The sequence below is a fragment of the Tetrao urogallus genome (genome assembly GCF_951394365.1).
Source record: "Tetrao urogallus genome assembly, chromosome: 27".
Lineage (NCBI taxonomy): Eukaryota > Metazoa > Chordata > Aves > Galliformes > Phasianidae > Tetrao > Tetrao urogallus.
Window position 1 is genome coordinate 4,225,136 of NC_136840.1, and position 60,948 is coordinate 4,286,083.

Genomic DNA, 60,948 nt, shown 5'->3' on the forward strand with positions numbered 1-60,948 from the left:
GGAAATGTGGTCACAACAAAGAGAAAACTTTTGCAAATCTAGTTTCTTTGTACTAATCTAGTACTTGAGGTTGGAGACCATCCACTGGCCTACTTACAGGCAGGCATTTGAAATGCTGCATTGCAATCCTGCCCCTGTTGTCATGCAGTAAAATACAGAGAAGAGTCACTTGACTTACAGCATCAAATACAGAGAAAACGAGATACCTGTCTGGAAAGGAACCACTTAACGCACTGGTGAAGAAGTCTTGCTTCTACTTGTATTGTTAGTGCTGAGAGGCAATAAAAATCATATTGTAGAAGCTGGTAAACTTTTTAATAGCGATTTTAATGGAAATAACTTACAGAAAATGGTGTAATGATGCTAATGAGTATTGGCTTGTTTAAGATCTTTTACTTTCACACTACATACACTTAGGTGTAAATCCACCTGACTTCCTTTGCTGGATGTAGTTTTCAGCTCCAAGGCTGACGCTCTCACACGAGTGAACCCCTCGGTGTTGCTGACTTTTGGTCGAGTGGTTCGACCACTTGCATTAAACACGATGCAACATATGAAAATGCAACTGAATGTCGGGATGCAGTGCAATGAAATTGCTGACCCCATCTGATGGGTCAGTGAGAGAGAAGGAGGGATTTGCCCCGGGTAAGAGCACATGGAAATGCACAGAGATGAACGCCAAGCCCCAGGTCTCTCAGCCTTTCCTTGTAAGAGACGTGCCCCGTGTCCCTGATCAACTTCGGGGCCTTCCACTGGGCTCCCTCTAGAAGTTCCCTATCACGTCAGCAAGACTTTGTGTACCACACATTTCTCACCAACAAGGACAGAAAGGTTAAATCCTTGGTTGACAGGTTAACAGCATGATTTGCAGCAACAGCTTAAATAAATGGTTGCAGGCACAAACGAGTAGCAGGCAGCTAATCCTTTAAAGGCTTAAGTGCAGCTACTACTGCAGTCCAAGTAAATATTTCAAAATAAAATTAATTAGTGGTGACTGGTGGATTTCCTTCTTTGTTTTGCAAGCCCAGGCTTAAATGGTGACTCCTCCACAGAATTTATGCTTTCAGTGCCAAAACTGCCATTTTGCAGGTGGCTTCTCAAAGACAATGAGTTGCAGTGTTGTTCCTTGCAGTAACTGTAGCAGAACTGGAAAAGTTACAGATGAATCTTGCAGGTCCCTGTTCCCATCAGAGGCATCAAGGGCTCAGTGTCCAACACAAGTACAGCGTAGAGGAAAGGTTTGCTTCCTGATTCTTGTCATAAGTAAGCTCTGCCCAGCCACAGAAATAATGGCCTTAATAATGGCCTTACTTCCAATTAAAAGATTTTTCTTTACACCTTCATAGACAGAGGTCAAAGCAGGAAGCCGAAAACCTCAACATAACCTGTACCCAACCAGCACAAAACAAAGCCTGAGACTGGAGAAGAAAAACACTCAAGCAAAAGCAGCAAAAGGTCAATGAAATCATTTGAAAACAATCATTTACAATCCACAATCAACCCTTTTTTTCCCCAAGATTTTTTTCCTTTTACCTTGACCTTTGATTCCATCTCAGAACAAAGCCCATTTTCTCTGAGGGAGGAATCTCTCGTGGTCCACTGAACTGTCTGGACTATTTTTAGTTAAACACAGCATTCCTAAAAATCTCAAGCTGCTTGTGTATTAAGGAGGGAGCAAGGAAGCCCTGTGACCACACACCATTTCACACGGCAAGCAAGAACACAGCATGCCAGATGGGGCTGAATGCAGAGCTCTAGGAGAAAGAGCAGTGTGCCTGCAGTTTTCAGTAGATAAAGGGGAAAATGGACAGCGTGCACTTACCCACTAAAATGATGAGCTGCAGCTCCAGAGCACTGCAATGGGAAATCTGCCCAGTGGAAAGGCAGAAGTCAAGGAGATTTGGAGATCTGGAGATCTTGCTGGGAGGAGCAGGACAGATGCCCAAAGGGAAGGGTGAGGAGAAAGCTTATGGTAGCAGCTCAGGGAGAGGCAGAAGATGTGAGAAGTGGTTGTATGAATGAGCTGATGTCAGGGACATTTAAGGACTGAGCATGAGGGGGAGGAGTGGGGGAAACTCGTTTAGACCTCTGCATAAGTGGAGTATAGCACAGATCTGATTAGATGGGACAGAACTGCGGTGCCGAGTCATTTCTTCCTGCCCTGCAGGGTTTTCATGTCTTCTTTTATGCTAAGCAAAATCCATATCGCCATAAAAGTAGCATTATAGCACTGAGCCTCTCCGTTGCTGAATTTGGCTAATTGCAGATGGCAGAAGAGAAGCAGACCCCAACCACAGGGTCTAATCTGAGTGATGGGTACCAGAAAAGCACTCAAGATGCCACTGTCAATTGTGATGTTTGAACAAATAAAACACTCATTTTAAGGCTATATTTGGAGCGCATTGGCTGTATCTAACATGCTCCAAGTGAGTCACCACATTTTCTCTCCCTCATCTCCACAGATGTTTCACACGATTTCTGCTAATATATTTTCAGGACTAGGATTGGTGACAACCACTCCTCTCTGCAGATAGTCCTCAGCCCTCAACCAGCACAGCATCCAGGCAGGCCTCGAGGATCAGCTTATCAATGAGGACATAAAATCACTGCTGAGAGAAGAGAATCAAGGTGAACCCAACAAGGAGAAACAAGAAACCCAAGCTCCCACTTTTCTCCATCACTGTAGAACCAGCGGTGAGCCCTGCTTTTCTTCCCATCCCATGAACCTCCCCTACAGGACAAACACATGGAGAAGCTCAGAGAGGTCAATCAGCAACAATGCCACGAAACACACAATACAGTGCAAGGAAAACTGCTGCTCAGGGCACTGCACCCTGTTTCCCAGGATGTTCCCTGTAGAGCTGAGCAGAGAACCGTTTGCGTAAAGCTTTGGATAACTGTAGCTTTTCCTATTGCCCCTTTCCACTGCTGAGCACCTCTCTGTCTCCTGTCTTTGCCATTTGATACAAACAGCCCCTTGCAGGCAAGGCTTTGCTGCAGGATTTCAAGCTCGGGGCTTGTAGATAATGTCTGCAGCTACTCAGATGGTCTTCACTGCTACCCAGACTGACCAAAGAAGTTGTGGATGCCCCATCTTTGAGGTGCTCAAAGCCAGGTTGGATGGGGCCACGGGCAACCTGACCTGGCTTTGACTGCTTGAGGGACATTTCCTCTGATGTGATTACGCTCAGGAATTTGCATTAAGCTGTGCTCACTCCAGACACTTAAATAAAAATCATGAGATTGATCAAAAAGGAGTCTTTGCTTTTATAAAGAATACATTTGGTGCAATTTCTTTGTGACTTTGCAGCTCAGGCCTCCGGGAGACTCTAGAGTCAAACAGTCATAAATACACCACACCACAGCAACAGAACAGCACTGAGGATATAATGCAGGCGCTCATAAAATAGAGAAAAGCCTTAACTCTGGGTGCTTGTTCTTACTGCAGTTCTTGTGTGTAACAATACCCCACTGAGCCATATAAATGCCAACTATTTTTATCTAAGACAGCTGCCTCGCCCAGAATGGATGATGCTCAATATAGGAGACAGCAATTTGGTATTATCCTCATCCATCACTGCTCAGCCTGTGCCTTGCTCATTGGTCAAGCTCTGCTCTAGAACCAGAAACTTCTCCACAGTAATGAGGCTGTTGTCATATCCCAGCACTCAGGCACCAGAACAACAGCGTATGAGAACAGCCTCATCTAGAGGGAGAACTCTGCTGCCCTCATGCAATGCTTGAACAAAAATATGAGCTGACAGCACCGGCTATCCTCAAAGCTACACCAGAGGAGCATCACTGCTATATGAAAGAACCGTGCTCATCATGGAAACAAATGCTTGCAGTAATGCTTGCAGATTTTCCAAAATGTAAAGTCAGTTTGTTTTCTGAGAAAAAAAAATGAACAGCAGGTATTACTGCACTGCAGCCAGACCACAGAAGTTTGAGCATAAGGAAGTTTATACTCTGGAGGAAAGCCATGCTTACAATACAATATATGAACACACAGAATGAGGTAGTCAGGACCTACATTTTTTTGAGTAGTAAATACACCTTTTTCCTCATAAATAGACATAAAATACACCAATGCAGAGGAAATATTCCATGTGTCCCTCCCTCATACAGACCGCCCCGAAAGGGACTGATTTATTTGCACTGTGCTTTTGTCAAATGACAAATAAATTGCCATCTCTCCAGAGAAGTCAGCATGCTCCCTACATTCCCTAACCCTCTGTAGCAGCCCCAGGCTTCCCAACTTCCTGCTGCGCCTCAGCTCCCCTCTGCTCCTTCTTTTCCATATAAACTTCCCTTCCCCTTCCTCTCCCGTCTCCCCAAACCAAACAAACTCACGTTCTTATCCCCTTATAAAGGCTGATTCATGGCTTTGCGTCAGCAGCAGCGTTTCTGGCCAGACCCAGCTTTAACTGAGGGATTTCAGCTGCTGTTAAGTGGTGGTGACATCTGGGAAGCTGGGCTGCCATCGGGAGCATGAGTCTGGTGGTGGCCAAGGCCGACGTGACGCAGCAGAGCAGGGGAAATGCATAGCTGTTGCCTTGGGAGGAGGGAAGGGAAAAGGGAGATCCTGGATTCTATCAGTTGTTCCTCAGAGCACGCCAGCAGGGCACACACAGGCCAATGAATCGAGTCAACCCGGGGAATAGACGGAGTTTAAAAAAACCACGACCTCGGCTCAGGCTCTGGGTTTGATCTAGAGCACTGGAGGAAGAACGGCAAAGTGAGGGAGGAAAAAGTGAATCTTGGCCTTCCAAATCACAAGTGGCCCAGGGTTGAAAGAGACCTGAAGGGTTATCTAGATCCAACCCTCTGCCTGAGTTGCCACCCGCCATTTCAGGCTGCCCAGAGCCCCATCCAACCTGGCCTTGGACACCCACCACTTCTTTGGGCAACACAATGAAGCACAGACTGATGCCACACCTGGGGCACTGCATTGCTGCTCTACGGAGGGTAATTACTGATCCAGGTGAGCTGGGGTCCTGCAGAGCAGTCGGAGCTGTTGTGAAGCTGCTGGCTCAGCAAAGCTTATTGCTGATTGTAGCAACTGCATCAGAAACTGGAAGCAGTAAGCAGCAGCATATTCAGCTCATTGCCCAGAACCATTTCTAGACTACACTGAAATCTGTGAAGGTGAAAAAGATGAACTTATGATTTGTACACAGAAGACAGAGAAGTTTATTTGTGTTAAACACATATACTTGCATCTTGCATTTCTGTGTCTTGTCACATAAGTTGATCTTCAGGATATTCGGTTCAGGCCTACTTCAGAGACAGTGAGCTTTGACTTTGCATCCAGTACAGACCCACCAATCTATTTCCCCTGAATAACCTATGGCTGAAGCTAGCAATACAATACAAACAAGATTTATCCAGTACAAACTATACAGACTTGCTTTTTGCTGGTCTAGGGAGTAATTAGCAACATATCATCTAGACAAAGACAAAATAATCCCAAATATACACACAGTTAGAATTCAAGCGTCTGCAATACCCACACACCAATCAAAACCAAGGTTTAGATATTGAGATTCTTCAAGTGCTGGTCCAGATCCCAGTTTTTCTCCCCATCTCTATTTGCTTTAAAATAATGAGTAAAATCCAGACATAGTAAGTCCTTTTAGAGGATAACAAGTTGACTTTGCCATAAGCAAGAGAGGCATGGAGAACAGCCTGCTTCTGAAAAAAGTTTGTTGAACAAATAGGATTGGTCAGTGTAATGATGAATTGCACAGCAAATGCAGTACGTGCAAGTTATCTCATGCAAGTCAGTTTGCATTTGACTTCCATTACTCCAGACAAGCACAACACAAGTAAATTGGGAGAATTTTGGATGGGCAGAGAGCAAAAAAAGAAAGAGATGCAAAGCGTTCGCAACACTAAACCCAAGGGTGACCACAATCTCTCAAAAAACAAACAAACAACCAACAAAACTCTTTGAAACAGTATAGAAAAACAAATATCTTTACTGATGGAACTCTCAGACTTATCTATTTTTGGAGATTGGCTAGAATTGCTTTGCTGAGGAACTTCTTACAAGCAACTGGCATCATATACCCAAGAGGAAAAATACAGTAAATCACACGTTCTTCCCACCTAACTTTGCAATCCTTTTGGTCACTTTCACATTCAGCCCCCATCCCCACCAGCTGAAAGCTTTCAAAGCCTCCCCACAGCATTTTCAAAACCAGGACGATGCATCTTGAGACTGATACGCTCCGTTTACAATCTTAAAGGCTCCCTCCAATATTTAAGATCACTAGCAGCTCTTAACACTAACCTACTGGTAATGCTGTCCAGAACATGATTCAGTCATCAAAATCTGGGATATCATCGTAGGAATAGCCCCTGTAGCCTTTGGAAGCATAGTATGCAATGCGCAGGTGGTAGAAGCCTGGGAGGAATACGAGGATCCCAATGATGAGCACGGGGATGGCACGGTCTGTTCCCTGCAGCAGAGAGAAGAGCGATGTAAGTGCCACGAGGAGGGATCTGCATCGAGGTCTTTTTCTTATTCATCCCTATAAGGGTTTCCTGGCCCAAAAAATTCATCTCGAATCAGAAATCTCTCAAGCTTTATCATGCTAAGCTCTGATGCCCTTCCTGGTCTGCTCCTCGCTACAGGAAACCTCAGCTGAACTTTTCCTTCGGGTAGGAGGGTGGCTCCTGCTGACACGATCACATTACAAAACTGCCAACCACAGGCCGGGCGCTGAGCGCTTGGCTAAGATCAGCCCTGCTATCAGCGCCTGGGCTGCTTCCGATACGGCCAAAATGCTGCTGCTTCCACACTGATAAGCAGCAGCTGCCAACTGTAAAGCAATTCCATCCTGCACGAGGCAAAAAGTGAAGTATGCCAAGCGCAGCGTCAGTGGCAAGTATCAGATCTGCTTCCAGTGGGTCATACATGTAGAGGAGATAAACAGTGCTGTGTCCTGCATGGCGACCAGGTGTCCCCTACAGAAAGCAGCAGATCATTGTTAGAAGCACGCTGATCAGAGCGTTATTCCCACCAAGACAGCAGTTGGCATTAAAAGGAAACCACACTACCAAGCAGGACATAGAAACTCAGCCCATCCTGACAGATATCCCACCCAGCCTGGAGCTAGAGAGCTCAAGGGTTGGATGCAAGGAACGGTTTCTTCTCAAAAGAGTGGGCAAGCACAGGCACGGGGAGGTGGTGGGGTCCCTGGAGGTGTCCAAGAACTGTGGAGATGTGGCAGAGGGACATGGTCAGCAGCATGGTGGAATGGTTTTGATCTTAGGGGCCTTTTCCAACCTGAATGATTCTAAGGCTGATTCCATGATTCTAAACGGAGCTGTCAGCAAACACTGCTGTGGTAGTAGAGGGAATTACTTTCTTGCTTATAGACCTTTTGTGCCAAGTTTCTGCACTGAAATTATGGTTCATGGCAGGCTTTGGGAGGGGCAAACACAGAACTAGAAAAGAGATGCAGTCAATCCACTTACGCCTTTGCTAATGTATCCTGCCAAGAGGAGGGCTCCGATGATAATGAGAAAAGTTCCAATCATGAACAGCACAACAGCCAATGCAATTGCCTTGTAGGGGATTTTTGGTGGGCTCTTCTTGAACTGGATGGAAAAAACCCAAATGTTAAGCAGCTCATCTCAGTGCTGTTCCCCTACAACCATGGCAGAGATGCGAATATCACAACCGGCAGAGGACAAGAAGAACCTTTGCTGCAGCCTCCCTACAATGAATCCTGTCCATGCATCCCCTGCTTTCTGGGGCTGCATTTACACCCATTGCTCTGATTTTCATCCCCCTCCAAATATATGAAGCTGACTCTGTTTATTAAACAAACAATCTTATTTCCAGTTGAGCTCTGTGGGTTTTCCTGAGCAGAAGGGCTAAAATTCTGTGATTAAACATGGTGAGGTTGGACTTGATACCTTGGATACCTTTTCCAACCTTCATGATTCTATGAGTGGGCATGGTGATGATAGGCCAACAGTAGGAATTTAATTGCAGAACAAAGCAGTTTTTTTCCCCACACTTTACCTGCAGGTCAATATATCCATCATCAGTGCTGGCGAGCTTGGAATATTTGACTTTGCTACTGGGAATCCCAGCAGAGAGATTCGTTCTTGATGGCATCATTACAGTGAGGTGTGGGCATCAGCTAGAACCTGGAAAACATAAATAGACAAAAAAAAAAAAATCAGAGCAAACTGGGTGATAGGGTCAGATGAGGACTATGTTTATTATGGCAAGCACAAGGAGTGTCAAGCTGATACTAACCAGGAGAAATTTATTTTCGTAAGTTACATCTTTTCAAACAAAGCTTTGTATCCAAGCCTAAAATACAAAGACATGGATATGCTTCCTCCCTGGCAGCACTCAAGGCCAGGCTGGATGGGGCTGTGAGCAGCCTGGTCTGGAGGGAGGTGCCCCTGCCTACAGCAGGGGGTTGGAACTTGATGATCTTAAAGGTCCCTTCCAACCCAAACCATTCTATGGATTCTATTATAAATGCAGAAGGCAAATTTGTCAATATTTGAAAACAAAATTAATGTAGGACGTGTTTCAAACCTCATACTGGTTCCAGAATAATATCCCTTGTGTAAATTGGCTCTACTGCACAAGGAGGTCACGCTTCCTGCTGCAGGATGTCTGAGGTCTACCTATTTCTAAACAGGGTCATTAGCAAACAAACCCAAACCAGAACTAAACAAAGCAGCTTTTCAACCAGACAGATATTTTGCAATAAATCCATTTGGGGGAAAAAAAAAAAAAAAATAAAAAAAATAAAACCAATGTGAAATGGAGCTATCATCATTGGGATAGCTTGAGGCCTGAGTCAGAGGGAGCATGAGGGGGGGAGCACTGGGTGAAGCAACCAAAATGCAGGAAGGGGCTACAAACCATAGGTCACTCCTCTATCCAGCTGCAAGGCAGGAAGTGTTCAGGGCTGCACTTCATGGAGTTGCAGCAGAGCTGAGCCCTGCAGTTTCACTCCGTGTGCAGCCAGGCCGTGGTTTTGCTACCAGCAGCGACAGCAGTGCTGATTGGAGCAGGGAGGTGGGCAGAGCCAGCGCTCCTCTTCTGGGCACTGAAGGTGGATCCGACCTCACGCAGCCCTGACTCAGTGCAGAGCCCCTCAGTGAGAAGTCCTGCAGCTTCCATGCAGGATCTGTGCGTGGGGCAGCGCTCACCCTGAACCCACTGCCTTCCCAAAGGTACAATTTACTCACTGCACCAATTCAATAACTTCTAATTTCTGGAAAAGCGTGAATGATAACAATAAAAAAGCACACGACCTCATGAGCATATGTCCCAGATGATAAAGGTGCCTTTCTGCAATTGTGTTTGATATCCCATGAAATAGCATCTCCTCAAAGCATGCTCTCCACTGGAACAAAGTAAATCCTTCATCTCCCTCAGTGCTAACAGAAATTCTTTTTGCAATCCTCTCTGCTCACTACACTTTGGTAAATCCCCCTTTAATGCAACTTTTATTTAAAATAATAATTAAAAAGAAATAACAAAAACGCAACACTGTGATCTTAAACCCTCCCACCTCCTTAATGTGAACTTATTTTGCTTCTTATGGAGGGGAAAAAATACGCATATCCATCCCCATGGAGAGTGGGAATGCCGCCCACCTCCGGGGCAGTACCAGCCCTCCTCAGCTCCTTACCCATCCCTTTTTTTAGCTCTCACCCATCCCTTTTTTCCCTCAGTGTGCCCAAATGCCCTTGGAGACTCCCACGAGCCCTCGGGGTAGAAGTGCAGAAAGGAAGCAGGCAGAAGAGAACAGCACATCCAAACCTAACAAAGATCCCCACTCGGCCCTGTTGTGCCCTGGGATTGTTTATGCTCCCTGTCTCATTGCTCATGGGCTGATTCCCAGTGGCCTCCCAGGGATTACTGCTGATTTACACTAACTGTCCCTGCACGCTATTAAGGGCAAATGCACAACACTCCCTCAGGGGGCTACATTCAAGCCCAAGCAAATGTAGCGCTGCAGGCCAAAGTCCTATTTCTCCCCCAGAGATCCACAACACACTTCTACCCTCAGTGCCCACATCAGGGAGGGGAGCAGGATGTCATTTCCTGCCCCGCGCAGAGCTCAACGCAGACGCAATACACCCAACCAACCCCCAAGGCCCCCCCATGGATTCCCTGCTGCTAAACCCACATCAGGCCCATCAAAACCCCCAAAATCTGAGCTCTGCGAGGTTACAACAAGCAGAGTTACCTACGGCTCACGCTGCTGCTCAGAGCCATCGCTGCCAGCGCCGCTTCCCGGCCGCACCAACCCAGGAAGTTTATTTTGATGACGGCTGTTTCCTTCCAGGTTACGGCGGCAGCTTTGCTGGCTCAGCTCTGCGCGGTTTTTCCGAGCCTGGCGCGGAAGGGCGGCAGCTGGAGGGCTCAGGGAGCTGTGGGCAGGCAGTGCGGGCACATCTGCTCCATGCAATCCGCTGTGCGTTGCCCTGCGCGTAAAAGGAAGCACTGGGTATCGCTGAACTGCAGACACAGCACAGCCCTCGGTCACTCAGACACATCTAACAGGCAAGCCAGAGCCAAACGGTATTAAAAGCACCTGTATTAATTGGGAGGAATCACAGCTGGGATTCACTCCATCCAACTGCTCCCAGAAAAGCAGCCGAGGGTGGTTGCAATTCCTGCAAATCAACACATGCACTGATTTGCCACCCGAAAATTGATTTCTCCTGAAATTGCCGAGGATCCTCCATCTCCTACTTTTCCTCAGTCAGACATTTTTGCAAACAAAGGCCTCAAAAGTCTCCCTCTTCCAACAGAGAGAAACAAACAGCATTTTACTGCACCTCCCCATTTATTTTTAAGAGGGAGCAGCTGTTGGTCTTTCAGCACTGTTGTGGCAACGGCAACGTGAATATTCATACATCAAGCTGATGCAAGGGTTTAGCAGAAGGCACAGCCACAACTCAGAAGTGCACAGACGATGCTGAAAGGTGTTTCCTACTATGAGAAACAACTCAATCTCATTGTTACAGCAATAAGTAATGAAACCACGCGGCTTATTTTTATTTATGGGTAGAACAGCAGACATAGGAGGTCAGTGACCCCCACTGCAGCAGGAGGCAGCACAAGAAGCTATTTGCTTCTAATGCAGCACATCACTGACATTTAATCCTCCCAACTCCCATCATGGGTGTTTAATTCCCCTCTGAAGCACTTAATTGCACTTGGTAGTACAACAGCAACCCAGTGTGAGCAGCATTACATTTGGGGTTAAAAAACCCATCCCTCCTACGGACAATTCCCATGCACAACTGAGCTGCTGCTGCTGCAGTTTTAGGCCAGCTGTTGCTGTCAGGCATTTCCTGAAGGTCAGCAACATCAACACTAAGAGAATAAAGTGGCGCACTCAGAGATATGAGGAAGCTCAATATGAGATCTAAGACACTGTCCACAGAAAAAGATGTGCTGCCGAAAGCTTAGAATGAAAGGCACGAGGAATTCCCACCAGCAGCCTTTGAGCAGGAGCTGCTCTGTGAACAGCCCTGTCATTCTGACACAGCAGAACTGGTTGCCTGATCAGCACTGCCACCTCGCAAAGGTCTTCTGCTCCACCGGCGTTACCCAGCTGCCCTGCTTGGGGCACTTTGCACACAGGACATTGTGGATGATCACTGGCAACAAGCACCTTCTATAAGAACAATGAGCACAGTATTAAGACTGCAAGTACTCAATACTGATCAAGCCAACGAATTGCTCCTGTGTTTATCTTCATTTGTGGTGGAGTCACTGAGGATGAAGGGCAAGGATTTAGGTGGATAGTAGCAACGTAGTTACTGAATAAAACACTTTACTCAGAACTTCTCAAACCCAGCTTCCACCATCAAGCCACAAAGCACACTGCAAACTTGGCATCTCCATGAACGGTAACTTAAGTAAAACATTCTCAACGTAGGTGACTGCAGCACATTTGCCACACGTGGGGCAGACACAAGAACAGAACTCATGCAGAGCTGCTGAGGAATGGCTTAACATCAAGAGAGCAGTAACAGCAGAGCCGAAAGCAAGACTTTCCAGCTCAGGTTTAAGGCACTATGGCACCACAGCATTTGTCTACATACTGACTTCATTGAAAGCACGGGTGGCAGCCCCAGGATCAGTCCATGCTGGAACAGCTGAGTCTCCAATACGCAAATCTTGTTTATTTTAAGGAAAACATTTTACAAATCTGTTCCACTGGCACAGGTTGCCCAAGGAGGCTGTGGATGCCCCATCCCTGCAGGCATTCAAGGCCAGGCTGGATGTGGCTCCGGGCAGCCTGGGCTGCTGGTTGGCAACCTGCACACAGCAGGGGGTTGGAAATGGATGAGCGCTGTGCTCCTTTGCAACCTAGGGCATTCTATGACTCTAAACCTCACTAGCTTAAAGCAGCATCACCAATGAATTAGTTAACTGAGGTTTCCTATCTCCTTCAATTCAATCCTTTAACAGAGGGACTGTACACCAGCACCTTTTGACAAAGCAGTGATTGATCTGCTCACACTGAAGTAGCATAAAACCATGAAGTTATTTTTTATTTCCACATTTCAGTTAGAATACCAGCTTCAAAAATAAATGAAGGGGAAAATAAACTTGTGGCATACTTAAACAGCAACCCTAACCAACTACAGTTCCACAGGTGAAAATCTAGGAACCATCTTTACTGAAATTAAATATTGCACTCCTTTAACACACGTTAAGAGGAGTATTTCACCTAAAGACAGCATCTAAAAAATTATTGCAAGTACAGGCATAGGCTAGAAAAAAAAATTCCTATTTCAAATGATATCAGTATAGCAAAACAAGTTGAAAAATATTTACAGAGATATCTACAGAACATCCTTAACAGTGCTGACTCGATGCTGCAATGCACTGACATTTCTAGTAACGTGGAAGACAGCAGACTTCCTTCTCCAAGCTGGTTGTGCCCCCCAAGAGCTGAGCAGATCTCCCCCTCAGTCCCAGTGCAGTTAAGAGCCTTCTTGCTGGTCTTCAATCTTTGGAGCCAGGTAGTATTTTAAATGTCCCATATCAGCGATCTTGTACTCCACAACTGGCAAAGACAAAAGGGCATTCAGAAGTTCTACATAAAAGCAGTTAAATACATTCCTAATAGAGTCTGGATAGTGGCAGGACCGGGGGAATGGTTTTAAACTGAGACGGGAGATTTAGGTTGGATATTAGGAAGAAGTTTTTCGCACAGGATGGTGAGGCACTGGCACAGGCTGCCCAAGGAGGCTGTGGATGCCCCATCCCTGCAGGCATTTGAGGCCAGGCTGGATGTGGCTCTGGGCAGCCTGGGCTGCTGGTTGGCGACCTGCACACAGCAGGGGGTTGGGACCAGATGAGCACTGTGGGCCTTTGCAACCCAGTCCATTCTATGATTCTAAGGGAGATTCTTTTACAAGGTTTTCAAGACGAGCTGCTTCTACTTACCGAGAGGAACATCTGCAGACATGCTGAGTGTTACTGTAGGTGACAGGGGTGTGGCTTTGGTAAAAAAGTTCAAATACCTCAGAGCAAAAGTCAACTGGACTGGCTCATTCATTTCTATTGTAACCTGGAACAACATCAGCCAGATCAAAGTTTGGTAAACGCAAGTTGCAGTGAGTTCCCCCAAACTTCTCAAATCAGCATCACAGACCTGGACATCTCATGCACAGTTCTAGTCTCCGCTCTGCTCCATGCAGGGCTGCTTCAAACCCCACAGCTAAGAAAGTGCCAGCAATGATTCATTGACTCTGTTCTATACATCAGAGAAATACCGGATCCAGTGATCTACTTTAGCCCCAGCCACATCAGTAGAAACCTCAGCACAGAAGACACCACAGTAACCATTAACATTCAACTTACAGCTTCTTCCTCTTTGTCCACGTTACTGGTCTGTGACAGCTTGATGTTTCCATTTCCTAACTCTCCATTAGCTGAAAATTTCACACCGTCTTTTGCACAGGAGATGACAACAGCATCACCAATGTGGCTGAGGTCTCTACAGATGCGTGCAAATTCAGCAGAAGGCATTTTCACAACACAGCTGTATTCTTGTTCCTGGAAAAGTAGTGATAAACTTATACCAAGGAGCTTTAAAACTTTTGAATTCTAGGTTTGTACATGAGGAAAGCATGCTGTCCCAAGAGTGCGTGCAGTCATTCAAACAACTACTTACTGGAATTCCAAGCTGTTCCACATCGAGATCCATAAGCTTCATCTCATAATCAGAAACCTTTTCCTGATCTAAGGAAACAAAGTAGTTTTGACCAAGTGTTTCAGAGAAGTTATCACCTCGAGTTTAAATTTTGCCCAGTTTTTCTTCCAAAAGAACAAGGCCTTAATTATGACAACAGGATTCACCTTACTTGGTGACCTAAAGAGCCTTCTGGATGCTACTAAAGGAACGCAGGCTGCCAAGATGAACCTGTAAGCACTTTAACATAGCTCAGGGATGATTTTCTTATAAGGAGTATTAGGTAGATTTCTACACCTCCAAAGCATTTTAAGTATTTATATACCATGCAATTCCTCCCACTCTTCACAACAACCACGCACTGCTTGGTCTATGAAGACTGCCTTTGTTTTCTGGTAGCACACAATGTCACAAATACCACTCACTTGGTGCTTCAAACACGAGAGCCAACGTATCCGCATTGTCTTCTGCCCTAAGAGTTATGATGTCTTCATTTCCAGCACACTTCAGTATTTTAGACATGCTAGGGGACAAAAGGCAAATCACTACAGATTACAGAGCACGAACACCCTCCCATAACCTACCAGCGTTAAAACACACCTAACGTGTCTGAAATCACAGAACTTGCATGTTTTCCGTTATTCCTACACGTTACCACTAAACCCTTCTAGGTGCCCGCTGCCGCCAAGCTCTGCGCCTGCTGCACACACTTTAGCATTGAGTAGAAGCTGCAGCCAGGTAAAAGGAGCCGGGCCGGGGCGTGCAGTGAGCGCCGGGGGGGCAGGGCGGCAGCGCCATTTTTCCCCGCCAAACTTTCCCGCCACAGCGCGGCGCGCGCCCAGAGCCGGCAGTGACGTCACGGCTGCTGGCGGGCGCCGCGAAAAACGGCGCGAGCTGCGAGGAGAAAGGGGGAGGGGCGGGGGGGCCTGGAAGCGGAGCCGAGCACAAAAAAACCGCTTCCACACCGCGTGAGGCCTAAACCGCACATCTTCCCCTTATATCCCCCCGCCCCAGTAGGGCTCGCTCCCTTCAATGCTTGAGGCCGGGTCCGGCCCCTGCGCGGTCCCACCACCATTACCTGTTGAGGTTGACGCCCATAGCGATGTTACGGTCGCAGCGGTAGGTGTCGAAGCCCTCAGAACGCAGCGTGAGCTGCACCAAAGAAACGTGCGAGGAGTCCATGCTCTGCAGGCTGATGCCGCCTGATCCTAGGTCCCAGCACGCCTCGGTGATGAGGTCCTTCAGGGCCTCCAGCACCCGCTTGAGCACCGAGCCCTGCACAAGCCGCGCCTCAAACATCCTGGCGGCAGCAGCGAAAACGACCACGACACAGAGCACGACACGGCCGCCAACTGCAGTAGCCCGCCAAAGTCACCCTTATATAACCTACGCCCCGCCCACCGCCGCACCGCAGTCAATCGCAGCTCTCCCCTCTCGCTCTGCGATGCCCTACCCACGCTCATGTGACAGATGCTCACCTCTCCGGCCAATCGCGACGCCGTTTCTACACCTTAATCCCGCCTCCTAACGCCAATGGAACCAATCAACACACGTGTTATACAGCACCGCCCCCAGCACCGCCCCGCCTCGCCGTGAAGCTATGGCGGTGGGGCCTGCGAGGCCTGACAGGAACTCCGGGCCTGAGCGAACACCGAGGGGAATTCCCTCTCTGAAACAAAATCGACACGCTTCAGGCAGCGCCCATGCAAGGCGCTCTCCGGCCTGCTCCTCCCACCCTGCGCTCAGAGCCGTTTTCCCTGCTCCGCCACCATCTGCGCACCCGCGCCCACCCATCACAGCGGCGGCCGCCTCGCATCCGGGTACACATGGGCGTGGCTTAGTCCCGCCCCCCGTGGCCATTCCGCGGCTGTGATTGGCGGGCGGCTCCCGGTCCTTTCCCTGTCCCTGGCTGCGGAGGGCGCGCAGCGGCGGCGGTGCGCGGAGCAGAGCTGCGGGTCGGGATGAGCGAGCTGCGGCAGCGGCTGTGCGGGGAGCGGGAGCCTGAGGAGAAGGTGGGTAACGGCGGCGGCGAGGCGAAGCCTTCTGCTGAGGCGTGGCGATGCAGCGGGCCGGGCCTCGGTTCTGGGGGCTGAGTGGGAACCCCTGGGGCGGCCGGCGGGAAGCGGAGGCCCGGGCCGGGTGCAGCTCCTCGGGGGCAGTTCCTCGGGTGCGGGGCGGTTCCACGCTCGGCGGCATTTCGTAGAGCATCCCGAGCTGCAACGGCCCGCGGGGCTTCTCCTTCAGCAGAAATAGCAGTGGTTTAATGGGATTTAACGGCGATGGTTTGCTGAGGATCGGCCGTGGAGGGGAAATCTGATGGTTTTCCTGTAGCGTCCGTTCTGCTTCGGCCACAAACGCGATGCTCGGAACTTGGCATCGCCTACGGGAGCTGCGGTGTCCCATCACGGAGGTGCCCGAGGCTGGTGGGGGGCACCCAGCGCACTGGAGGGAGCTCTCAGGTCCCTTCCAGCCCAACCATGCTGTGATTCCGTGGTTCTGCAATCTTTAAGGACCTTTCCAACTCAAACCTACATTATCCCATGGCTGTTTGATCTTTCAGGACCTCCCCAGCCCACTCCATGTTTTTTTGGTCTTTAAATATCCTTCCAACCCAAACCCAAGCCCTGTGATCTTTAAGGAGAGTACTGACCCGAACCATTTCAGTTTTAGAGCCTTTAAGCTCCCTTCCAACCCCAGCCATGCTGTGATCCTCTGCTTTGCTCACGTCTTACTCAAGTGTAAAGGAACAAGAGGAATAAGCAGTCCAAAAAAAGTTTCTCTATGCAGATTATAACCACAAAATCACAACTGGAGGAAAAAGTAGTTCTTTGCTGCTTTCCAGTTCAATGCAGGTGTTTTGGGGCAGCGCAATGCTTGCCCTTAGCAGCACTGTGTTGACATGATTCCTCTGCTGATGCATGAAGTATTCAGAGATGCAAGAAATCATCATGCAAAAGTCACTTCTTCAATCAAAGTGTTACATTTAATGTTGCTAAATATTACATTTAACACTGTTTTAAATGTCAGGCTAACACCTGTTGGGAGTTGTGTTTGAGTAAACTTGCTGGTTCCGATGTGCTTAGAGTGGGTGTTGGAATGGAGAGTACAGACAGCATCAAGAATGGATTTCCTTCACGTAGATCTGAGGCTTTGCCTTTTTGTGGCTCTTACAGCTATCCAACATCCAGATCTCCATAAGATCCCTATTTCATTGCTGTGCCCAGAGCAAAACTTAACCTCTGGATAAGTGCATTTGTTTCCCTCCGAAGTGACTTTGCAGCAGAAAATCTTCAGGGACTTTTATATTCCAGAACTTTGGTGGGAGTTGGAAGGTGTCCCTCAGAAGCCTGTGAGTACCAGTGCTGCTTCACTGGCATGCAAACAAACTCCCTCAGCCAAGCTGCGATCTCTTTAGCTGCTTGTGATGTGTTCCTAAGGAAGGTCAGAGGGCCGCTATTTTGAGTACAATCCTGTTATCTTCAGGCAAGTACGCTTTTTAAACACATTGAGCCTCCTAAAGGGCTTCCTAATATTGCCTTGGTGTTGATAACTTGAAGTGTCCTTAGGAGGGAGCGTAATATCTGTGTCATGCTGCTCGGCTTAAATGAGTTGCAAGGGAAAAAAAAAAAAAAGATGTTTTCAGCTAGTGAAGAGCAGCTCCTTGGAGGTGCTGAGCATGATGTCTCCTAACAATAGCAGGCAGCTGCAGGAGGCAGAGAATTTCCCCAAACTGCTACAGCAAGCCTGGTGGGAGGTTACCTGGTAACAGCAATACTGTATTAGAAATACTGTACAGCACTGCACTTCCTATGGCAGTGTGCTTCCATGGCAGGCTTGTCTTCCATGACATCAAACTGCTGCGTTTTAGAGCTTGGTAATGTCTGGCAGAGGCTGGGAATAATGGTGGATATAAAGCCAACACAGCAGAATTTCGTGTGCTTTGTGTGCCCAATGCTGGTATTGCTGTCAGGAGAGGAGATCCCTGTTTCTGCTTTGTCATTCAGTTGGCATTGCCACAGAAACTAATTCAGCCATGCATATTGTATTGTACAGAAACCTATCCGCTGAAAAGAACTTTCAGCTTCTTGATAGGAACAAGTTAAAAGGAGATGTAAATGTCCAGGCTGGTTTGAAGAATAGACTTGGAAAGTTGTGTTTTCGACTCGTTTTCACTTTGCGCCGTTTTGATAACGGGAAGGAGGAGGGTGGTTTCACTTTCTGGTCCCATAACCCTTGCACAGTGTCACAGCTTTGATGCTGTCCCCCCTTTGATGCGGCACAATGCGTGTAGCTGGAAGTGCTGCTTCGCTTGAGACTGTCATGCAAGAACGTTTTAAAATCAGTTTTGTAGAGCTGTTGTGCAGCACGCAGTCTTTGTCTCAATACAAACAAGGCAACATCTGTTTGATGAGTGAACTCCATCAGATCTCTCCAGTTAAAAAAGCAGGGAAACTTGTGCTTGGTGCCCATTCTTTTTGCACAAACAGGTGCTGTTAACTGTTGCCGTTAATGTTGTTGGGAGATGATTGACACAAGTTCTGTTTCTTGTTACTAGATAAACACTTTGCAGACTGGTTCCTTTGCATGGCAGACCCATGCTTTGTGTAAAACTGAAGTTCGGAGCCTTCTCTCCTGTGTTGTGCACATCCCATGAAATCACATTTCTATCTTCCAATTTTCAGATTGAATTGCGAAGGTGTAAAAGAAAATTGTTTCATGATGCATGAATGGAGCCCCAAACACTTCTGCTCTTCTGATGGCATTCTAAGATCACTCCTCAGCAGTGACTTGGGAACAGAAGGCTTTCCCATTCCTTTTTTTCTCTTCTTTTGATAGGACGTGGCAGTGGTGGCTGCCTGAAATCCAGAGAGGAACTTGACATCATTCCCATGGAAGAGCAGAGGGCAGGGCTATTTAGAGGCAGGCTTATCTGGGCTGCAGCTCACACCCTTATGTCACTTCTGGTTGTGTTTACCCACCTCTTTGTCACAGGCAGTGGCAGTGTCTTGCTGGAAAATGCTGTCTCTTTTCAGAGGGTGGGAGCTGCAAAAGGCAATCAGTGCAGAAGCATTTTTCTGTACTGGTCCATGCAGGTGGATTTCCTGGGCACTGTTTGGATACTGTGTTCCACCCACAGCTGCCAGGGATGCTCATTTCTTGTAAAATAGTGAGTGCAAGGAGTGTTGTTTTCATGGCACAGGGCCTTGAGGAGCAAGAGCAAAAGGTTTCCCTACTTAGGAAAAGGTTCAATGAAGAGGACTTTTGTTCTTTTTCATGGCTCAACCCAGCAGTGGACTGATGAGGTGACTTCTTGTCTGGCTACATCTGTATTGTGTTATGAAAGGCAATGGGCTCTGCTGTCCAAGCCTGGTGATTGTTGCACTTCCAGGCATTTTGCAAGCTTTCCCTTGTGGTCTAGTGTTCTAAAGATGCTGAGCGTTGGAATGCCAGTGCTGAGGGTGAGGGGCTGTGTGCTGGGAGGGCTGCAGGAGCTCCGGGTTTGGCTCCGGGTGGGGTGCAGGATGCAGAGAAACAGCGGTGCAGGAGCCCTGTCGCATTATGGTAGCCATGTCTTCAGAAGTCTGTTAATTTACGTTTGTTGGAATTACACTTAAGTAGACTGGGCTGAGTCCTGCCTTTGATTGCTTCAAATAAAGCCAGCAGGAGTGATGGGTAGAGGATGGGTAGAGGAATGGGAACAAGATGGCATCACAGGCAGCAAATTAACTGAACTGGTAAGATGTTTTTCGGGTTAGGTCTTGGAAAAACATGTCTAACTCTGAAGGAATTGAGGGTCAGAAGCCATCAGCCATTGCAGGCTCTCATTTCGGAGGACAAAAATAAACTTTTCCTGTACTAACCTTCTGATGCAAATAGAGTGCGTGTTGGTGCAGAGCTGTTTGTTCTCTCTCATTTCTCACAGCTCTTTCAAATAAGAGATCAAAATGTTTGTGTGCAGACGTGGCTCCGAGGTGGGGCAGAGCTGCTTTCAGACAACAGATCCCAGAGGTGCTTGGGAGATTTATGTCTTGTTTCTGTCTCTGCAGGGATGGTGAGGGCTCAATGAATGCTGTGATAGGAGAGTGATGTCACGTAGAGCCAGGAGAACCCAGTACTGAAGCCTCCAAAACACCCCTTCAAGTGTTACAAGGGAGGAGGCAGGTTGTGTTCTTAACAGTAGGAAGTTCTGGGGGAATGCCAGAAGTAACAACCTATTTTTGTGCTCTTTTGTATACAGTAGCTTCTCCAAAGGACACAAAGCCCGCTGCATTTACCTTTCTTGATTTCCTGGAATATACAGAGCCCAGAGTGTGTGCTGAGCTGGGGACCAGGCAGAGGATTAGCCAGATGAGTCACAGGGATGTGCAACTCTACATCAATCATATTCGCTGACGCTGAGCTCAGGTTCTTCTGTCAGACAGTTGTTCTGCTAAATGCAAACTATGCATACCTCTGATCACATCCCCCTGGCAAGCTGAGCTTGCTTGTGTTCAAAATAAAGTGAGTGGCTTTGGGAACATGAGATGGCGGGGGGTGTTTTCTTACTTCTTTCAGCCTCTGTGCAAACATTTACCCTTTTTTGATGTTATCTGCTACTGGTCTCAGTGTATAAGCATGCCCTAATTTCTGTGCGTGCTTTCCACTGGAGCTTGTTTTTTTGGGGGGATGGGGAAGGGAGTCCCATATCAACATAGATGAAAACTGACCTTCATCACTGAGTTTTGTTTTGTTTTTGGGACAAGATCCAGCAGGCACCAACTTGGTGGGTGTTTTGATGGAGGAACATGAGAAACTTGGATTTAATTGCTCTGAGGACAACTGCACAGCATGACAATTCAAGCACGTTCCTGGACCTGCCCAGGACGTGAGATGCTTTGTGCCCCAGCCAGTATTCTTTTCTCCCATGGTGTACTGGCACTTTCCATCACTGTGTTTTGTTAGCATGGTGGAAAGTCTAAATAAAGCAGTGCTTTGCTTCAAGGAAGGTGCACAAAGAATAGAATTTCTTCAACTAATTTAATCTACCAGCACTGAATACTGAACTGTATCTCTGTACTGGGCAGAAAATGTTTGGCAGGGAGATAGCTCACTTGTTTCTATGGCAACTGAGATCATGTCACGGATACTTGGGGGGGGAGAAAAAGTGCTTCTGCTGCATGAAAACCCTTTGGAAATGTGAACACAAATTTCTTATCTCTTGCTTACAGGAGTTAAGCTGTTTAAGGCAAACTATGACAACTCACTTCTCCACGATTCTTATCTTTAGGGTGGTAAAATTTGTCCACAAATGTTTTATCCCTGCATTATTTATTCTCCTGTTTCTTAAGGAACTTTTCGGTGTCTGAGTTGATGAATTGAATGAGTGCTGGGCTTGTCTGTGGTGCTGGCCAAGCAGATCTGCACCAAAGAGGTCTCTTAAAGGTTCAAGGAGAGAGCACAGGCCAGTGGTTATGGAAGGAGATGTCGGGATGTCTGGGTTAACTCACTCCAAGTAGGCTTTTGTTTCAGTTGCAGAAATAGGAGAGAACAGCACAGAAGAGGCATCAGGAACATGACAGGAAACCATCTATTAGACACAGCTTCCCTGAAGCGCTGGTTGCGCCAGCATTACTGCACTCTTTGTTTGCAATCTATGGCTTGAAGCAGCCCAAACCCACTCCTCGCAGTCACAACCTCTTCATGGAAGCATCAACTCTGTAATGAGCTTAAATTTTCACTCTGCCCATCCTAACAGCTGCTAGCTTGGCTCTTTGCAGTGTCCCATTCTTCTGTCCCTTGAGCTATGCAGTTGCTTTTATCTTTCCTATTCTTGGCCAGGAGTGAAAGAGAAAAAGGCATCCGTGCTCTTTCCCTTTCTTTTGGTCCCTGAGCACGTTGTGAAACTTTTGATCCTCTGCACCACAGACCAGGAACAATTTGCCTGCAATGATAGTGCTTTGGGAATAAGATGCAGGAATGTTGGCTTGGGTCTGCATTCTCATTTCAGCATTTAGTTCTTTTATCGCATTGCCAGTGACTTGTGCAATTTGGTAAATACTTGGACTGCATTAGGATTCTACTTAAGATTTTTGATTTTAGCTTGCACAGATAATGGCTGTTCCTCTAAGTACCTAAGCACTTCCATACTCATTTAAATGGAATCGGTCACATTCATTTTTCTTTCCTAGATCCCTATTCCTAAAGGTAATTTAGAAGCCCAGAAGGAGAAACTGAACTGAAGCCAAGCTGTATTTCCTCATCCCCTCACGAGGGCAGGGAGAAGTGTTTGTTTTAGCTCTCCTCCTTGTCCTCAGCCCATGGGAATGGGAAGCTGCAAGCACAGAGCTCGGCAAGGAGGAGGCATAGCGGGATGTGATGGGTGCAGTGCTGGCTCTTCGCATGCCCGCGGAAGCACCATTGTATTTTTAGCTGCCTCCATCTGACAGCTTGTAGCTGTCCTGTCTGTTCTAAGAACCTGGCCTGCAGCCACTGCTACCTTACAGCTGGGGAGCAATTATCCTTTCCTGCCTTAACTAAGAGAAATGCCACTCAAGTCTCATTGCTCCGGTGAACTACAAATACTCTCTTGATTTGGATACAGCAAACCACTCCCAGCATTTATTTTGGTGGGGTCTCTGCTTTCTGATTATGGGAGAGCCCAGAGGGCTGCAGCGTTCCAAAAGGATGAGGTTGTGTTGTTTGCAGAGCCCCCATCACTTGGCTTCCTCCTGTTTTTTTCCTCCTCTTTTTCCAGGAGTTTAAAGTAGCTCTGAAGCCAAATGCCCTGGACTCCACCTGCTCATTGCTCCCCAGGGATTGGCATTTTCCTTCCTTGCTTCAAGGAGCAGAATGCTGAAGTGAGGGGCAAAATGTGCCTTTTTGGGTCTGTCCTCTATTCCTGATCTGGGCTAGAGGATAAACTGCTCAGGAGGGGGAGGTTGCTTGTAATCTTTTTTCTACCACTGGTCTTCAGTACCCTCTTGCCTCACCTTTATTTGTTTACCCTCATATGCAGGACTTTGTGCTGGGCTCTGGAGCAATAATAGAGGGTGCAGGGACAGCAGGTGCTGCCTCTTTCCTCTACACGTTTCTCCTGTGGCCAGAGAGGATGGCTGGGCCTGAGTGATAAGCCATGTTCTTCCTCTTCAACTTTCTGAGGATGGGCTTGGTGTTATTTTTAGTGTCCATGTATTAAGTTAGCACTTGAAAAGTCTGTCTGGAAGCCTTGAGCCTGTCTACTTGGAGGCCTTTCTTTCTGTCTAATTTGGGCAATGCTGCATTCTTGGAGATGTGCCTGGGGATTGAGAGACCTTGTAAAAATTCCTGCTAACAAGCTCATGTCCCTTGTGCACTTGCTGTATTTGAGATGCTTCTTAATCAACTGCAAAGCGTTTTTAACTGTTCAGAGGAAATGGATCCTTTCCTGTAGTCACTGCTGAGGATGCCAAAGAGTAAAGTGCATTGTGGAATCACCTAAAATGTGTAATGTTCATGCTTTAGGTGACTGTTTTCCTGTCCTCTTCCTCCCCTGTTTGCAGAAGCAGAATGGCACTAGGCATTGCGTCCTGGGGACTGCTGAGTTTCTTCACTCACACAATCATGGGTTTGGAAGGGATCTTGCAGCTCCCCACCTTTGTTGTGGGATGGTTGCCCCCACCAGTTCAGGCTGCCCCAGGTTCCATCCATCCTGGCCTTGGGCATCTCCAGGGATGGGGCACCCATAGCTCCTTCTATACTCCTTCTGTGGGCCAAATTCATCGTTGTCACTGTACCTAGCAAAGCTTTTCTCTCTCTTTAAATTGCAGGAATCAGAATCTGAGAACAAGCTGGATGGAGAGACCGCATCAGACAGCGAAAGCAAGTCTGAATTTGGAGGATCGCCCCCTGTGCCAACATCAGATGACACTCCAGAGGTCCTGAACAGGGCTCTCTCCAACCTGTCCTCAAGGTAGCCCCCACTCAGCATTGTTCTGCTCTGCTGCCAGGGCCCCTGCATTTACCATGTGGCTTTCCAAGCCCTGGAAGTGTGGTGATGGCTGCAGGAAGCTGAATGAGCAGCTCCTGGTACTGCTGCCTTCTCCCTCTCTCACATGCAAACAGGAAGGTGTCTCTGAGGCCACAGGCAGCAGAAAGTGATGGTAACATTAGCAAGGCTAGCCAAGTGCAGTGCTCAGGACTGCTCTGTGTGGGATCAGGGCAGAGGAGCGCTGCAGGAGGACAGCATCACTGCCTGCTTGGTCTTGACAGGTGAAGGTGAGGAGGCCTTGGTGAGGCTGAAGACATTGTGTTCAGCTTTGACATTACTCTCAGCACTCAGCTGTGATGGCTTTTAACCACTAGTGTGACCTACTTGTGTAGGAGCGTGTGGGGAAAAATGTGCTGATAAGGACAAGATTTGAGAAGAAGCTGGGAATATATTCTGCAGGCTGCTTTGGGGCACAGGAAAAAGTATCTCTCTCAGGTGTTCTCTGAGAATGGGAGATGCTCAAGGCAAGATTTGTTCGACAGTAACAAGGGTACAACATGCCAAAGCCTGTGCTTCTTCTGGAAAAAGATCTGCAGGGTTTGGTAATGATTCCTAGCTTGTCTAGGGTGTGGGAAACCTGCAGCAGAACAGGAACAGATGCCCTGCCTCTTTCAGTGTCTTTTGACTAATATTTTCTACATTTGGTGGTTTTCAGTGTTCCCTGCTAAGAACTAAGCTGTAACCTTGCAGCTGTTGCAGCCAGGCTTTGATCAGTAGAACAAGGTCTGAGGTTTCCAGGGCTCAGTGTCCTGCTTTCATGATATGCAGAGAACAGAAGTACCATCCTGCTTCCTTACTTTGTTTTGGCTTTCTCTAACTTCTTTTGTTCTCTGTGACCTAGATGGAAGAATTGGTGGGTAAGAGGCATCCTCACCCTGGCAATGATCACCTTTTTCTTCATCATCATCTACTTGGGACCCATGGTCTTAATGACAATAGTAAGTGTTCACAGCAACAGAGGAGAAAGTTGCTGACTCCTATTGTGGAACATATTTTCAATTTTTGAGGAAGGAGGTGTTTCAACCTCTTACATCTTGCTGCTGTCTCTTTCTGCAGGTGATGTGTGTCCAGATCAAATGTTTCCACGAGATTATCACTATTGGCTATAATGTGTATCACTCATATGACCTGCCTTGGTTCAGGACACTCAGCTGGTGAGTAGGGAGACTACTCCTCTCCCAGTGTTTGTGTGCAGCTTTACCCCATTGCAGACAGGTAGCTCCAAACTGGAGACCAGGGGATTGCCGTGTTGGCCAGTGTAATATGTTAGCAGCACTTGTAAGGGAAAAGCCTTCTCTAAATTGTGATCTATTCTGATAGAACTTGTGCTGATAAAATTTATCCCATTGTTTGTGAAGCATGAATGTTTGACAGTCACCACTAAGTGACAGACATGGTTGCTGGGATGGGTGTTTGTAGGTGATTGTGAAGCAGGGCTGAACGTTGAGCAGCTCTGGCTGCCAGAGAGAAGCTGGAGAGAGAGCAGGAGCAGTGCTTCTAGGGTGCATGGGTGGTGCTTTTGGCATGCAGGAGTTCACAGAGGCCTGTTGAGGAGTGCCACCTAAAGGCAGGTGGTCTTTGTGCATCAGAAGGCCAACACAATCAAACCATAAAATCCATTGCAGAGTGGAGCTGAGTGATGCTGCCACTAGTTTATTTCTCACCATTTAGAAATGTCACCTTCATTTAAAGTTCTGCCCATCGCTTGCATGGTGATGGCTCTTTGCAATGTATAAGAGCAATGTAAAGACTTTGGAAATGCAGAGCCACCTTCTGTGTTCCCTGGGAGCTTTTTAGGGTCCTACTAACAAGCATCTGCCTTCTCCACAGGTACTTCTTACTCTGTGTTAACTACTTTTTCTATGGTGAGACTGTGACAGATTATTTCTTCACCCTGGTTCAGAGGGAGGAGCCCCTGCGAATCCTCAGCAAATACCACCGCTTCATTTCTTTCGCCCTCTACTTAACAGGTAGAGACCTCATTTTCTGTTTTTAAACCTGACTGGGCTGGAAGTGTGAAATCTGCTTGAACTACTCTTGCCCTGAGCATTGTATACAATTCAATATCTATAGCAAATTATTTCTGTTCTTAGTGACGTTGTAACTTGACCACAGGGTGACAAGTCCCTTAAATGAGGCTCTGTAGAATAAAACTCCCTAAACTCTATGAGACAGTTAGGCTTGATGTTTAACTATACAAGTATAATTTGTAGGCAACTGTGCCATCTCTTTGGGGGGGGGGAAATATTTATTGTTGAAGAAATGTTTCCTCCATTCACTCTTTTTCTGTCTCTCACCAGGTTTCTGCATGTTTGTCTTGAGCCTGGTGAAGAAGCACTATCGCCTCCAGTTTTACATGGTATGGTTAAACAGGGGCTGGCTGCCCCCACTTGGAGGCAGAATGAAAAGTAATATAGGCTGCTTGAAAATGTTATGTAGATAAATACTTGCTTCTGTGCTGGCTGTGTGCTGTAATGCTGCCCCAAAGGAAAGTTGCTGTGAGCAGACTGTAGATTTGGGGAGATAATCTGACAAGATTTCCCTCCAGTCGTGAATTCTCTCTACACTGGAGGATGCTCTTAATCTGCGAGCTGAGGTGACAGCATTTGACTCTTGTGTTGAGGGTAGATTGCCACTGGGGTTGACTGGCTATGTTTCCCTTTTCCCAGATGTCAAAGAAATTGCTCCTTTTGGCCATCAGTGTGGTTAATTTTGCTTTCCAGTTTAATAAGCACACAGAGAAAGAGCTTGGATATCATCAACCTTTTGCTTCTCAGCTAGTCAGAAGGCTGAGTGAGATGTATGGGAGAGGAAAGGGCTAAAGAGCACTTGGTCTGGCAGAACTCTACCCAATGAAGTTCAGCTCTGGGCTTGAGATGAAGATGCCATAAATCTCTAGGGGTGGCTGTTCTCTGTTCCTCATGCCTCTTGGTGTTTCTTATGGTGAAGGTGCATGCTAGCACATGTGCATGAGCTGTTCTCAGTCTGAGAGGTAGCTAACAGCATCTGATTTCTGCCAGCGATGTGTGAGCAGTGTCTCAAGGCAGGCTGGACTGCATGCTGTCTTCTCTTCCAGTTTGGATGGACCCATGTGACCTTGCTAATTGTTGTTACCCAGTCGCACCTCATCATTCACAACCTGTTTGAAGGAATGATATGGTGAGTTGCTGTGTGTTCTAAGTTGCTTTGACTTCTGCAGCCTCATATAGATTATCACAGAATCATGGAATGATTTGGGTTGGAAGGGACCCTTAAAGATCATCTTGTTCCAACCCCTCTGCTGTGAATGGGGACATCTTTCCCTAGATTAGGTTGCTTAAAATGCTGTCCAAACATTTGAACACTTCCAATGACAAGGCACCCATAAGCTCTCTGAGCAACCTGTTCTGATGTCTCACCATCCTCATGTAAAATATTTCCTCCATACATCTGCTCTTACTCAGTTAAAAATTTTGTCCTGTCACTATAAGCCCTGGTAAGCCCCTTTATATACTGTGAGGCCATAATAAGGTCTTTCTGGAACCTCTTACCACATTTTGAGTTAAAAACTTTTATTATGTTTCTTAACAAATGACCAAGGACAAAGTGCTTCCTGTTCAGAATAGAAAAACAAAATATTGAGTAATTCCTCGGGTACTTAGGACTTGCTTTGTGCAGAGAGCTGTATGAAAGCATCTGCAAATTGTGGTGCATGGACATCTCAGGCAGTGCTTGGCCCATTTTGGTGCTTTCTCTGCCCACTCATATTTAGCAAATGGACAGGAGAGTGCTGCTAAGCACTTGGTTGTGGGCAGCGCTGCCAGAATAGTGCTAAAAGCATCAATGTGAAAGAAAGGAGATTGCAACCTGCTGCCTTTCCCAGCTTACTCCAGCTGCTGTGCAGATGGGAAGCCCTGTTCAAGATGGGGCTCTCTGTCTCCATCTTCCCCCGACCAGCAGTGCCAGGAACTAATTTTGGCTGCTCTGAAGATTGCATGTTCCTATGTGCTCCTCAGCCAGCCCAGAGTGCTTTGTGAGCAGCCTGCTTACAGCTGAAGTGCAGCCTTTCTGGGGGAAAAGAAGGCAGCTACCTAACAGCATGCACACATGCCAGTGTGACAAAAGAAAATGTGCTTAAAGCAATCTGTTCTGGGTACACAACACGCTCTTCAGTCCAGAGCACTGGAGTAACCTCTGAGATTGTTCTGAGAGCTTCAAGTCATTGCTCCTAACGTGTGAGATTGTATTGGATAAGGAGGAATTCATGTAATAGTCCTGCAAAACAATTTAAGAGGCAGCTGCCTGCTTAGTTATGCCTTGGATGTGTCTGGTTGACACTTCAAATGGATTTGCTCTTCCCCCATGTAGGTTCATCGTCCCGATTTCCTGTGTGATCTGCAATGACATCATGGCATACATGTTTGGGTTCTTCTTTGGCCGCACCCCGCTAATCAAGGTTTGTAATTCTTTGGCGAACAAAAGATGCGTTTTAGCTTCTTCAGATATTAATCCTGTGTTCCCTGATCTCCAGTTTTGTGGCTTTTTAGAAGTCTATAGCAAGCCTCCAAATGAAACTTGGTGTGTGCCCCAGTCTGTGTTGCTGTGAGCATAGGTGCACAGGTTGTAATGATCCCCTTCTTTCTCTTCCTCTGGCAGCTGTCCCCGAAGAAGACCTGGGAGGGTTTTATTGGAGGGTTTTTTGCCACCGTTTTGTTTGGGTTACTGGTAAGTAGCAATCATGCTGCTTGTTTCTTTGGCTTCCATATGTAAGGTGACAGAGTTTTGGCTAAAAAGTGCACACAAACTTTAAACTCTACTGGCTCTTCTCAGAAAATTTACCTTTTTCCTACTGACCTGGATTTGAACTGGTCTGTGGTTCTGTATTGCACTGTGTGCAGATCCTGCTGGTGGAGCAGGACGCTGCAGGAAGTTTTCAGTCCCCATCAGACCCTGTGACACATCCATTTCTTTAGTTATCCTAGAAACATTCTCTCTTGTATCTTGAAGGGGAGAGACTACAGCATTTCCACAGATGCTGTACACATTTGGGTACAGCCAAAGCATTGGGGGCTGCTGTTGGATAAATGCCTATTTCAAAGGCTGTGTGGGGAACTCGCTGCTCTTGGAATATTTGTACCTGGTTTTGTGTCAATCTGTGTGTGTGGTTGCATCCCTCTGCTCAGCCAAATAGTGCTACCTGTCTCAGTTTGTTTGAGAAGGGCTCTGATTACTGGTTGTTGAACAGAGGCAGTTACTACACAGAAATGCTTACCTTGCTCTGCCTTCAGCCAATTACTGTTCTCGGGAAAGTAATCTTCTTAGCGAAGCTGGCAGCGCAGCTCTCTCCTCACCATGTCTCCTTGAGTGGCCTTTTCCCTTAAGAGCCCCTCTGCCTCATTGCTGAGGAAGATGTTAATCATAATTTCTCATACTGCATCTTTATTTCTCTCCTTCTCAAGCTGTCCTATGTGATGTCTGGGTATCGGTGCTTCACTTGTCCAGTGGAGTTCAACAATGACACCAACAGCTTCACAGTGGACTGTGAGCCATCAGAGCTGTTCCAGTTACAGGAGTACAACATCCCCTTGGTGCTGCAGTCTGTGGTGGGATGGGTAGGACTTTCTCTATTTATTGAGGCCTTAGGAACATGAGGAACATGAGAAAAAGAAATTAGGGCTTTATTTTGGTGCAATTCAAGGGATGATGGTACATCCAGAAAATGGGGGGAATTCAGTGGTGCTCCATTTGGATTGAAAACCCAATGCAACTATTCCAAGTCTGTTGGGACGTGAATACATTTGAAAAGCAGCTGGCCTAGAGCATGGTGAAGAGAGAAAGATGGGAACAAGTGAGCAGTGCTATTCTAGGTGGAAATCCTTCTCTGACATGTTGGCTTTTTTTCCCTTGCAGAAGACAGTCCGGATGTACCCCTTCCAAATCCACAGCATTGCACTGTCTACTTTTGCCTCCCTTATTGGGCCATTTGGAGGCTTCTTTGCTAGCGGATTTAAGAGAGCCTTCAAAATTAAGGTGAGGATATGCACTGTCATTGGCAGTAGGTAATGTGAAGACTGAACAGTTACTGCCACTCTGAACAGTCTCTCCACAAAGGCAAGTAGGGAGCTTTGGGAAGGGAGAGAATGTTTATTCAGTAACAAATAGAGCAGTGGGGCATGATTCAGTTTTATGGGGTTTTTTTGTTTGTTTGTTTGTTTTTTAATTTTATTAAATGGATGTGGGGAGAGACCTTAAAATTTCAACTGCAATATTCTAGACACTGCTTTGGTGCAGAACTGGAGGTAGATGAATAAAGCATCCTGACTCAGTCAGGATATTTTGCAGTCTGAGGCTTGCCTTGGTGTCTTGCAGGCTGGTTTTAGATACAATCAGTCTCTGTGCAGCTAAGATAAAGGCAGGACACATTTGCAAATGATAAAGATTGGCCTTCCTTGACCTCTGAGTGACGGATCTGAGTTAAGCCTTGATGTTGTCAGGCACTGATGGCTTTCATAAAGGAGAAACTTTTAGAACCAGGGGAGAGATCAAGCAAAATTTCTTCTTAGTCTGACTTTTGCCTTCTGGGAAGAATTAGAAGAGGGGTATGAGAGTGGCACATAAATATACTTAAATAAATACAGGTAATGGGCATCTGAAACTTTAATGTAATCCTTTCTGCTTTGCGCAGGACTTTGCCAACACAATTCCAGGGCATGGAGGTATCATGGATCGCTTTGACTGTCAGTATCTGATGGCTACCTTTGTGAACGTGTACATCGCAAGCTTTATCAGGTATTTATTGCTTTCCAGTGAAGTTTGGGGACCTACTCAAACTCAAGTGACATGCAGTACAGGTTTGCAATATGAGACAGTTGATATTCCTGTAAGATAAATATCTAAAAATACAAGACAAAGAAAGAGAAGGAAGAGGAGCTTGAAAAGGGAAGTGTCTTCCAAAACAATCACATCGAGCTGAAAACACAATCAGTTTCCTAAGCTCTGTTACTCCAGTCTTCTTGCATGTCCCTTCTGCATTCCTGTGAATCTCGAACAGGGTTTCCCCTGAGCTGATCAAGCAGCAAAATTTTAGTTCTGCTGCAGTATACAGATGTTCCAGAATAGAAGAAAGCCCAGGGATGCACAGAAACTGTACTGAAGGAGATGAGGAACTGAGTACACATGAGTGTTCTTATTCTAGAGGAGGAGCATCTATTAGTAGCACAAAATCCAGCGCCCTATTGAAACAGATTAGGTTTGGTTGTTGTTGGTCTTGTTTACAGCTCAGCATGCTGTCTCTTTTGAATCCATTTCCCCATCTCCAAATTGGATTTCCTGGGCAAAAATATTGTGAATGAATAGGCATTTGGGTTCTCAGAGTACTGAGACTCACTGGTAACGATGCTTTTGTGTTTCAGAGGTCCTAACCCAAGCAAACTGATCCAGCAGTTCTTAACCTTGAGGCCAGACCAGCAGCTGCACATCTTCAACACGCTAAAAGCACACCTGGTTGACAAGGGCGTGTTAGTTGGCTCAGAGGACGCATAGACAGCCATGTGATTTGGAACAGGACTGAAAACAGACAAGCCTCCCCATGGAAATTCCTGGCTTGCCTGATTTAAGACAATAACAAGGCCTCATTTCACTGTAACTTTTCTTCCTTTCTTGGTAAATATTTGCATTTGTGTTGTTGTTTTTTTTAAATACATAATAATATATTTATATAGCTTTGGTTCAAATGAGCAAATCTGAATTTGTAGCTGGAAAGGAATGAAGACTTGGAAGAGTTGGTGAAGTAAGAGGGTACAGCTGTCCTTGTGGTCAGTTCTTAATATCGACGCAGACGTGGGCAGAGCTTTTCCTGAGAGTGTTTTTATGCAGGAATACAGTGTAGTGTCCATACAGGCAGCTCTGCCAGCGGGGAAAGATGAAGCCATACAGCTCCCCTGGGTGCTGTGCCAGGCTGTGTTTGTGATGGTAGCTCTGGAGACCTTAACTTTCTCCGGTGGTGACTGTGAATGTTGGTTTTCCTAGAAGGTCACATACACACATGCCTGTGTGCAGCCCCTTGGAGATTCTGCACAGCAAGCACAAGGCTCAATTAGTTGGAAGAGGACCTTGTACTAATCCAGCAATAGTTCCTCTGCCCAGTCAGGCATGTGTCTCCCTTGTCACTTGCTGTTTCTGCCAGTGCTTCCCACATTCTCCTCTTCTAGCTGATATTTTGGCTAATAAGATCTTTTTTAACCTATTAAATTGGAAATTAACTGGAGGTAAGGAATTAAGAAGCTGGTAGTTGCTCATGGGAATGTGGGAGGTTCAGATTGCTTCAAAACTGCATTGAGTAAAAAGGTTTTGAAGAACATCTAAGCTTTCATTGAGTAAATCTTGCCAAGTAAAAACAACCTTGTAAATAACTTGGTTTGTTTTTCCTCACAACTTTAAGAAACATCAAACCATGCTTTTTTTTTTTTCTTTCCATTTCTTGATGGTTGGAAACGCTGCACTGGGACATTTTACCCAACTTGGTTTTGTTTCTAAAACGTGCAGGTTGGGCTCCAGCATCACACAGGTGCTGCCAGCTGGATATTTCATTTTTCTTTCAGGGATCACAGCTGTTTGTTACTTGAGTTCTAGATGTTGTGCTGCTGAGCTTTACCATGGTCTGTGTTGCATTTCAGCCTGGGCTCATTTACCTGCAGGCTTCTGTCCTGCTTCGCTTAATGCATCTTGTCTTCAACAGGTTGCACTTAACAGTTGGAGGTTTTATCAAACTATTTTCCTTTATTTTGTCATACGCTTAATTATTTTAAAGAGCCTAAAAATTGTAAAACTCATTTTCTCTTTTTGTGACCAGATAGTGAAAATAACCCCGACTTATTCTAGGTCTTATACAATGTTCTCATGGAGAAGGTGACTGATTTTACTTACTCTCATAATTTGTGCACAAGAGAGAGAAACTTTTCCTTATTTTAACCCAGAGAGCAAGTGTCAGGTAAAGATAATACAGAAGTACGTTGTTTTTTTCAAATAATTGCTGTCATAAACCTTACACAGAGACACTCCCCCCATGTGGATGACTTGTACATGCTGCAAACCAGCAAGGCATCAGCAGGAAGTAAAACACCTGCAGCTTTCATGCTCGTGTCATATTCTGATTCTGCTCTTGCTTTCGATCGCCCTGAAAGAGTGGGCAGGAGAGCACAGATGTGCTCATGTAAATACATGAGTAGGACCCAGTCTCTCTCTTACTTCTGTACAACTCTGCGTTGTAAATTCTGCTTCATCTCCCTAAACAGGAGCTGTGGGGCAGAGGCTTGTGCCCATTGCACTGCAAATACAGGTGTTGATCAAGAGCGTGCGCTGTGGAGAAGGAAGGACTGTTTCCACAGCAGTGCTGGCAAAGCTGCCATCTTCTGGCAGGGTCAGGGCTCATGTTTGGGGTCAGTTCAGGATTGTGTTTCATTAACGCCAACAGCTAAGATGCTTCCCTAGGTCAGCTGTGGAGCCATCTGATCCAGCCTCAATCAGGCAGGGATTTATTTTGTGTTGACTTGGAGGATGTTGTTCCAACATCTAAAGCCCTGCATTAGAAAATCAGAGGAGAGAATCAAAATGCTTCCATCTTGCTTTGCACAGAGAATAAATTTGGGCTGCATTTTGCTATGATTTATCTGAAATTAGGGAGACCAGGTGAGGGCATTTGAACTGGGAATAGGTGTGGAAGCCACAGGGTGTTGCATAGTCTCCAAAAGCAGCTTTCCCTGTGGTCACACAAGCTGGTGCTCTCCTGGATTCTCACTGCCTGATGGCAACACCTGCCAAAATCCCTTATACTGTGTTGTTGGGGCTGAAGTCTGTCCTCAGAAGATACAGTGTTGATAGATATCACAAAAGTGTGCTGCTCTTTATAGCCATGCATTTTTCACACTGGTCTCTAGTCTCCTGCTCATCTTGCTTTAAGCCTTTCGTCCATCTTTAGTCGTAATTAGTGGGGCAAAAAGCCCAAACCTTCGTGCATGCTTTTGGTTTGAAGTAGCATTTGGGCCTTTTTGGTGGTGCAGTGCTGCGCGTGGACACTGGAGGGCAAAGCAGCTGCGCTCATGGCTGCGTGTTGCTCGGAGAGGAGCAGCGCTGCTGTGTGAGTGGCTTTCTGCTGAGCTCAGCTTTCTCCTTCCTTCCTCCCCAGCAGTGCAGAGGATGAGCGTAAAGCTACGCGGAAATGGCGCGCTCAAGTTCAGTTATAACTGAATGGGGCTGCTGCTTCATTTGGGAAATGGAGGAGGAAATGAGAGAGGTGGAGGGTGGTTAGGTGAGCTGCAGGCTGGTCTGGCTGAGTAACAGTGGTGAGCATAGCAGCTGTGGCTGGTAAAACCACTTGGTTTCTGCACCACTGGTGGGAGTGCAGGAGGTGGCTCTGGTGTAGGGGATAATGCTGTCCAGCTCCTAGGGACAGCACTGCTGTTTTGGGGCAGGATTCTGTGGGGTTGCCCCACCACTCCTGCCTGGGAATGGCTTTAGTTTGCTGACCATGTTTCAAGCTATTGCACAGTAGTTTTGCTCTCGGTGAGCTCCATAGGTGGAGCTGTTCCTCCTCTTGGGCAGCAGAGCAGCAAGGGTGAACTCCAGGCATCCACGGTGGTTATCTAGTGAAGAGCATCGGATGGTGGTGCGCTCTGCAGCATTGATGGGCTGTGTGGTCGAGCACTGGGTGAGTTCGGGTGGGAATCTGCTTCTCTGAGCCTGGCTGTAGGCTGAATGAGCTTCCAGCTCAGCTGCATTCTCAGTGTGAGCGGCAGTGAAACACTGACACCTAGTTGTGGTGTTACATCCTGTGCCCAGCTCTGTGCTATTTAGGTCTTGGTGGTGATGGGCTCGGGGGCTTGCTGATGCTGACCTGGAGGGGTCTTTATGTGGCTCACAAAGGCTGCAAATCCCACAGCATCAGCCAGCTCTTGGTGCCAGGTTGGGGACTGCCAGTGTCAGAGGTGTCTGGGTGTGTTTGATGGCAATGCGTGTCCCCATCCCTCCTCCTCTTCCTCCTCTGACCACTTGGTCCCGTAGGAGGAAAGCAGAGCCCTGTGGAACCATCCCTGCACCTCATCCAGACCTCTCTGCCTCACAGAAAGCATCGTGTGAAGGCTCCCGTGGTTCTGCCCTTTGCACCCATCCCCAGCTGCATTCTGGCTCCTGTAGTGGTTGTGTGCTCCTATTCTCCAGACCTGACCTGGGCATTCCTCCATCTGCTTCTTTCTCTGTGCATCGTTCTTTCAGTTCATGTTTTAGCTACACATGTAGAGTTGCCTTTCTTTGACAGGATGTCCGAATGTGATATATTGTATATTTTAAAGTATTTACCCTATTTATATACTGTATGTTACTGTTAAATAAATATAAGTTCCACTATCTGTAGTGGAGTTTTATTCAGCGCTGCTAAGAGAGATCCTGCTTTGCTCACAACAGACTGATCTGCTTCTCCAATAACTTTCCTATTCCGCATTTCTTGCTTTCCTTCCCAGGGCGCTGTGGGGTGGGAGCTGCCATCACATCACAGCCCCATCCCATAAAGGCTGAAGGAAGCACTGCCATGTGCTGCACATCCACTCGTTTTGCCCTGAGGCTTTGACTGGGAATGCTGGAATTTCATTTTGCATCAATTATTGCTTCATTTCAGCCATTTCTATTGACTTGTTTGGGTCAGGAGGGCAGAATCCTTCTGTGTACCCCTGCAAAACACCCTATTTTTAGCTCTGCTGTTATTTTGTCTGTTGTTTGACTTATCAACTAACCTAAACCATGCAATCAACAGCTTGCTTCCTGTCATGCTGTCTGCATATTCTGAGTCGAATTCGTCCTCCAGCAACACCAAAATACGTTCTTCTCTCTAGCAAACCTGCAAAATTGACTCTAAAGCTCCAAATCTTCTGCTGTGATACATCTTCCATGGAGGATTTGCATGGATACAAAGGAATTTGGTGAACAGCCCTGTGCAATATTCATATGGAACAACTGCACGTGTTAACAAGAGGTCTTGAAACATCCCTCGGTATTAAATCTCTGGGAAAATGGGCTGAAATCTCCCTTCTCTTGCATGTTGACAGATTTCATTGAACTGAACAGCCCAAAGTGGGCTGAATTCCCAGTGCACATCCTGGTGTTCTGTACCTACAGGGATGGAAAGCCTCAATCCAGAGCTGTCTGTGCTGTGAGCAGCATTCATGCAATGCTTCTTCCAGACCTATTTCTGATGCTCCCAACAGATCCTAAGGAGAGAAAAAAAAAAAAAAGAAAAAAAGGGAAAAAAAGAGAGAAACAAACAAAACCAAGTCCTGAGGCATTCCCAAATCCGGAGCATTTTGATACCTGGTGGGACCTGGCAGCAGGGTGGCTCTGTGTGTCTGTGGGCTGCCTGCAGGCACAGAGCGTTGGGCTGAATTGCACAGGTTTGGGTTGAAGCACTTGCTGTGCTGTTTCCTTTCCGGAGGGAGGGAGGTGCAGCGTAGCATCCTGTTCACACGGGGCTTCTGTAAAAAAAACAGATTGAAAAGCAAAAAAAAGAAGTAAAAAAATCAAAGCGCATGACTCCACGACTCCCTAATGCTCCCATTGCTTTCTACAGATAATATTAAGAGGAGGAAAAAATGATGCTCTACATTCTGGGCTCTCTGAGCTCAGCAGAAGCTGAGCTGGCTTCAGCTGTTAATTCATTTTTCAGAATTTAACCCAAATTTCCTGATCTGGCTGTAAAATCAGGCTCCATCTCCTTTCTCGAGGGTGAATTCCTCCTGGATTGAGGCCCTGATGGCAGCTGTGTGCAGCTCAGTGCACCCTGGGTGGGCCAATGGGGATGTGGCAGCACAGAACTGATGGCTGCATCCTCTTTCACCCCAGCTCCCCACACTGCTCGTTCTGCTTCTCCTTGGGGCAACTTCCCCCTCTTACAGGGCCCCATACAGGAGGAGATGGAGGTTGCAGCCCCCCGTCATCCCCTTCTGCCCCAACACCCACAGCGTTTCCCCAAGCAGCAGCTCCATTTTGCAGGCACCACTGTTGCAAACCAGGTGCAAAAACCCTAAACCACCTTTGAGCCATAGAATCACAGCATGGTTGGGTTGGAAGGGACCTTACAGCCCACCCAGCCCCACCTCCTACCGTGGGCTGATTCCCCCCACCAGCTCAGCATGCTCGGGGCTCCATTCGCAGCCTTGGGGCACCTCCAGGGAAATGACCCTCTTGTCACCTGGGGATGCAGTCAGACATTGAAGGACGCTATTCTGCAGCTGTGGTTGCTTTGCTCTGCTGCCCAGCAGTGCATTTCCCAGAACCCTGTGCTGGGCTTTGCTGCTGCGCCAAGTTCAGCCACTTCCCCAAATTCAGCCAACTGCAGCCCTGGGCTCCTGGTGCGGGTTGGGGCCACAGCACTGCGTCCCCACGCAAAGTGGAGCAAAAATTAAGGCAAAAGCAGTGCCTTGGCAAGAGGGGGAAGCAAGGCAAGAGCTTGGCGGGGCAGGAAAGGACTTTTATGGGGTTGCTTGCAGAGGAGGGAGGAGGAAGTAGGTTGGCAAAGCAGCCGGCAGCGGGCCCTCACGCTGCGTTGGGGGATCAGACCCCAGGCAAAGGGGAGCCACGGGGCCATCTGAGCTCCACTTCAGCACTTCTCCTAAGCTGCCCCCCCCCCCCCGGAGACCCAACGCCAAACCCTTTCTGATCCACAATGTCCCTCAAGCTGCCACGGAACTGGGATTTCCACCTGAAAATGGATGCTGCCAAAATAGGTACCGTGAGTGCTTCTTTCTGCCATTCTTCAGCCTTTTTGGGGTCTGCGGGGTGCTTGCATTCAAGCCCTGCAGCCATTGCAGCTGCAGCCCAAACCCAAACCCCTTCTGGGTGTTGGCATGGGGATGTGGCCCTGGTGGCTGTGTTGGAGACAGCACGTGGTTTGCAAATGATCGGCGAGAAATGCTTTGCAAGAATCTCTTTGCAAGAATTGCTTTGCAAAGCTGCATTGCTGTGTAGTGGGAACGCAGCTGGGGTGGCCCTATGGGGTTGGGGACAGAGGGACTGGCAGCATGGAGCTGCTGCCCACTGGAAATACAGGTTTTGAGCCATTTGCTCCTTTTGCTCAAAGCCCATTTGCTCGTTTTGCTGAGCAAGTCTCGCAGGAGGTGGAGCGGTGCAGGTGGAGGAAGCATCCTCGCTCTTTCTCAGGTTTCTTCTCCCACCTGACGTCACCAATTTCCTCTCACCAGAGGTGAAAAGCCTTGTGTGGCTTTGCTGAATGCTTTCCTGACTGCTCCCAGGCTTTGCACAGCTCCCATCCACTGTGGGATCCATTGCAGCATGAAAACCACTTTGAAATATCCTGAGTATATTTCCTCAGGAGGAAGAGCCCCCCATGTTGGGCTGTATGGCCAAAATATCACAGCATTTGGGTCAAACAGCCAAGGAGAAGAGTTTAGAGGTGAAGAAGGAGTTCATGAGTGTGTGCAGGCAGCAAAGCAAAGGTTCTTAATGGTGCCAAAACATGGCCAAGGTGCACTTTGGTAGCTTCATTAACCAAGCAGTCTCTGCAGTTCTGAGTTCATCCTAGATTGCACATCAGCTTGCAAGCTCATCTTGGCTCTGTTTTCTTGCAAAGGCTGTTGGGACTTTTATCTGAAGCCTCTTTGGCTGAGGCTGCCAAGCATTGCTCTGCACATGGCCCTGTTCACCTAAAGCTGCACTGCAACACGAGGTGTGTGTGCAGGACCTTGAGAGCTCAGCTCCTTGCAGTGACTCTCATCGTGCTTTGGGGTGCCTGCTCCTCTGTCTGCAGGGATGTGACTCACAGGTGGAAAATCATCTCAAATGAATCACCATTGCCTTTGCTGGATCCTCCTGGCTCTGTGCACTTCCCTCTGAATGTCACCAGTGGTGACCACAGCTTTGAGAGCCCTGGGACGGAGTGCTGAGTGCTGAGTGCTGTGTGCTTCCCCATGCTGAGATGAACACACACAATTTATTTCCATGAAAGAGAAAGCTTTGTTTGCAATTCTCATTGTAAAACCTACTGTAGAATGTTTGCTTCTGCTGGGTTTCATTGCACGTCCCCAACATTCCCTCCAATGGGAATGCTTGCACGAGATGAGGATTTGGAGCAGGGACCAATGGTGATGCAGCACCGCAGTGGCACCTGCTGCAATGCCCCCTGCAAATGGCACTTTGGCAGAGCTCCTCTCTGCAGTGCCCAGGGCTGGAGGAGGAGAGAGGCTGTTCTGGAGGAAACATTCAGCTTCGGAGGCGGTTACTGCAGGAAATGCTTTGGGGAGCACAGTGTTTGCTCTCAGAAAACTCTTTCCTACCAGGGATGAAGGGCTGCAAACGCTGAGCCACCTTGGGAATAACTTTACCTCAACCCCACGTGAGATCTTCAGTGCTGACCACAGGAGGTAGAAATATGGAAAAGTGGTCAGTGAGGGACCCACAGCCCCGGTATCTCTGGTTTTGTTTAAACAGAAGACTTTCTACTGGGCAAAAAATAGCAACACTGCTTGCAAAGCCAAGCTCTCCGCAGCAGCTCCCATTGCACACCTCTGTGTGAACCCTGCGGCCAAAGACTGCTCATGCAGTGGGTACAAACAAGCCTGCAAAGCTCTCTTTTGTACTTAAGTCAGCCCAGAGCACAGGCAGAGCGAAAATACACCTGCATGCATCATGCTCACGTATGTGAGGGATCATGGCTGGGCCACACATGGTTGCATGTCTTGTTTAGGAAGAGCTGATGAGAAAGCAAAGGGAACACAGTGTACTGCACTGTTCTGTCTGCATCAGGGAAGAAGGATGAAAATAGGAACAAATTGTATTTCCAGCAAGATCTGAGCAATTTTAGCTCAGCAATTTAAGCAGTGTAGCAACAGCAGCGAGGTCACTGCCTTGACATAGAGCAGAGCACTGATGCTGTGGTGATGGGCCGAGAGATTGAAATCATCAAAAAAGGGTAATCAAAAGTTCCCTTCTTCATAAAAGAGATGATTTTTCCTTGCAAGCTACATGTCAATGCAGTACCTGAGCTGGGGAAGATCAATAGAGCTGGCAGATGGAGACAGCTCAGTTGGGATAACAGCATCACCCTGAACACCACTGTCTCCCAAATTCCTATCAGCTCAGCTGTGAGCATGGACCCAAAACTCATTGCCCAGGAGAGGGTGGCAAATCCCTTTCAAAGGTCCCTGCTCACAGTGTCCCACGTCAGCACCCAATGAGATACGAGTGGCACCTTCACCAAGCATTGGATGCTGATGTTTGGATTCACCATGCTTCTTTGGAAATGGATTTGCAATACTGTGGTGAGCTTGGAGTGCCCCATCCATGCTGAGCTCTGGAGGATGACGGCAGAACTCAGTGGAGCTTCTTGCTCCAGGGGATTTTGGAAGGGGAAGTAGGGCACAATCCTGATCTGCATCATCCCTGATGGATTTGCTAACCACACAGTGATAAATGCAAAATATTTTGCACCTTCATGCTCCTCATGGGTGCCTATGTAGGTGCAATCCCAAATACCACCAGGCTGCAACGGCTAAGTGTTAATTTTCCATTTTTTAAAGCTTATCTTTTGCACAAGGCCAAGGAATCCCCCAACACTGGCAGCTCTTGCTTTTGCAGCTCTGCTGACCAACTCAAGGCGGAAAGCATACACTTGGGTTCAGAGCACTGGGTCAGCCACAGCTTCCCTTTATCACCATCACCATTATCTTTAGCAGGGGAGATGCCAGAAGTCACCATGTGCAGAGCAGAGAAATTGAATTCCCCTGCAGTCACACACTTGGTTCTATCCCAAATGCTCCCCCCACATGGCTGAGTGGGCACTGGGGTCCTACAGTGCAGAGTAAAACCCTGCCAGAAACGATTCTTCCTGAGGCATTTGCTAGCAAAAATAAGAAGCTTTTATAGAGGGGCCATGTGCTGATCCATGGCACAAGATGCATGGGAAACATCCATGCAATAGGAGATGGGGGCACCGCAGTAGGAGATGGGACAGCAGCAAATCCCCGCTTCCTCCCTTGGAAATTTCCAGTCTCACTGCAGGAGATCATCCCCTTTAGCAACATCACACAAAAGGCAAAACTTCATTTTCCAGGCAGTTTTGTTGCTGGTTTGTATTTTTTTGGGCCAGGCTGGATCACTCTGATCTCACAGCTGCAGCCTGTTTGGGGTGGGGATAAGAAAACACACACTCCCATTAGGGAGAAAGAAAAAAAAGAGAGAAAAAAAGAAAAAGCTTATGATTTTCTTCTCGCTTGCAAGACAATGACTCCCACGCAGGAAAAAGGAAGCACGGGCTGATAGATACTGCAGCCACTTCCTTTACAATTAGCCAGCCAGTTTGCTGGGTGCAAGCAGAGGGGCTGAGAGCTCCCACTGCTTGAATTGGGCTGGTGCCTCCATCCCCTCCATCCCCTCATCCCCCAATCCTGTCCCCATCCCCACAGCCCGCTCCAGGAGTGTGATGAGCGGTGAGGCCGTGGCCCCCCAGCCTGGCCCCCCCAGCGCCATGGAGCGGCCACTGAAGCTGGGTTGGCTGAAGAAGCAGCGCTCCATCGTCAAGAACTGGCAGCAGCGCTACTTCGTGCTGCGGGGCCAACAGCTCTACTACTACAAGGATGAGGATGACACCAAGCCGCAGGTAGGCTGGGAACTTGCTTTGCTCTATGGGGATGGGGCTGGAGTTTGGTTTTAAAGAGGGTTTGTTGCCTTGGGGTGGTAACAATGATGGGATATCCTCATAAGGATCTTCGTCCATGTGCTGAAATTTGTATGGTGCCCACAGGCATTGCCTGTCCTCCAGGACAACAGACATAGGCCAGGGAGACGTGGCAGTGCTGTGTTTGGGATGAGCACATAGGGCACGTGAGATTGGACCCATCTCATGGGATGCTTGTAGGAGAAAGCAAGCAATCTTTTGGTCTTGAGACAGCCCTGACAGACCTCGTGGCTGGGGTGGGAGATGGAGTGAGGGGCTCCTCTGAGGAGAGAGACAAGGAAAGGAAATCTTTCTCCAGCCCTTTAGTTCGCATCCTATCCTGGCGGGGGGTTGGGCCATGTGGATGGGGTTTGTTCCTTGGCCCTCTTCCACCCTGCACAGCTGCAGGAAACCTGTCCACTGCCTGCTCCTTTCAGAGCTAGAAAGTTGCTGTGTTTGGATGGTTTTTGGATCTCCAAGAGATCACAGCATGCACATCACCCTGTGCACAATGCCTGTGATCCCTACTGCGGCATGATTTAGGTGTCTGTACCCAATGTCCCCAGCCTTGCCAGCCACACCAGTGTTTCGGTCTCTTTTGGGGCTGCAATGAACCCTCTGTGGCACCCACCCAAACCATTGCTCAGGGGATGTGTTGGAATACAATTGCTGGGAGGAAATCAGCTTGTTTTCCCGATGTTTGTGGATAATTTCAACTGTGTTCTCCACACTGTGAGAATTTTCACCACCATCTTTTGCTTGTTCTGGGGGAAAGAGCCTCCTTTTTGCCAGAAAAGATGTTCAGTGTGCAAACTGGTGCCAGCAGCAAAAACAATTCCAAGCTAACACAATTCCGAAGAGGAAAATGATCAGCAGAGCCTGGGGTGAAACAAGGGGCAGAGGTGACGGGACAGATACCCTGTTTATGGCTTTTTCCCCTCTCAGAGATGTTTGGGAGGAGCTGTTTCCCCAGCTCTAAATAGAAATGTAGAAACTGAAAGTGCTGTATCAAAGCTGATTGCTGCTTTCAGCAGCCCTCCCCATCAGCACACCTCGCTCCAAACTGTTCCCACCAATATTCAGCTTAATGCCACCACGTTTGGGGCTCTTGGAGAGCTGATGGTTGAATCCTCGCTGCCCGTAGGAACCCACCAGCTTTCAGAAGCCTGAAACTAGGGAGAAACATCACTATTTCTGTCCCTGTAGGCTGCCAATGCTGACTCATACACCCACTCCATCCCACGCGCCTTGTCTGCTCCCCACCCATCCCCTCCCACAGTGACCGAGCTGTTGGCTCTGTTCATTTGTGAAAGGAAGAACCAAAGGAAACAGCTGCTTTCTGCTTTGCTTTTCTTTCTTTTCCTTTCTTTTTCTCAATTTTCTTCTTTTTTCTCTGCCCCTCTCCTGTAAACTTTTTCTGTTTTGTTTTTAAGTGGCACTGAGTTACATGAAGAAATTTCCTGTTCCAGTGCAGCAAAAAGAGGCTCTCTATGCACTGTCACGTCCCTTCTCCTTTGCGCTTTCTTCCTCTATCCCCAGCAGGGGTTAAAAGAACATGAGAAAGGAGGAAAACATGAGAGGGGAGGAAAAAACAAAAGAGGAAATCAAACAGTGTTCTCATTCTGAAAATAACTTCATCAGAAAAACTGGCATTTAAGGAGTTACTGCTTGAAGTCATTTTTAGGAGATACACACATATGTATATATATATATACATTTATATAGATATATATATATGCATCCTTTATGAAGTTATTTTGAGGATATATATATGTATATATAAAGGAGTTGCCATCCCAGGAGATGTTCAGGAAAAGAGTAGATGTGGCACTTGGGGACGTGGTTTAGTGGGCATGGTGGGGGTTTGTTGGGGTTGGACTGGATGATCTTGTGTTTTCTCCCAACCTTAATGATTATATATATAAAGATATATATACACACATTTATTTTTAATGAGAAAAACTGCAATGAAAAACTCAATTTCTGCAATCTGTCTCAAACAAGGGAGTCTGATGCCCAGGACTGACACTACCTCGTGTCACCTCTCAGAGGTGGGACGTGGGGATTGGCAGCTCCTGCTCTGCTTGGTCCTAGGGCTGCCTGTCTCTCCAGGGAAGCACCATCAAGGAGGTGGCTGGCAACCCAGAGGAAGGAGGGAAATTTATCTTTGAAATTATCCCAGGTGAGAATGCTTCCTTCTGTTTCATTGCATGCTTGTTGGGATGGACTGATGGCCCCAAACCATTTGGGCAGGTCATTGTGCCTGCCCTTTTCCTCCCATTTCTTTTCAACACCTCCCCCAGCACTGCATAAAAAAACAATGCCTTCCTTTCAACATCCATGTGCTGGAACATCCCATGTTGTCACATTAAGCACTTTCTGTTCCCTTCTTAAAGCTTCGGCGAGGCTGAAACATTAGAGAGCTGCTTCCTTTCTCAGCCAAGCAGATGTTATTAGGGAAACTGGGAGCCAAAAATATTCAGCAAAGACAAGAAGAATTTGCCATTCCTACCCCAACCTTCACTATACATGGTCTATAAATGCTTTTTGCAGGGGTCTCTGGAGACCAGAGCCGGGCTGGGCAGGATACCTGTGTGCTCATGGCCAGCTCCCAGTCCGACATGGAGGAATGGGTTAAATCCATCCGACGGGTGCTGGGTTCAACCTCAGGAGGTAACAGGCAGTGGGATCAGCCCTTGGAGGGGTGGTTTCATAGCATCTCACACTCCATGCTGCTGCTGAGCAAGGGTTTCAAAGCTGGGCTCCTAATTCCAAGAAAATGGGACATGCAGTGCTTTAGAGACCTTCCTTGAGGCTGGACCTCATGGTATTGGTCTGCTGCAGAGTTAAGCAAATGGCCATCAGATTTCCCTGCTGCTTTCAACCTCTTTTGGGAGCCTCTTCATTGCCCCGTTGACTCCAGAAATTGTCATTCTTGAGAACAACTCCAGTTCCTTCCTACTGAAGGATCCTATTCCTAGCTCCCCTTCCCACTCAATCCATTCTATGGTTCAGTGACATTCAATGAATCATTGATAAGGCACTGAAAAAAAGTCTCACCTTCTCCCTGCCACTTTTCCTTCTTTGCTTTTCCCTTTGCCTTTCTCTGCCTGGTCCTCCTTCCTCCATTCTCTCTGCAGACTCTGCCTTGGGCACACCATCACCTGCCCCATGTGATAGATCCCCACTCGTGGTCAGGGAGGGATCAGACAAAACCCATCAGAAGAACACACCTTGAAATTGCCACCGTGGGCAATGCCCACAAAAGAAGCAGCAAAGCTCACTCCAGCCACTCTTCAGTGCACTGAGAGGGAAAGGGGAGGTTCAGGTTGGGTGTTAGGAACAATTTCTTCTCTAAAAGAGTGGTAGGGCACTGGCACAGGCTACCCAGGGAGGTGGTCAGGAGCTATGGAGATGTGGCACGTGGGTACATGGTCAATAATGGGGATGGGTTGGGGTTGGACTTGGAGACCCTGGTGGTCTTTGCAACCTTAATGATTCCATAATTATACAATTTAATCATTTTGGGAATATAATTGTTTGGAGGATGTCCCATTTTGCTATTATTTCTCTGGGAGCAGTTCCGTTCGCACCTCAGCTTGCACAGCTTTTGGGAGCTCTCACTTTTAGGAAGAAGTGCTGCTGTCCCCTTTGCACATAGCGCTGAGCACCTCAAGCAAAGCTGTTGGGCTCCTCTAACCCCAGTGTCTTCTTCCTAGCGGTGTTTGGCCAACGCTTGGCAGAGACCATGGCCTATGAGCAGAAGTTTGGGCAGCACCAGGTGCCCATCCTGGTGCAGAAATGTGCCGAGTTCATCCGGGAGCACGGGGTGAATGAAGAGGGCATCTTCCGCCTCCCCGGCCAGGACAACCTGGTGAAGCAGCTCAGGGATGCCTTTGATGCTGGGGAAAGGCCATCATTTGACAGGTAATGTTGATTCCCTATTTTCCGCTCAGCTTGCACACCAAAATCTGGGGAAAAGTGGCCTCTCCCCCCTGCAGGAACTCAGCAGCGCACTGATGGAGACTTGGGGCCAGCAGAAGGGTTCAGCACACAGAGGTGCTTAGCAGAAACCCTTCAAAAGGGTTATTATGAGAGATGGATCTGTGGGAGGAGTTTAGGGACACCAGAGATCCACACAATGAGTGTTGTTCCAGACAGCAAAGAAGGCAAAGGGAAGAGCCTACAAAGCACATCAGCTAAGGACAGAGGTTTGGGGAAAGAAGAGCAAGAAGAGAAGTGCAAATATGTTCAGAGAATACCCTAAAACTCACAGAAGTAATTTCTTACCCTGACAGCCCATTGGCTGCTTTTCCCACAGAGAAATAAGAGAGGGATTTTGGCTGCTCAAAAGCTGCCTCCTCCCATATCCCTTCCTCTGCCGGGCTGAGAAGGAAAAGCAAATCCCCTAAAGCCAAGAGAGCCCCCTGGTGCTGCCTATAACCCCCAGGGAGTCTCTGGGGAGAGGTGTTTGCTGCTTTCGAAGCATAACAATCCCAGCCCTTCATTTTGCAGCTGAATATTTCTTGCCTTCTGTGTCCCCAACACACTGTGTCCTGTTACAACCTGTAGGGGGGTCATAGGAAGGTGAAGCTTTTATTTTTTTGCATAATGGTGTTTTGCAGCAAGGGAAGTTGGCACTGCTCCTCGTACCCTGCCATGTTAACCCTACAGGGCTCAGATGAGCATCACTGCAGCACCTCCTGTGCACTTCACATAAAATATATCTTCAGCAAGGCCAGTAAAGGGGTTTCCAGAAAGGTGAATACTGCAAGGTGCTGAGTTTGCAGCCGGTTTGGGTTTGCACTGGCACACACAAAGCACAGCATGACTCGTGGGGGAGCCTTGGAAAACTGTTGGTAAAGCCCGGGCATCCAGGATATCTGTTGGTAGGCCCTACAAAAATATGGCTCTGAAAAAATTCCTCTGTGATTCTGTGGGTTCGTTTAAAAACCCCAACCAATCCTAAAAATAAATGACCTGGGAGATTTTTGCTAGAGGTTTATAAGAGTTTAAGCAACTTCAAGGTAGGTCAAATGAGAGACTTACTGTCTTGACAGTATCCTTTTGACATAATGTAAACTACATGGTATGCAAAGCTGCAAACATCTGGCCCGGCAGAACATCTTCAGTAATTGCTGTTAATCCCAGGCAATGCAGAGTGGGGAGCTCCTGCCAAACGTGTGAATGCCTGCAGACTGGGTTTGCATGCAAAATTCAGCACAGGCTGGGGACGTGCAGCAGGGAAAATCTTCACCAAGCAGATTATTCGGCCAAGGGGGGCCATTCCCTGACTTGGGGTGCCCTGTGAGCTGCTACTGGCTTTTTGTTGTTCCCTGTTTATAGTTCTGCAGCTCATGCATCTATACACAAAGCATGGAGCAGGGCAGGGATTGCTCGCCGGCTGGGTTTGGGTCTCACCTGTGGCTTTGCAGGGACACGGATGTGCACACTGTGGCCTCTCTGTTCAAGCTGTACCTACGGGAGCTTCCTGAGCCAGTTGTGCCGTGGATACAGTATGAAGATTTCCTGCTCTGTGGCCAGATGCTGGACGTGGACCAGAAAAAGGTACAGAAGTGCATTCGTTTCTCTCCTTCTGGACTTAAAATCAAAGCTTAGGTTTCCATAGCAGATCTAAGGCATGACAGCAGCTTCTGCAGCTGCTGTCCTGTGGTGGAAGGCTCCAGGTAGCAGCAAGGATGGGAGCAGGGGTGTGGGTGGGAGTCAGATGAGTGAGATGCAATGAGAGCTGCCCTGTCCTAATGCTGTGTTTGGGTGGAAAAGCAAGAAGGTACTCATGGGCACTGCTCCTATGCGCATGAAAATAAGACAGAGAGCATCTCCAGTCTGTGCTGGGTCTCCCTAAGAAATGGCATGGCCACAGTTGCAAGCAAATGCCAGGAGGTGACACCACACAGGGATGGCTGGAGCAACACAGAGCCTCTCTTCAACCCATGTACACCCGTGCATCTTCACAAAGCTGTTCCTTAACTTGCATTTAGGGGCATCAGGACCTCCTGAAGCAGCTGTCTCTTCTTCCCAGAGACAACTACAACCTTCTCAGCTACATCTGCAGGTCAGTCCTTTGCATCAGATACAAACAGCTCCATTTAGATGGTGAGGAGGAATATCACCCTAAAGACTGAGGCTGACTCCCCATCAGCCACTAGATCCTGACTTTTAAGAGTTTCCACCATTGGGCTGGACATCTCAAAGATATCTGAATGTGAATGCATACGAACTCACTTATGAACTCCTGAGAATATAAACCAGCATAGCTTTTTTTAGCACAAAGCTTTGCATAATGAAGCAGCCAGCTTTCACCCTGAGTGATGTGTGATTTTTCTCTGGTTGTTAAATATTGGATGGATTTTCCCCCTTTTTTCTGTTTTTTGGGGGGTGTGTTGGCCATCACATGGTGGTTTTCTTACTGCCACCAACAAGACCCAGCTCCAGCATACATTTGTAAGGCACTTACATTCTTCTACGCTTGGGAATTAGAGGATGAGAACAGAGTAATTGGATATCTAAGGTATCTAAGACTTCTGTACAGTCTTCTTTCTCTGATTGGAAATGCTTGCCCTTGGGTCCTGACAGGTTTCTATATGAAGTACAGCTGAACTCCGGCGTCAACAAGATGAGTGTGGATAACCTGGCAACAGTGATTGGAGTGAACCTCATCAGACCCAAGATAGAGGATCCTGCAACTATTATGAGAGGTGAAAGTGACTCCTGGAATAACTGATGTCTATTTGGTATACTGAAGTACAAATTTGCACCCACAAACTTGAAAATTAAAAACCTGAAATTAAATATTTTCTAACCTAAGGAATTGTGTATTCCCTCCAAGGATTTCATGCAATTCAGGAATTTGGTGAATTTTGCTTAGAGAGGTGTGAAATACTTAGAAAAACAAGTGAAACTCAGAGAGTCTCTGATTTCTTCCAGGCACGCTGCCAATCCAGAAAGTGATGACCGTGATGATCAGCAACCATGCAGACCTCTTTCCCCCATCCAAGGACGTGCCGCCCTCCCCAACAACCCAACAGAATGACAAGAAAGCCCCCATCCTGCGCAGCTCCGTGGGCTGGGACTCTGCAGAGGACTCCACATTGCCCAGGGCAGAGAGCTCAGTCCAAAGGCAAATGGCAAGGGTAGGTCCTTGGGGAATAAAACAGGAGCCCAATAAATGGCTGGTTAATGACTGTGGGATCAAATGGGTCAGCAAGCCATATGAGGGCTTGCTATTTATAGGATAAAGAACCGTAACTGTCATCCCTGGAAACAGATCTGGAAAACAAGCTCTTTCCTCTGGAAAACTTACTGTTCTTGGAAAAATGGTTCTTTTAGCTAAAGTTTTTTTAGTTAAAAGGCAGAAGAGATGAAGCTTTTTCCATTTGTGTTGGTGATGTGAAAACATTGAGGGGTAAAGTCTTTTGTCAGAAGGAAATAACCTCAGCAGAGAACTCTTCTTAATGGAAAACGCAATGTAATCCAAAATGGAGTCACAGAGTGCCTTGGGTTGGGAGAGACCTCAAAGCCCACCCAGTTTCAACCCCTGCCAGTTTCAACTGGTTGCCCCCAAGCAGATCAGGTTGCCCATCCACAGCTTCTCTGGGAGCAGTGCCAGGGCCTTACCAGCTGATAAATACCAATTCTTATGGACAAGCTGTGGCCATTCCTGCTGTGTGAGTCAACGTGCCCTTTGTCAATATTGAGGTCTCTGCAGTCACTGCCCACAAACAAAATGAGAGATCCTAATGCTTCCACTCTGTTTTGCAGAAAGACAACCCAAGTGCCAGCTGTGCTCCTGGGCTGGCTGTGAGCTCACGTGCACCCAGCGAAGATACTGGCGTGCAACCATCCAAAGATACACTGGGAATGTGGAAAATGCAAGCAAGGAAAAGGACTCAGACTTTACCTAACAGAAAATCCTTCCTGACTGCTGCATCTCCAGGGGAGAAAGGCAGCAATGACAGGAACAACGTATTTAACAATGACTTTTGGAAAGGCTCCACACAGAGCAACCCACGTTCTGTGCTCACTGAAGGACATAAGAGAACGTTATCTCATGATCTTTTCAAGCTGCTTGACCTTCACCGGGCTTCAACTTGTGACAACGTGCCCACCTCCCATGTGGAAAGCAGCAGCTCCAGCCCCAGTCCTGCCAGCAGCTGCTCTGATAAGGAATTCCAGCCCTGCCTCAGCCCCTGCCATCAGCCCCAGGAGCCAACCAGCCCTGCCAGCAGCCCTTCCGAGGTGTTCCAGCCTGCTCCAGAGAGCAAGGAGTCCCTGCAAAACATGGTCCTGAAGCTGCAGAGAGAAATGGATGCGCAAAAAGAGACTTACGAGGAGCAGATTAAAAGGTAACGTGCTGCCATGCGCTGCTCCAAGGGTTGGTAACATCTTTATTGCAGCAGCAGAACTGCATAGGATTATTTACCAGCAATACCCTACAGCATATAACTGCAATGACTAAGGAAAAAATACAGCATTATAGCACATTATCTCAAATTCAATTCTGTGTGCTGTGCTCTCATGACTTAGTAGTGTGTTGCTGCACTGTTGACATTCTGTAGTTCTTATTACATCATTGTATGCTACTATAATATTTTTGCAATAATTACATAGTCGTATTTATCATTATTATACTATTATATAATAATTGAACTGTTTGAGTTGGAAGGGACCCTAAAAGGTCATCTCCTCCAAACCCCTGCAATGAACAGGGACACCCACAGCTCGATCAGTTGCTCAGAGCATGTCCAGCCTGACTTTGGGTGTCTCCATGGATCAGCGTGCACCACATCTCTGGCAACCTGTGCTAGTGCCTCATTGCCCTTATTGCACTATCCAGAATTCAATAGCAGTATTATTACTGCATCCAATGGTTGTAGCCATCACTGTAACTACAGCTTCACATACTGTTATCATATCATTATATACCACAGATGTTGATTTCTTGCACTGTGATGCATGCAGTGATGATCAGGGGATCAGGACAGCACCTCCTCTAGCTTGCTTTACTGCTTAACAGCAGAGAGGTCAGAGTTCTGGAGAGTCAAACTCTCACTTCTCATCTCTCTTCTGCTCCAAACCTTTGTGTTCTGTTTCTGTCTGCAGCCTCGAGAAGGAAAACTACGACGTTTGGGCCAAAGTGGTGAGGCTGAACCAGGACATTGAAAGGGAGAAGAAGAAGTCTGAGGAGCTGGAGCTGAAGCTGAAGGACATGGAGCGCTTGCAGGAGGACTTGGAGAAGAAAAACAAGATGCTTGAGGAGGAGATAAAAACCATTGCTAAATCCAGGAGCAAAAGTGATGCCAAAACCAACTAGGAGATGACATCCAGCTGTGCACAAACATAAAATGCAGCTGCACGAATCCAAAGGAATTGCCAAGCAGGACCTGAGTCAGGGACTTGTGTGTCCAGTGCCCTGCGACTGGCTGTGGGCTTGTGTGGAGGAAGGAGCCTGGAATTTAGAGGCTGGTTTATGCTCTGAAACAGGAAATTTCCAAAATACTGTTTAGCTTTTTCTTGTGTGTTTTTTCAAGTCCTCTTTCAGCTGCTCAAGTTACCTGTAGAACAGGCCGATACCTCGTGCTGCTCAATCAGAACATCTTGCACACAAAAAACCCAAAGCAACGAGAGTCCTTCCTGCCAGCTAGCTGGCTCTGTATTGGAGACACCAGCAGTGCTTCTGAGTGGAACAGAACATCCCTAAATCCTGGAGCTGGGAAGATGGAAAACCCCCAAAGTCTTGGGTGGCACAGCCCATCTCACAGCATGCCTGGAAGCTGGGCTGCAAATGCTGTCAGCAACACAACCGAGACATTTGCATCAACATATGCACTTGGTTATTGCTCTTATAGAGCAAGAGAAGCCCAGACAGCTTGTTGTGTCCATCAAGAAACCTCGTGCCCCATCCCTTGTTGTGCTGTGCAAGACTCATTGATAACAAGGCTCCAGCTGTGAAATCACAAAAAACACAACTTCTTCAGTTAAACTGCTCTTCACACATTTAAACTTGCTGATTCTTACAGCCATATGTATATAAACCCAGCATGGTCGCTGTTGAGGCTTTGGAGTTTCACACACCCATACATGGAGCTCTCTATCTTTCATTATTTCATCAGGATTCTCTTGGCCCCTTGGTGGAAACCTGGGTTTGCAACCCAGTGATGATGCTGGGTCTCTGCCCATCACTTGCTGCAATTGGCATGAGGACTAATCAACATGGCTAATTGTAAACGTGTTGCTTTGGCTGCTTGCTTTCGCACTGCCTGCCAATGAGTCTCCACGTTGCTGCTGAAGCTTTTGGCGTAGGAAAAATAGAACAAGACCCTGAAACCTCATTGATATTCAGAAGGGTGACCCACAACACACAGCCTTGGCCCAGCCAGGGTACAGAAAGGGGATCAGCAGGAGTTATCAACAAAGACTTGTAGGACTAAATGCACTCTTTTGTGCCAACCACAATGGAGTTAATGCAAATGGATTGCTGTTTCTGAGAACTTGAAGTGAAAGTTCAGCTCCAGACAGGCTGCAGAACTGCTTGGCAGAGATCTGCAAAGAAAAGAGGACTGAAGAGAGAAAGAGATGCAAAAGAGACTGTGAAAAGAGAAAGATGGGAGTGGGAAAGTGTTTGTAGAGAATAAAAGCCATTATTGGGTACGTAGCACTTGCTGTGGGGGAGTTCTGTAGCCCGGAAGCTGACAACTCCTCAAGCCTGAGGCTCAAGCTCAGACATAGTGCATGTATTGAATCTGTCCTTGCTCAGCCATGGTTGGAAAATCCAGGTGAAGGAAATGTGTGTAAGAGTCGAGCTGCTTTTAGGAGCCTGACCCATAAACAGAACATTCCCATGAACTCAGACCTCGGAACTCAGACTGGTGGAGTGGGTTGATGGTTGGACCAGGTGATCTTAGATGTCTTTTCCAACATTCCTGGTTCTGTGATCTAGTCGTGAGGCCTGGGAATCATTTGGGGAGATGTTTCTCCATCAGGTCCAGGAGAAACATTGTGAGCATTGGGCTGGAAATGCCACACGCTCTTTTCTGTGCAGATCAAAAGTGTGAAGAGGCAAATAATTCCTCCACGGCCCACAGCAAAGCATGATGACGTGGGAAGGCTTGGCTGCAGCTCAGAATGCTGTGATTAGGACAAGTGCACGTTAATTTAGTATAAACTGTGCATTCCCCCATTTCCGTTGCAGATAGGCAAAATAACCTCTATCAAACCACAGCTGTTTCTGAGGAGCAGAGTAACTTCTTTGAAGATATTCTGCCCATTAAAATGTGGAGTGTTTATAGTGGTCATATTTAAAAGATAGACTTTCCAATGGAGGTCAGGTGGCCTGGAAATTCCTAAGCGCATGGGGGGAGCGAGCAGCTTCTGAGAGCAGCATGGGCATCATGTGAGCTGATGGGTTCTGTGGGATTAAAAAAAAGTGTTTTGGTTTGGTTTTTTGGGGTTTTTTTTTTTGGAGAGAGAGATAGCAATGGGTTTAGAGAAGCGTGGGTCTGCCCATGACTGACATATAGAAACAGCCCCATGGGTACATCTCTCCACTCAAAGCCTGAACGTTGGCCGTGCCCAAGTCCTGCTCTGGATGTAATGCACTTCCAGATCTTCTGCTGTAGACAGCAGGACATGAGGTTCTCTAAAAACTGACTGATGTATGACCTATGCTTCAGAGCTGCTACTGTCACATAAGAATACATTATTCTTATTTACAAGAGAATAAATAATAATCCCTGTACGCAGATCAGTCTTGTCCTGGGCATCATAGAGTTAGAAAGTTGCATCACCAAAAAGGCTTTTTCAGGCCCTTAGCCATCACACTGCACAGCCACGGGGGATAAAAGCATCCCCTACAAGACAGTGGGAAAGCTTGTGAGATAGCCTAAAAAACACCCGTGGGATTTTTCTTTCTCTGTAAGAAAGAAACTTCCAAATTAAAGCAACTAAACCCACAGATCTGAATGCACCTCAAACTACTAAATCATATAATTATAAGGGTTGGAAAAGACCTCTAAGATCTCAAGTCCAACCCAATCCATCCCCACCATGCCCACTAACCATGTCCTCAAGTGTCACATCTCCACCACCTCGCTGGGCAGTAAGTGTCAATGCATCACCACTCTAAGATTTTTTTCCTATATCATGCATTATGGAGCAGAGATGTGACTTCTTATATGACATATTTTAGCCCTGCTCTCATTGTCTAGCATTCTTTACACTGTAGCAAAAATCTGTTTTGCTTTTCTTTGGGATTTATTGCATTCATTTAGTAATTCACTTTGTTTTATCCTGGCATTTAGTAGGCGTGAGAGGCAAGAAAGTAAAATTATCCTTCCCACACTCTTCCTGCTGGATCCCAAGCCAGTCACGCTTATGCTGACTTGTCCCCTCATATTTTATCAAAATCACATTTTTGGCATGATAGTAACTTTCCTTTTTTGGCTTGGCTACTGCAGAAAATAGCAAGTTGCAGTGGGAGGCGAGGTAGACGTGTGGGAAATGTGTCCAGCCATTCTTTAGGATGGCTTGTGCAAAGGAAAGGAAAGCAGTGAGAACATGTTGTTCTCTCCAGGAATGAGAGAGCATTGTATGTCCTTCCTGCACATACTTGATACCTCCAAAGCAAGTTGATTTTAAGAAGAAGCCAGCTCTTAATTTCAGCCAAATACACAGCCTGAGTGATGCGAAGTTGGGTGCAGTTTTCCTGACTGTTAGGCTCAACCTTCAGCACACAGCAAATCCACCAAGATGAAAACCCCATAAGCAGAGAGCTCAGCAAGGAGGCAGCATCTTATTTACCCCCTGTGTGAGGAGGCTTCCAAAAAAGCCATTTTTCATGCATAGCCCTGCCCAAAAGGGTGCCTAGGTGCCATCAACACCTTCTGAAAATTTGCTTTATCGCATATAAAACCACAACATGATATTTCAGCCCTCTTCACACCACACACTGTTAACAGGGACTGGGAACAGAGAAACGTTCCTTTAATGTCGTCAGCTGGCCGTGATGCTGTTTGCCACGTCCAGGAAGATATTTCCAAATGAGAGCATTTTGGAAGCAGCCAGAGAGGTGAGGACAGGCTTTGACCTCTTGTTAAAGAAGTTGAGATTGGTTTGGCATCTGCTTTCCAAGCATGTGAGACGACGATTTTTTGCTCTCTTTCCACAGAAGTGTTGCCTTGTTTCCTTCCTCAGCTTCCTCAGTGACAAGGACCAAGCACCCCAAGGACAGTTAGAATCATAGGAAAAGTAGAATCACAGAATGACTTGGGTTGGAAGGGACCTCGAAGATCCTCCAGTTCCAACCCCACTGCCATGGGCTGGGTTGCCAACCACCAAATCAGGTACCTAATCAGGTTGCCCCATCCAGCCTGGCCTTGAGCACCTTCGGGGATGGGTATCCACATCCCTTGAGCTGTTCCCAACACAACAGCTTCAGACAATACCTGTGAGCAAAATGTCAACTGTCCGTGGAAACTGTGGTGCTTCCACACATATACGTGGAGTGGGAGAATCCTTATTTCTCACTGACTTGTTCCTATCCACTGTGAACAAGTCTGAAATGTGGATAAATAGCATTTACAGGCTGCACGGTATACAGGCTTACAAACTCACTGTTGCCATGGGACTGGATTTTTCCCCTAGCTGACAGTGTGAGGAAGTTGGCTTAGGGTCAAGGATGGCACAAGAAGTTACAAAAAAGCTCCAGGAGATTAAATTGCTGTCATCCACTCTGACCTGCTTCTGCTCACTCAAATATAAAGCTTTGCTAATAATGGCAAGCGGAATTGCTTTTAGGAATAAATCATAGAAAAACCTCCGTTCCATCATATCAGGATACTCAGAAATCCTATTCAGGAACACCAACCAAGGCAAAGCCCCTCCAGCATCCCATCAAAACATGGAGCCATGGGCATCTACACTGTCTTTTTAGGACACTGACGTCGGGCTCAAGAGATTAGAATGCTTTTTGCTTGACCTTCCACATACCATAGCAGTCCATCCATTTAAGGTACCTGCCAACCAAAGCCGTTCTATGAATCTATGACCCTATTTTATCTTGGATGCCAGTGAGTGAGGAGCCCATTGCCATTAAGCTGAGCCTGCACCAGTACAAGTCTTGCAGTGGTTTGGCCAGGAAAGGCAAAGAAGGTTGCAGCAGATGACTCAATGCTCAACGTATGAGTAAAAATCATGAGTTCTTCTGCCTTGACAAAAGTCAGATTTTTGTTTTCCAACACAGAAGCCTTTGAAAATGTTTGCACCATGCAGAACCAGAGCCAGATGCGCAAGTCTTGGATCCCAACATCTATAAATATTTGGAATAATAACTAGCTTGCCAGACTTGCGAGACAACCCTTCCTGCCTGTCCTGGAGCTCGTTAGCCCCCCCGGGCTGTGCCAGGAGATGCATGCCCTGTTAAGCACAGCCTGAGCTTGTAGCTCAGGGCACGTTGCTTATCTATATTGCACTAATAAGGGTGGACAGAGGAAGCACAAGACATGCAATCTATATTATTAAGCTAAATCTGTTTTCAGCCTTGATTGGCAAAGGGGGGTGAAAAAAAGCAATGCAAGCTGGAGAAATCCCAGGGAGAAAGCTGAGTGTGTCACTGCTTTTCCAGCAAGAATGATTTCAAAATTGATGCAAGCTTATAAATGAAATTCTAAAAGGAATTTGGACTGAAGTGGTGCCATGCTACTTTGTGCCTACTCCAGCAGCAACCAGCTGGTGTAAGCCAAAATAAACCACTGCAATGTCTCCACTGCTAGATCAGCCCTTGGGACCCCTAAATGTGCCTCAGCTTCCTAGGGACCCCCACTCCCATTTTTGGAGGAGTTTAAATTGGGATGTCCCAGGGTAGATCTGGTGCAGAGCAAGCACAGCAAGCAATAATAAGTATTATAATAATAAGTTGAAATGCTAGGAAGGAATCATTTTTCCTACAGGAAAATATTCATTCTGCACAGCTCAGCTGGGTAACAGTCCAGGCCATAGGGCTCCCTGTATCAGGATCCAAAGCCAAACATCTAAAATCTGGCAATGGTATAAGCATATTCAGTATTGCACGACAATTAGTTTCATTTTCCCACCTTTGCATTTCAACTCTGCCTGATTAGCCCAGTGGTGACAGCTCAGGAAATGGATTCCACCAAATCTCACAACAACTGATCTGAAATGCTGTAATCTCCGGGGCGATAAGGAGTTGCTATAGCAAAGCCAACATAAACCTGAGTGCTATGGAAGGTTGGGTTGTTGTTTAGCTCTGTTGCTAGTTAGCAAGCTGTGCCTGATTCCAGGGACCACCCTGTGTTTAAACCTTCTCACTTCACACGTATCTTTTCAGCACCATCCTGGACAGCATCAGCTGCACGGAGCTGAAGGACATTGGGAGCTCTGCATCACGTTGAGCATCCCTTGGCCCAAAGTCACCGTGGGCAGCAGCTCCTGCAAAATGTGGTTGTGCTGATGTTGGATTCATGGTATGCATTTGCTCCTTTAAAATCAAACACTGCATATTGCTTTCGTTGGTCCTATCTCATAGAAAATTTGTAGTATTTGGAGCTAGGGAGAAAAAAAAATGCACTTCTTTTCCAGCAGCATTGCTCTGTGTCACAGAAATCCATTCCTCTCATATCATTTCCTTTATTGCAACCATGTTGATTGCTTTTATCCCCCGCATTTCCTTTGTTTACTTAAAAAATGCAATCAAAGGTCCCGCAAAGCCCTTGCAATGCTGAGCAGGGGGCTGATCAATTTGCCTCGCACACAGAATCGTGTTGGGCACACATCCAGCAGTGTTAAACAAACATGCTAATTTCCTATTCCCAATGTATGCTCATTTAGTTGGATGTGATTTATCACCCCTGGCGATATATTATTACAGCACACACATTAACAAGTCTACTTCTGAGTTTGTCCTTTCCAAAAAGTAGCTCCATTTGCAGGAGTAATGCAGCTGTATCCTGAAGGGTTTTGTTAGCAATCTGCTCAACGGAAGGGGCTGGATGCAGACAATTTCACAGGTCATTGCTGGCTGAAATTCTGCTTTCACTGATGCCCAAAGTGAGGCAGTACAGTCAGTTGGCATGCATCTAGCATGCACCTGAAAGCAAATGTGCTTCGTTGCTGCAGGAGCTCTTAGCAAGACCTCAGCATGTATCACCATCCACTATTCATCTTCTTGACAAGGGTATCAAAAGGTGGAGTTTTTCCTCTGTTTCCATCCAGGAAAAGCAGCAGTAACTCTAACAGCTGCTCTCTCCACAACTTTTGGTTGTGTTTCCCCAGCAAGATGCTCCTGTGCACGCACAGCAGGCACACTACGTGCTTCACGTCCTACTCCCCAGGGAACAGCTTGCAGCGATGCAGGCTTAGAAAACACGTGTCTGATCTTAGCAAAAGTGGGTGGGCAGTGCTGAGGGTCATGAGGAAGAGCAAGGCAATGGGTGGATGAAGGAAAGGGAGGCAGGGCACTCACCAGCTGGATTTGTTCCCAAGGTCTTGAGGTCATTTGGAAGCATCTCCTTCTATTGGGACGTGCAGGAGAGATGTAACACTGACAAACCTGCCTGCCCACTGGAAATTACTGGCTTTAGGCTTTACAGAAAGGGAGGATCTCTGCTTTCTTTGTTTTTTTGTTTTGGTTTGGTTTTTGGTTGTTTTTTTTTCTTTTTTTTTTTTCATGCATGTCTCTATTTCATTGGGCTTGGAGAGTAAAGCATAAAATCATAAAATCACTGAGGTTGGAAAATGCCACTAAGATCATCAAGTTCAACTGTCAACAGAATGGCCTAGGTTGGAAGGGACCTTAAAGATCATTGACTTCCAACCCCTGTGGCTTTTTCTTTTCATTGAAAAGATGATTTTAAGAAGCTCACCACAGCAGTAGTTTTTATAGTCTGTTTTTATGAGGAATGTTAGGCCACAAACTCAAGTCCTCATTGGGTTATGGCTGTGCCAATGCTATGAGTGCTTTGCATGGCAGCTTGTTAACTTGTGGCCACAAATCAGTTTCATTATGGCTGAAGGAGGTTCAGGATGTGTGTGTTTGGGCTTTCATCTGACTGCATTTAGACATCCACACTCTAGAAATGAGAGAAAAACCACATTATTTCTACCTTAGTCTTAGAAGTTTAGGGCAAAGCATGGGCCAACATTTGAGGCTCTCTGCAGCAATACCACCTCCTTGACCTCTCTTCACTCCTGATGTTGCCTGTGCCAGAAATGCACGTCTCCATCCAAAATGCCTGGGCCCAACAGTAATATTCAACAATAATATGCTCCATATAATAAACTTCTTCTTCCAAGGGGTGTTGATAAGAATTTCCATTTTTAGTCGAGGGCAAACAAGCCATTCTGCCTTTATTTGTTGCTGTTGTAATTGAAGAAGGAGCAGAAGCTAATTTTGTAACTTTTCCTGTAAATAGTGCATTAATGAAGACAGATGGGTCAGCAGTATAAACAAAACCTCTATCTCAAGCTAGTTTTGTTCTGGCTTTGTTTCCCAGCATAGTAAGCAACCCACCACCACCCCAGTTCCCATCCTATTAACAGTGTTTGCACTCCAAATGTTGAACTGGGTTATAAGGAAGTTTAAATTAACCCTGGGCTGTAGTTCTTCAAATTCTTGAAGCAGATGTTCAAGTGCCAGGAAATCCTCCTTCTCTTTTTTTTTTTACTGTTTTGTTCTGTTTTGCTTTTTTTAAATAAGTGATAGATTTTGTTGGCGTTTGACTTGGTGCAAAGGTCAGAAAATACTTCACTGAATCCCTTCCATTGGGCTGGTAGGTAATCCAGGCACCAAAATGCCAGTGTAAAATGGACAGTGCAGTATCTAGAGGTAGGGAGAAGACGATGGGAGTAGGTTTGGCTGCAGCTTTTGATTGCTTTGAGAGATGGTTTTTCCTAAGTGACCTCAGTTTTGGGGAGACTGAACCTCATGGCTTTGGCTCCAAAGGTGCTCCAAAGGTCAATGGGCATTGGGAAGAGTTATAGGGTTAAAATGGTCATGCAAATGTTGAAGAAGTTTGGTTCCACATGCAGAGAGCTTAAGATAGGAATCATATCGATATTATATAGGTCATAAATGAAAGGAAGAGCACATTGCTACTTAATGTGAAAAATAAACTCTTTTAGAAACAGAAGTCATGGTGCTAATGTGGATGAATAGGAGGAGAGAGGAAAGAGTAAAGAAACAAAGAAAGCATGCACTAGAATGCTCTTTCAGGGACTTGTCACCGATTTCCCCAGCACGTACAGCTTGATAGCACTGGCTCTTGTCATGCTCTCACCATGTTATTGTGAGTGTCATATCTATACAGACAGCTGTGTTGAAAGCCAAGCACTTCTGATTTCGCAGCCTTAATTTACTACTTAAGGAAAACACTTCATAAAACAAGTCTTCCAATTTTTCTGTGCTATTTTGCTTTATCTCTGCTGTCTAACTTCAGTAAATGTCTTTGCCTGTTTATTTTTAAAGGTAAAGTCAAGGTAAGGTTTTGCTAACAAAGCAGGAATGCAGGAATGCCTAACAGGCACACATTAATAAATGAAATACCGTTCTCAATAGTTCTCATACCCGATTATGAAAAGCATAGTTGCAGCTGAAGGATTCAAGAGATGCTTAGTTTCCTCCTGAAATAACGTAATACCCAGGTGTTATCTCAGGCTTCACCAGTTTTCAACACAACTTCTGTCTGAAATCACCAATCATGAAATCATTAGAGTTGGAAGGAACCTTTAAAGGTCATCTCATCCAATCCATGCTTGTTCTATTACAAAGAAAAATTGCTAATACCAAAAGATGGGCTGGCATGTAATCCCACACAGGTACTGTAGATATATCTGCTTATTTCTACTTGTGAATACATGTGCAGGTTTAATTACTGATAGAACTACATGGCTACCCACACTAGCACTGCAGTACTCTTCTATCTCATCTCCTCTATTAGAGCAATAAGAGAGTGCGAAGGCAGCCACTCTGATATGCTTTGTGGTCACTTGGAAACGTGTAATGGTAG

At 46.9% G+C, this 60,948-nt stretch overlaps 4 protein-coding genes across 4 annotated transcripts; 2 read left to right on the forward strand and 2 right to left on the reverse strand.

Annotated features, from left to right (window-relative positions):
• Nucleotides 1–6,323: 6,323 nt before the first annotated feature.
• Nucleotides 6,324–8,137, reverse strand: TMEM230 (transmembrane protein 230; the record flags this gene model as incomplete). Its single annotated transcript, XM_079547353.1, has 3 exons — nt 6,324–6,464; nt 7,486–7,608; nt 8,039–8,137. 3 exons carry the CDS (start codon nt 8,135–8,137, stop codon nt 6,324–6,326), a joined length of 363 nt encoding a protein of 120 aa, XP_079403479.1.
• Nucleotides 8,138–12,996: 4,859 nt separating this feature from the next.
• PCNA (proliferating cell nuclear antigen) lies at nt 12,997–15,509 on the reverse strand (the record flags this gene model as incomplete). Its single annotated transcript, XM_079547350.1, has 6 exons — nt 12,997–13,079; nt 13,463–13,586; nt 13,880–14,074; nt 14,193–14,260; nt 14,636–14,733; nt 15,289–15,509. The coding sequence occupies 6 exons, from the start codon at nt 15,507–15,509 to the stop codon at nt 12,997–12,999; spliced, it is 789 nt and encodes a 262-aa protein (XP_079403476.1).
• A 662-nt stretch (nt 15,510–16,171) lies between these two features.
• On the forward strand, nt 16,172–31,737 carry CDS2 (CDP-diacylglycerol synthase 2; the record flags this gene model as incomplete). The annotated part of the gene is made up of 13 exons (XM_079547372.1): nt 16,172–16,222; nt 23,996–24,138; nt 25,058–25,154; nt 25,273–25,370; nt 26,047–26,186; nt 26,517–26,575; nt 27,293–27,375; nt 28,564–28,651; nt 28,852–28,920; nt 29,655–29,807; nt 30,106–30,225; nt 30,881–30,984; nt 31,608–31,737. 13 exons carry the CDS (start codon nt 16,172–16,174, stop codon nt 31,735–31,737), a joined length of 1,335 nt encoding a protein of 444 aa, XP_079403498.1.
• A 6,166-nt stretch (nt 31,738–37,903) lies between these two features.
• Nucleotides 37,904–51,242, forward strand: ARHGAP25 (Rho GTPase activating protein 25; the record flags this gene model as incomplete). Its single annotated transcript, XM_079547419.1, has 11 exons — nt 37,904–37,964; nt 41,658–41,851; nt 44,003–44,090; nt 44,462–44,581; nt 45,628–45,835; nt 47,344–47,476; nt 47,911–47,984; nt 48,506–48,627; nt 48,857–49,056; nt 49,691–50,274; nt 51,032–51,242. The coding sequence occupies 11 exons, from the start codon at nt 37,904–37,906 to the stop codon at nt 51,240–51,242; spliced, it is 1,995 nt and encodes a 664-aa protein (XP_079403545.1).
• Nucleotides 51,243–60,948: the final 9,706 nt, after the last annotated feature.